Here is a 72,089-nt window from a genome sequence, read left to right as displayed (position 1 = left end):
CATGTCACTAGTTATTGCAAAAATTATATGGAAATGCCTGGGCCTACTCTATCTTGAAACACACACACACTGATCAGTGTTAACAACAATATACAGAGCTTGAAAAATCATGTACAGGAATGAAATGTTAATACCATAGCAAATGAAATATACACAGGTGGATAACTATGAAATATATGCAATGGAAATAAAGAAACAATGCATAAAAAACTTTACAGCAATAAGGAAAACAAAACCTCAGTGTGCAGGGGCCCTCTGCACGGCTTGGGTCAACAAACTATTAGTCCAGAATTATGCTCACGCAATCATATAAAACAAAGTCTTCTTTATATTTCAAAACAGAGGAAGAATCCTCTCATTACCACAATGGAACTAGTGTCACGGCACAGTAAAATTAACAACAAAATTACATCAACAAAGACTAACTCTATGTGTTTGGAAACACATTATTTATAACAAAAAAATTCATAACTCTTTTCCTATGAAATATCTTTAACTGAAGACACGTAAAAGGACAGCGTCCGTAAGCTTAGAATACTGGTTGCCGAGATTATTCAATCTATCAAGAGTGGTTGTTGGATTCACATCGTGGGGCAGTCTACAAGTGTCAACATGACCCTAGGGATCTAAGAACGGTCACGAATCCTTCACGTGTTTGAAAACAGAGTCCGATTTCCGTAGGACTCCTACGTTGGACCACCATTTGACCACTGTTGACCATGGCTTTCCTTAATGAATCTGGCTAAACCAATAGGACCTGATCCATGTCCATGTCATTTCTATCTTGCCCACGTGCCTTGTTTTGCCTGATGACACCTGCAACCTAGAGTTTAACAAAAGCAGTTGCGGAAATTTGAATCAGCTGTAAAAAGTGGCTGCATTCCGTAGCTAATGAGCAAAATCTAAGTCAAACAGCAAACACAAAAACATAGTTATAAAACCACTTAAATGCTCTTTTAGAATCAATATGAAATTTTCTTTGATAGCTTATGGGGTACTGGTGAGGGGAAAAAGTCTATGAAAATGTGTAGGAGAGATGTAGTTTCAAAGCTCAATAGGTAGGTCAGTAGGATGTATAAGTACAGGTAGTGGTACATGTATAGGTACAGGTGCAGGTGCATAGGATGTGGACTATGGCCTTATAGCAGATGGATTGGTTAGATTCAGAGACAGGTTATATGTGCTAGATAACAGTGAGCTAAGGAAGGTGATATTAAGGGAGTTTCATGTGAAACCATATTCAGGTCACCTAGGTTATCAGAAGACATTGACAGCAGCGAAGATATTTTATTATTGGCTGAACCTAAAGAGGGATGTAGTAGAGTTTGTGGCTAGGTGTTTTGATTTTCAGTGTGTGGAATCACATTAGAAGCATCCAGGTGGACTGCTATAGCCGATTGCAATTCCATAGTGGAAATGGGAAGTCATTTCCATCGAATTCATCATAGGTTTTCTGAGGATAGTGAGACAACATGATTTTATCATGGTTATTCTAGATAGGTTGAAAAAGGTTACACATTTCATTCCAGTTAAGTCGAAATTCTCATCTAGTGATGTAGCATAGGTATTAATCAAATATGTGGTCAGATTGCATGGTGTTACAAATAAGATTATGTCAGACATGGGTGCAATGTTCACTTCCATGTTTTGGAAGGAGTTATTTGCAGGTTTGGGCATGGAGTTAGTCTTCAATACAACTTATCATCCACAGACAAATGGACAAATAGAGAGGGTCAACAGGATATTGGAGGACATGTTGAGGATGTATGTGATGCATCAACATCGAAAGTGGGAAGAGTACCTTCCACTGATAGAGTTCGCTTAAAGAAATGGGTATTAGGAATCATTGAGGATGAGTCTCTTTGAGATATTGCATGGGCGGAGTTGCAATACTCATGTCAATTGGCATGATCTAGTTAATAGGGTGTTCATTGGACCAGACATGTTGGTAGACATGGAACAGGAAATGCAGGTAAGCAAGAAAAATATAAAGGCAACATAGGATAGGTAGAAGAGCTATGCAGATCAGAACAGGTTGTTTAAGGAGTTCTAGGTTAGGGAACAAGTGTACTTGTGCATCAAATTGAAGAAGATCTCCTTACGGATTGGATCATGTGCCAAGTTGGCACCACAGTTTTGTGGACCCTTAAGTATTATTGAGAGGATTGGGCTAGTAGCATATTGACATGCACTACCTCCGAAAATGAAATTCCATGATGTTTTCCATGTGTCATTACTTAAGAAGTATGTTAAAGATGTTGATCATGTGATTGACTAGTATGTATTGTAGGTGGAACTAGATGGAGAATTCTAGATGGATCCTCAGTGTATATTGCAGAAAAAAGTGCTCATGCTCCAAAACCAAGAAATCGAGAAATTTAAGGTGAAATGGAAGCACTTTGGGCCCAATGAAGCTACATGGGAGATGGCGGATTAGATGTGAGCTATGTATCCTTCCTTGTTTGTCGAGTGAGGCAAAGCAGCTTTGGTATGGTGTTTTGGTATATGTCTTGGTATATGTTTTGGTACATGTTTTGGTGATTTTAGTATATGTACATATGTATATGGATGTAAATACTACCATAAGATATTTTAAAAATCTCCAATAAGTGGTATGGGGGTCATGTCATTATGATGTTATGTTTGTTATGTTTTCATGTTAGTTTTCTTCTCAGTAGGTTAATCATTGTAAATACTACATCAAAATAAGTTATAAGGCTCCATTAGCAATATGTTTTTCTTACAATGGTCTTGTGGTTATAGGTGTTGTTGAACAATGAGGATAGTGCTCCCCCAAGGGGGAGGTTTCTATAATAGCCCTGGTGAAAATTCCATGTAATAAAAGTTAATAAAGCTAAATAATAACCATGGTTTATGGGAAAATTATTCCAAGCTGAATTTTGGGCAAGACATCCTAATGTGGGTGTTCATTTAGTTATTAATGGCTAAGGAAATTGGCAAAGGCAATGACTAAGGCCTTGAAAAGGAAAAATGGAATTTTTCGCACATTTATTTATGAAAACAATGGAAATTAGGAGAAAAGGGAGGTAAAACGTCACAAGTTGCATGTGAGGAGGAATTTGAAGGAAAATAATTGAAAATGAAGAAAATAGAGGCTTCATTCATAAAAAGGCTTCTGAGGATCAATCGGTAACATTTTGTCAGTTCAGTTTTGGAGCTCTCTCATTATTTTCTCTCTCTCATACTCTTGGATACTTAGAATTTTCTTGGAGCACTCTTGGAGGGTGTGGCACACTTGGATTTTGGAGCAAGAAGGCAAAGGAAAAGGAGTAAAGTGCAAGAGGACATTGGGATCATCAACTACAATAGATTTGTCTTGCAGGTACCAAGTTGCATGCATGTTTTCCTCACTAGTTTTGGCATGCATGACATATGCATGTGGATTTTTGGTCATGATTTTTCACTGGCATGGAGGATTTCCTAGATTGAGAGTTGATTTCCAAGCCTTACCATTTCCTAGATAGCCATGGATATTGTGGGTTTATTTCCTTGTTTTGTTTTGGTTGGCTCTCATGTTTCCTTAAATTGGGTTGAGTTATTAGTTAATGGAGACCCTAGTTGCAAAACGCTTTGGATGCCCTGTAACAACTTGGGTTGAGTTACTAGTCCTGGAAGCCTTGGTTGGAAAACCTCTCTAGAAGCCCTTAGTGGGTTGATTTACTAGTCCTAGAATCCTTGGTCGGACAAACGCTCTAGAAGCCCGACAACAGTTATGGGTTGAGTTACTAGTACTAGAAGCCTTCGTTAGAATAAATGCTTTGAAGCCCTGGAAGTCTTGGATAGAGACAAATTTGTTGAGGGTTTTATGATATTCGACCATGAGGTGGAATCACTGTTTGATGGGTTGAGGTGGATGGCCTCTAGAAGCCCTAAATTGTTTTCAATTGATTTGTTCTATGAGATCCCACATTCATGCTTAGAATATAGCACGAGGGTGAATGGCTGAAGAGAGATCTGGCTCGACCATTCTACGGTCAGGTGGAACATGGAAGTTCCATCCCGGGTTTGGATTTTGCATCATCAATATGAGGTTATTTCTCCTTGCATTTCCATGAGTATTATACTAGTTTATATAAGGATCATATGGTTGTGATTCCATTGGTATTTATGTTGCGATTATGTTGGTTATATATATATATATATATATATATATATATATATATATATATATATATATATATATATATATATATATATATATATATATATATAGATATATATATATATATATATATATATATATATATATATATATATATATATATATATATATATATATATATATATATATATATATATATATATATATATATATATGTAGATATATATGTGTGTGTGTGTGTTTTATGACAATAGCTATGTATGCCTCTCATCATGTTTTTACTTGTAAATGAATGAACAATGCATCTATGACCTAAAATGGCAGTGGATGTGTTGAGGTATCAATTCTTCTTAGCGATTCTCAGCTAAGCATGATACCCCTATGCTCAGATATGTTATTTACACCTATAGATTACATATTCATGATATGTTTGACGAAATGCCTATCATGCCTAGTAGGGTCTAGTCAAGGTCTTATTAAAGTAATTGCATTTGTATTTTCATTTCTATGTTATTTTATTGTTCTGAATATGTCATCCAATTCTGGGCAGTGACCTAGGCTCTGGGCTTAAAAAAGTGGCTCAAATCTCGAGGACGCTGGCACAAAAGTATGCAAAATAATCCCTGGACGTTGGCTTGTAGCCCTATGAGAGCATCCAGAGGTCCCTGGAAGTTGGCATGCCCATAGCATGAGAGCATCCAAAGGTCAAGTGGTCCAAAATCTCAGTGGCATCCAGGGGATGGTTGGCAGACAGTTTGGATTGGTTCCTGAGGGTCCTAATGCTGATGTTGAACATCTGTATCATGTGTTTCTATCGGTTCCACTTCCTTAACATGGCTTAGGAGGTAGAATCATATCATAGTGGCCTCTCATTGCATGTTTACCCCAACTGGCCGACTGCTTGTGTAGATGTGAGAGGAGGGTGTTACATAGGCCTTCCCAAGAGCTATCACATCTACCAGGATTCAGTAAATGGGAGGGAGCATATTCCAAAGTGGAAGAGTTTGTGGTATGACTTGGTGTAAGAAGAGATAAGCCATAATACTAGAGATGGAACCTCATCTAAGCATGATGATGAGGAGGACTGTGCCTTAGCTAGAAAGGAGAAGAAAGGGAAAGGAAAGAAATTCCAATCCAAAATAGATTCCAGTCAGGGCAACACAAAGAAGGACTTGTTGAAGATTAAATGTTTTCACTGTCATGAGCAAGGACACTATGCCATGAAGTGTCCACACAAGAAGGTTGGAAAGAATCCCTTAGGAGGAGTGGAAGGTGAAGTTATTGCTTCACAATTCAAGTTGGATTTCACCCTCATTTCATGCATGTTGTCATCGGTCATGGGTAGTGTGTGGTATCTGGAACCTGGAGCCTTTTTCTATATGACCAAAAACAAAGATTTTTTCAGTGACTTGGAGGAGAAGGACCTCCAAATGCACATCGAGATGGGAGACGATGGAAGGTATAACGTGACTGACATCGATACTATTTCTTTTCAGAGGGAGTGTGGTTCTCCTCTAATGTTAAAATATGTCATGTATGTTTCGGGTCTGAAGAAGAATTTAGTTTCAATTGCTATGTTGGAGGACCATGGCTACTATGTGATATTTAGCAAACCAAAGGCTTTCCTTCGTCACATAGCCACATGACAAGTGAAGTGAATTAGAGTTCTCGTGAAGAACCTCTACAAATTGGATGTAGAAGACTGTCCTTCTTTGAGCACAAAATTAGAGAAGGTGCAGAGAAGAAACATTGGCAAATTATGGCATAAAATATTGGGCCATCTTCACCATGGATTTTTGAATATATGCACTAGATTTCTACAAGACTTCCCAAGTGTGCACTAGAGCAGAGAGACACATGCAAAGGGAGTACATTGGGGAAGTACACCAAAGCTACCTTCCATGATTAGGACAGTCGAGCACAAGCAGTCCTTTAAAGAGTTCACTCAGATGAATGTGGACTATTCTCGATAGCCTCCACGACCAAGAACATGTATTATGTAATATTTGTAGATGATTTCTAACGTAAGTGATGGATTTTCTTCATGCAAAAGAAATATCTTACATTCTATAAATTTTGTGAATTTAAAGCACTTATTGAGAAGAAACTAGCAGGAAAGTGAAGTCTCTCAAGAGTGATAACAGTGGAGAATATGTGGCGAATGAGTTCAAGAAATTTTGTTCATCAAAAGGCATTTGATGGGAGTTAATAATACCCCATAATCCAAAATAGAATAGGGTGGATGAAAGGAAGAACATAATTAGTGTGGGAGTTGTACGAGCGATGTTACATGATCAGGGCCTACTGTTGCACTTGTGGGCTGAAGCATGCAATACATCTGTATATGTGCAAAACAAAATTCCTCATCAGATTCTCAGGATGAGTACACCAGAAGAAGCCTTTTAGGTAAGAAACCAAATGTGGCACACTTTAGGATATTTGGTCCATTATTTTACTATCATGTTACCAAGGATGCAAGTAAAAATATAGAGCCAACAGTTGTGTTGGACATATTTGTGGGGTACAATGATACAACTCACAACTATGGGGTGTACCTACCATCTCATAGGGTGGTAGTTGTTCATAGAGATGTGGATATCGATGAAGAGAAGGGCATGATATGTTCACTTTAGAGGGAGTTTCAGTTGCATGTAGATGAGGAGATTTTAGCTCCAAAGGAAGAACCTCAGGAAGATGTGTAGCAACCACATGCAGAGGAGTAGAGAGTGGAAGTACCCACTCATGCAGAGACTTCTAGAGATGGAAGGAAGAGCACCAAAGACGTTGTCAGATGGATGCATGATGCTAGAGAGAATGTAGGATTATCCACATCACAATACTAGTAGAGGAGGTCACCATATCGGTACACTAGTTACATGGATTTGATGAGTAAGAGTGTAAATATTGGTCCATCCTCATTCGAGGAAGCAGTGCAACAACCCGTATGGGTTGATTCCATGGTAAAGGTGCATGACTCCATTATCAGAAACAATGTTTGGGAAGTCGTCCCAAGGCCATCAGACAAGTCAATGGTGAGTTGCAAATGGATTTAGAAGGTAAAACAATCAACATATGGGAGTGTTAAGAAACACAAGGCCATATTTGTGGCCAGATGGTTCTCTCAGGTGGAAGGAATTGATTATGAGGAGACCTTTGCTCCAGTAGCAAGGTACTCTTCAATCAGATATATTCTAGCACTTTTAGCATAGATGGGATAGAAGATACATTAGATGGATGTGAAGACAACATTCCTCAACAGAGTGATTGAGGAAGAGGTGTACATTGAGCAGTCAAAAGGATTTGAGACCTTCAACAGAGAGTTACATGTGTGCAGACTTAAGAAAGAATTGTATGGATTGAAGCAAGCATCCCGTGATTGGTACACCAAGATTGACAACTATTTCACTAGGTTGGGCTTCACCAAACGTAAAGCAGATGCAAATATTTACCATATTTTGGTTGAAGGTAAATTATTGATTATATTATTATATTTCGATGATTTAATTCTAACAAGTGATGAGAAGTTGGTAAAATCTTGCAAAGAGGATCTTGCAAGAGAATTCAAGATGAAGGACTTGGGGCTCATGCATTATTTCCTTGGTATGTAGGTATGAAAAGGAGATGAGTAATTGTTTGTCTCTCAAGGAAAGTATACCAATAAGATACTAAAGAAGTTACATTGTATAGAAACAAACCCATGGAGACTCCTCTAGCATGGAATTGGAGGAAGGAAGATGCTACTTCAGATGAAGCAATGGAGGCTACTATTTACAGGAAACTTGTGGGTTCACTTATGTATTTGGTGAATACATGACTAGAGATATGTTTTGTAGTTAACCAAATTAGTCAAGAAATGGTTAAGCAAACCAAACTCAATTGGAAGGTAGCTAAACATTTGTTGAGATACCTTAGAGGCACCACTCAGTTTGGTCTTTGGTACAAACGGACATAGGGAGTGAATATTCAAGGCTTCATAGATGCATATTTGTTAAGGAGTCATTCAGACAGGAAGAGAATATCAAAGGCAATCTTCAGTATTGGGTCAATAACAGTTTCTTGGTATAACATGAAGAAGAGATCAGTTGGACTCAGTTCAGAAGAAGCAGAGTACATGGTTGCTAGTCAAGCCGCTTATGAGGCTATTTGGATGAGGAGTATAATTGTTGGGTTATTAGGTCAGCAAATGATCCTACATTGATTTACTATGATAATTAGAGTTGTATCAAACTCTCTAAGAATCCATTTTTTCATGATTGGTCCAAGAATATCGAAATCCTGTATCACCATCTACGAGATTATGTGCAGAGGAGAATCATGTTGTTGGAGTACATTCCTACAGAGTAACAAGATGCAAACATCTTGGCTAAGGCACTATCAAAAGGAAAGATTGGGGTATCTAATAATCCCTTTCTTGTTGAGAGGGAGTGTTGAAAATGCAACAAGAAAATCCTGATTTAATCTTGTCCTTGAATTAAATCAAGAATAAAATTGTAATTCCACATCACAAGACAACTTGTACGAGTTAACTAAGTTAATTTGACTTAGTTGCACAATTCATATTGAGGAATTTCCCAAATTAATAGGGGGATAATTCCCATGGAAACAATGCAAGGAAATATGGACTTAGGAAAGCATAAAATTGGTTAAGTATTTGCTAGGCTTGTCTAGGAAGCTGTGAGACAAATAGAGAGAGTGCAGAGGTTGGTCAAGCTTGAGAAAAGCATTGTAATCTTCTCATATTTTCTGACAAATGCAATATACAGACCACAAGGGTTTTTAGCCATGGATTTCCCCTGAAAATAATTGTGTAATGTGTTGATTGAATTATTTCTCTTGTATGATTTTTAATTTCATGATCATTTAATTAGTTCTGCTGATGAGTAGAGTAGATTCAACTCTATTGCTTTAGTAAATTATGATTAGCAGTTTTAATCTACAAGGAATTTCTACATAACTAACCTTCCACTAGTTCTATCAATAGTTAGAACTATTTTAAGTAAATACAACTGGAAATAACTGACTTTGATTGCTAGAAATTATCAATCACACATGCTTAACTAAAACCCAAGCCCTCTAACTCAAATTTACTGAGCTAATTGAGTGACAATATCCATGTAACCTCAGTTAAATTCCTCCAAGTTGTTTGTTGATGTGGAAATTCAAATTTCTCAACTTGACCAAGGAAAAGTCGAATTAAGACTTTACACTCCCTCTTAGAAAGAAAGGTATTATCATCCACCACAATCTTGCACCTGTGGAATTTGAACTTTCCTCTTGACAAAACCTTTGTCAAGATGTCAGAATCTTGTTCCTCTATCAGAATGCATTGTAGCAAAATTTTACACCTCTACATAGAGTCCCGCAAATAATTATACCAAATATCTATATGCTTAGATCGATAATGAAATACTGGATTCTCAGAGAGCTTAATGAAACTCTAATTATCACAATAGATCACAGTTAATCATCATCTGGCCAAATAGTCCCACATATTTTTCTCATCTAGACCGCCTCACATGCTGCTTGACATGACTTGAGTGACACAAATATTTTCTTTTTGCAGTACCAGGAAACAACTACTAACCCAACAATGAAAATTCTACCTAATGTACTCTTCTAGTCGCATGGACTCCATGCCCAATTTGTATCTATGAATCCACATGACTTCACTCCTTCTTTGTGTCTATACCATAATCCATACGAGGTAGTGCCTCTGAGGTACCGTAAAACATGCATTTCTACCTTCCAATACAATTTGGTCAGCCTAACCATAGCTTGGATTAGATGGTTGACTTCATAGCACATATCTGGTCATGTGTTCACAAGATACATTAGTGAACCCTCTAGCTACCAGTAAATGGTGGCATCAATCTATTCACCTAAAGTGGCATTATCCTTCCTCTAGTTGGTCGCTAGAGGTGTCTCGATGGGCTTACAACTCTCCATGCGAATATCTACAGTATCTTGGTAGCATAATTTCCTTGAGACATAAACAATTCCCCATCGCCTTTCCATACTGACAACTAGAGGAAGTAGTGCATGAGACCCATGTCTTTCATCTCAAATTCCCTTGCAAGGTCCTCCTTGCAAGATCTAATCAGTTTCTCATCACCTGTCAATATTAAATCACCAACATATAAAACCATGATAAACAATTTACCTTCTACAAAAATATGATATAGGTTCGCATTCGCTTCAATTTCGGTGAATCCCAATCCAGTGAGATAACTGTTGATCCTAGTGTACCAAGCTTAGGGTGCTTGTTTGAGACCGTACAATGCTTGCTTGAGTTTGCACACATAAGAATCTGGATAAAATGTCTCAAAACCTTCTGGTTTCTTGATGTACACTTCCTCCTCAATAAAACCATTGATTAAATAGTTTTTTTACGTCCATCTAGTGGATCTTCTACCCCATCCATAAAACCAGTGCAAGAGTTGATATAATGGATGAATACCTTCCTACATGAGCAAAGGTTTCCTCATAGTCAATTCCCTCAACTTGAGAGAATCCTTTGACCACAAATATAACCTTATACTTCTCTATGTTTCCATCTGTTGCATGCTTAACCTTGAAGATCCATCTTGAACCCACAACTAGTTTATCTTTCAGCCTTGGGACCACTTCCCAAACTATGTTCTTCATGATGGATTTGTATTCTTCCACCATGGAATCAACCCAAATGGGTTGCTCTACTGCTTCCTTGTTGGGACAGGGTCCCCTGGGGTCAATTTTGCAAATAGTTTTTGTCATTATTGTAAAGTCTCTGCATTTTGAGGAGTGGAGCACGAAGGTTGTTAGGAGTCAAAGGGGATTTTAGGAAGGTCAAATCCCCTTAGTTTGTTAGAAGTTAAGTTGCTTTATGACCCACACATTGTTGGCGGACCATGGTATTGTAAAAGACGATGATATAAAAAGGAGTCATAGAGAGTCAGAGGAGATATCAAAGAATGAATTTGTAAGCAAGTGATCTAAGTTAGAAGAGTCTATTTTCTGTACTTAGGAGAAGGGGAAGGCCCCTGTATCTGTGTGTGCGTAGACCTTGGTAAGTTCGCAGCTAAGTGGGTGGTTTCCTGCAACTATGTGTGCAGGGTAGAGAGAGCCTGTAATAGAAGATCTGAACATAATAAAGACTGTTTTGGAGAAATATCTGTGTGTTTGCGTGTTAATATTTACTTTTGCAATCACTGTGTATTCACTCTATTTACTGCATTTATTATACGAAACTCTTAATAGATGCGCAAAAGTGGTAGACTTGCTTAGTTACATGATGTTATGAATTTTTATAATAGTTAGTGCATAGTTAGAATTTGTTATCTGTAAGTTACTATAATTTCCACGATTTAAGGGTTAGCATTCGTAGAGGCTGAAAGAAAGCCCTAGAAGTAACATAAACTCATCACATAGACCTCTAGATGCAGAGACCTGGTTCTGGCATCTCCCAATACTACCTTGGGTGAGACTATAACCTGCGTTATGCAGGTTGTTGCCGAAAGGGCCGGTAGTATAGGGTTTTGTTGGTTAGCACAACTAACTCTGAACCTGGGTCCAAGCTCCCTCAAGCCAACAAATGGTTTTGTTGCTGGGACCAAGACCTATCTGAGGATTATGTGATGAGAAATAAGTGGACACCGAATAATAAAGAGATCCGTTCCTATGAAAGGAAGAGTTGTTTAACAAATACCTGTATACATAAGTACACAAAATTTTCTTCTGCTCTTTTCCTTGCGAACTATATGAATGGTTCTCTAAATTGGTAAACAGTCAAGGTACGTGGAAGTTGGATAACCCTATTGTGTGGACTCCAGAGTTGGTGAGGCACCTGGAAGCTTCAGAAAACAAGATCACGAGGGTTTTCAATTATTGGATCGATAACATTTTGGGTGAATTCATTACTGAGTTCGTGATCGATACATCTATCAGTTATAGCGAAGTTGATCACTGTTTTTTCAAAGGACCAAGAGGTAAGTATCTGAAGTCCCTAAAAAATTGGATTAAAATTCTATTATGCGAGAAAAAGGTTATGCCATTGAATTGTTGTTTAGAAGAGACTTGACAGGAACTACGCGAAGTGGAAAGACATTCAGAAGAGATCTAGATTTAGGTGTTCAGTACAGTCCTTTGTTGGCAGCGTCTGATAGTGATGAAGAAAGTAGTATTTTGAAAATGCCTCAAGGTGCACTGTAGACGGTAAATCTGGGTATCATGAGAATACCACATCCATCCACTCGACCTCCACCATCACCTCCGCATCACACACCTACACCTACACCTCTGCCTTCACCTCCAATGACACTATTCAATATGGAAAACGCTATGAAGATGCCCATATTCAAGGGTCTGGGGACAAAAGACCCTGAATAATTTTGGTTTGTAGCAGATGTTGTGTGGAAGTCACAACAGATAACAGATGATGACTTGATGATCACTGAGTTAGACTATTGTCCCACTGCAGAATTGACCTTCTACTAGTTCTATCAACAATTAAAACTATTTTAACTGAATTCAACTAGAAATAATTGAGCTTGATTGATACAAATTATCATTCGCACATGCTTAACTGAACTCCAAGCCCTCTAACACGAATTTAATGAGCTATATGAGTGATAAGAGCCATGTCACCTTAGTTAAATGCCTCCAAGTTGCCTGCTGATGTGGAAATTCAGATTTTATCAATTTGACCAAGGCAAAGTCAAATTGAGACTTTCTTGCTACACTTCTCAACACAACTATGCTACTCACTTCCCTATTCTCAGGCTAATATCCTTTCCATAACAACTTATTATGATATTTTATTACACCTTACCTCCATTACACTGGTTTTTAAAAAAGAAAAAATTCTCAATTACTTGACCTTTGCAAACATCCACACTGGTAGTTTGTGCCATTTATTCCATTGTTATAACTAAGCTTTCTATGGTTCCCTCCATGAAGAGACATTTTTGGTGAGAATCTTTATTAATTCTCTTACCAGTTTGGTTTTTATCAAGCATGAAATTAAACTTACTTGTACTAGCCGATTATAAATGTATTGGACTTATTTATACCTGAGTTATACTATTCACATATAGGGTTTTTTTTAATCTTTTATTGCCATCATTATCAATGTCTACCATAGCATTTTCTAATGCTTGATTTGGTGCAAGGGATTTCAATCCTCACTATCTGTTGGTCTTAATATATATATAGTTTTGCTAGATTTATCACAATATCTATCTTGCATCTATTCATGTTCATCTTATTGTACCAACTCAGATAAAATATCTAGATATCAAGGTTACTCTTTACAATCAGCTCAACTAATCAAAATTTTCTTATCATCTTGATTTCAATCAGACTTAACCTTTCCAATCACGAGGTGATTATCAAAGAAACCAATTAGAAAATCATTCCATGGACCAATATTACGATTATATAACAACAATTTTGAGCCCCTACATTCATTAGGTACATGAGATTCAAAATCTATTTATATTCCTTTTCTATATTTGGGGCCATTGCATTTCCTCCCTTGTAGATTCCATATTCTTGAAAATGACTCTAATCTTTCTCACTTTATACTTGCTAAATCTAGTGTGAAGCTGATATCTTCTAAGTATCAACAACATTGTTTTCGAAGTGTTCCTATGTTTATTTAATGCCTTGAAGTAACTCAAATCATGTCACTTTCAACTTAAAATCTCAACTATGCTACTCACTTCCCTATTTTGACACTAATCTCCTTTCCATCACAAGTTATTATGATAGTTTATTACATCTTACCTCCATTTCACTGTTTTTTAAACAAGAAACAATTCTCAATTGCTTGACCTTTGCAAACCTCCATGATGGTGGTTTGTGCCATTTATTCCATTGTTATAGCCAATATTTCTGTGGTTCCCTCCATGAATAGACCTTTTTAATGAGGTTGTTTATTAATTCTTTTACCAGTTTGGTTTTAATTAATCGTGAAATTCAAGTTACTGGTACCAGTCAATTATGACTGTATTGGAATTATTTATGTCTGAGTTACATTGTTCAAATATAGGTGTTTTTTTTATCATTTATTTCCATGACTATCGATGTCTATCATATCATTTTCTAATGCTTGATTTGGTGCAAAGGATTCCCACCCTCCCTACCAATCACCCAAGATAACTCCAATTAACTCGTATTAATTTTTTTATAATCATGAGCATTATATTCCCATTCAACTTTAATAAAAGTTATCATTAAGTATTTCCAAATAGCTTCTCGAATATACTAATACATCATATATTTGGCTTCATGTACTACAGGGTTCTCAACCCCCTTCATTCTCTAATCTAATTCTATATATGCTTTAGTCTGTGTATATTCTTTCTTTTTATATGTTTACTACACACATACAATGCACTTATTATTGTGAGTGTTTCACCATATTGCTATAGCCTCTTTTTGTTCCTAGCTTGCTTTCATACACAGGTAAGATTACTCTTCTATTAGGATTCAGAAGTTTATTTTTACTACCAAATATTTCCTTCATTCACTCTCTCAGCTAGGTTCTTGGTCAACATCCAATATATGTGCAAGGAGGTAGTTTATACCAATCAAGTGATTATCTTTCCAACTATATCTAATGTAACAATTAAGTATTACTTACTTTGGCACCAATAATATCTTTTACCCCTTTTTATACCTATCTCCTTCCTCAACAATCTATATTAGATGTTTAATTTAAGACATCTTTATGATTATTGATCTTATAAATTATGTACCGAAATATAATTTTTGTGTAAATTAACAAAAGGGTCTTTCACTAGAAATAGGTAATCATCATGCAGATAATCCTAAACTTTTCATGGTGATTTCATATGCAACACCCCGCCTTCTCTTTTAACATACCCATATGATATTTTATAATTTTTTAACAGTATGGAACTTGATACTTTACTTCATTTACACACATATATGTCTTCTGATTGTCTACACATATACTTCCCTATTGTTATAAATCATAAACTTCTCTCTATTTGCTATCCCACAGTCACGAGATGTGATTTGGTAATTAACATGTGATAATACATAAGTAGTCAAAATTGTTGTTTTCTCTCCTAGATTCCCAACATATCAGTTCTTGTAAGTAAGGGTAACCCAACAATAATTCAATTAGTATTTTGATAACTAAACTTATGTAATGGAATTTATTTCAATGTGCTCATGGCTGGAGTCTTCACTTCTCCTTGCCCTTGTTTTATAACACAAAAATTTACTTGGTTTCTCATTTATTGTTTATTTCCAGCTCTTAATTGGTGATTTCTTCCCTCAAATTTGCATTATTTTAAAACAACATAGTGGATATGGACTGGGGATTTTCACCTAGTTGCACCCACAAGTTAGGATTGATTTAGTTAAAGGTGTAGAACTTGGTCCTACAGGCGAGGTTTTTCATATTTCAAATTATTATTTTTTGTAAGACACAAAACAATTTGTTATTGTTTTCCCTTAATAAGCCATAATATTTAACCCTTCAACTCTGATACCATGAGTAACATACCTCTACAACAATTTTTTTTGTTTACCTTGGTAACATAATACCTATATTTATATCCCCCATCAACATTGGACTTATTTATTAGTTTTTCTAAATACATAAATTATGATGTATTTATTGTAAGTTGGGACAATTTTGGGGTTTAACATTGAAATTTATGAGGGTTGCTCAAACCCTTCCCATGGCACTGTTTCTCGACCAAGAATCTATTTGTAATTATAATTCTTTCCAGTTAGCATTGCTTAAATGGTTCCTTTTCCTTTTATTCTAATTTATTAACCATCTTGAGAGATGGGCTTTTGTTCCAGGAACGCGAGGAGAATTTGTTGAGAAGAATCAATTATTCACTCCTCTAGCGAATTTTTTAATTTAAGATTGGATTAGTTGCACTGACATTTTCTTTATTGGGTTTTTAATAAGTATAGCATGTTTTCATTTTGGAGTTCATTAGGGAAAATTTTAAATATGGAAATTTATCTTAAAGTTTAGAAACCTTGGTGAATCTTACTAGTTCCTACTATGCAAACTGTAAAATATTTGGAAATATATTTGTAAAAATATTCAAATTTCTTTTGATTTTATATATAGTGTCTATAAAATTTTGGTGATATTTAAGGAAAAATAATTTTATATTACAAAGTTTTGGTGAATCATTTTTATAAAAAAATAGAAATTGATGAATTGTTTTTTTGAAATATCATGTAAAATTAGCGTACTTACGAATATTAGCCCCTAAAATTTTCCATGGAACTCATTGACCAATTTTCCAATTTCTTCTGCTAACATCTTACCTTTTTCTATTTTCTAGGTGTGTTTGAATGCAAGCCCCACTAGGATTTTAAACTAGGGCATTTGTGGCCGTTTAAATTTTAAGAAAATTAAAGAGTAATTCTCAACAACGAGCTAGGTTTTCATGACTATTTCCCTTCCAATGAGGGTTTCAATTTCCGTTTGTTATTTGGTGGAGTCTTAGGTTTTCAATGTTACAATAAATGTTGTCTGTATATTTTATTTATTCTTCAATTAAGAAGGCTCCAATTTCCGTTTGTTATTTGGTGAAGTCTTAGGTTTTCAATGTTACAATAAATGTTGTCTGTATATTTTATTTATTCTTCAATTAAGAAGGCTCGTGGCCATGACCCCATGGGGTTTCAGACAATGTTGATATATTATTGTTGTAATGTCTATAATTTTTCTTTTTCTAGTTATGCATAAACTTCAACAAGATATATTTGTTAATCTAGAACTTTGAAGAAAAATTGTGTCCTTTAATGTAAATCTTGTTTCTCTTTAAATGATAAATTAGCGATAGTTTTTATTTTGTTTGGTTACCCACACCCTTCTCAGTTATGAGGTTTTCCTGTACAATTATTCTTGTTATTTACATCTTACTTATATGCACGTATAATGCGACTAATAGATGTATATTTAGTATTTCTCAGATAGTTGTTTTTGAAGTTTCCTTTTAGTTGTCAAAATTTGTAGTGGTTTATGTCTTGTTGTAAGAAACACACGATACAATTCTCTCGGTTGTTCGACACTTATTGTTAGACTAATAATAAATGTATGTAATTTCGACCTACACTCACGAGTCTATTATTTTGTTGTTGTATCATGTTACTATCTTTTGGGTTCTATGAGTACTTTATTTATTTATTAAGACTGTTAACACCCTATCTTAGAGTCTTTTAGGGACACATAATTATATCTGCTATTTTTGATTAACAACATTTTTTTTAAAGAATTCCTTTACACAAGACCTGTTAGTATGTTGATTCTAACAATTTGGCCTGGGAACTAACCCAATCCTTGCCTAGGCTATGACATAATTTATTTGTTATCATCTTTTATTTTCTGATGTATATTTCATATAATGAAAACATAATTTCAGTTTAACCCAATCCTTGCCTAGGCTATGACATAATTTATTTGTTATCATCTTTTATTTTCTGATGTATATTTCATATAATGAAAACATAATTTCAGTACTATAGTTTATTTCTCAGTACTATACAATAGTTTCAATCATAACATTCTATAGCCCATGTTGTTTCGAGAACATTCTCACAAACATGTTTGTATAATTTAATAAAACATTTTACAATTCAAACACAGTGTTCCACAGATCCTTGAATATTAACCAGTAGAATAATAAATTTCCAAAATACTTATCTTCTTTCTCTCTTTTCTTGTTCAAGCTAAACACAAAGTCATAGGAGACCAGTCACATTAGTGCATCTCCCCCCAATCTAGTTTCACATCCATCATAGTTTGGAACAGTGACCTACATCAAATTCAATTCGAAATATTATTTGATCCTAACCAGACTTAGTCTAGGGTCTCAAATTGAGCACACATTCAATCCCAAAGGCTATCTAATCCCAACTAGAATTATTCTAGGGTATCAAACTGAGCGCATTTTCAATCCCAAATACTATTTGATCCCAACCATACTTAGTCTAGGGTTCTCAAAATGAGCACAATTCCATTGGCCAACCAACTCAAGAATTCCTCATGTTGATAGTGTCTTGTCAGAAGCTTTTTAAATTTGTAGTCTCTCTGCTCCACGTTGCCTCAGGTTCCTCTCTTACCCTCTTGGCTCCCTCTTCCCATTGAGAAGTTTTTATTCTCAAGGAGGAGTTTGGGTAGGTAACCGCCTTTCCCATAACTATTTCCAACTACCTAGAATGTGAACTTTCTCAAAATTACTTTCCAATGTGACTCTAAAGATAACTGTATAAAGCATCTATGCATTTAATATATTAAACAAATATTTCCTTTTAATAATTATTTGACCTTCACATGGCCCTTAAACAAAATTATTTCTTTCTTACCTACAGTAAATAAATATTTACAAGTTTTAGCATGGGATATTACACTTGCATTCCATAACATATTTCTTCAACCTTTTAAATAGGCTTCATCATAAAAAATAACATAAATATAATGGGCTATGCAATACCATAGGCTTGTAAACCACCATCGCTAAAATCATCAAATGACTAACTCAAACTTATCTTAATAATTTGATCGAGTCAACATAACATTATGTTACATAACATTTTACAATGTCATTTCCATAACTTGTTAACATAATTATTTAATATATATTTTTAATAAAAATATGATAAAAACAATATTATTTTTATGATAGATAATTTGTCATTTAAATGGAAGTTATTCATTATCATCAAATAAATATATTAAATTTTAAATTTAGTTTAAATGTTGATAAACTCTAGATTAACAATTGATGGATTACTTTTCATTTAAATAGAAACTATCCCAATCATATAAATTAAATGGTTGTTAAATTTCAATAGGCATCAATCCATAATAAGAATCAAAACACAATGTTTCAAGTTGCTAAATTCTAAAAAATCTTAAAACATAACAAAATTATAACTTTATTATTATTAATTAATGTATAAGTTAAAAGTATATATATGGAACAAGATTCTTAACTATGGAGATTTATTCCCACTATACCATAGAGATTCTTAATGTGTAAATAGTTACAATACTATGAGCCAATACCATTGTTGGGCATGGAATCCCCCACAACATGTTTTGGCGCTCAAAGCCCAAGTTTTGAGTAATATTATTGTTAAGCTCTGCGAATTGCAGACACGGATTGTATGTTAGAGTCATAGGGTTGTTCGCCCTAAGTTTTGAATATAGTGTCGGCCTACCCATGGTCCACGGACCATGGGATTGTATAAATAGAATGAGGCTTTAAATTGTAAAGAAGAAAGGGAATCAACAGAATCTGATGAATAGAATAAGATAGCGAGCATAGGGATTGTATAAATAGAATGAGGTTCTAAATTGTAAAGAAGAAAGGGAATCAATGGAATCTGATGAATAGAATAAGATAGCGAGCATAGAGCAAGAGTCTAAGTATCTTGGGTCATAGTAGTAGGAAGAGGCTCTGCAGCTGAGTGCGCAGAGGCCTAGTAGAGTCCGTAGCTGAGTGCGCAGACCCCTACAACTGAGTGCGCAGACCCCTACAACTGAGTGCATAGGGCGGAGTCAAGTTTGTAACCAAGGAAGAAGAATAATAAAGAGATTTTTTATCTAAATTCCGTGTATCCATTCTTGTGTTATTAGTTGTTTGATATCATTTGCAATTATACTATTTATTTACTGCGCGCATTTGTATGAATGGTGAATATTGTTAAGTATAACTAAAATCATACAGATAATCTAATTTAATCAACTAATATCGGGTGACTAGTAAGGATCTGGGTGATAACATTGTTCGGCCCTCGAGTAGGGCTACGCGAAGGCACCATCCCAGGCTGTGAGGTATGGGTAAGCGCGTGTAGCGACGTGCATGCAGGGTTGAACCATGGACCACTTGAAACCATCAGACATCCCCAGGGTGCAAAAAACCTGGTTCTAGCACCCTCCCATACTACTTCGGGTGAGACCTCAGCTCGTGCTCCGGGACTATTGCCAAAAGGGCCAGTAGTACCAAGATTTGTTTGGCCAAATCATCTCCGAACATGGGTCAGGCCGCAACAAGCCAACAAATGGTTCTATTGCCAGGACTAGGATTTGCATAAGGGATGTTTGATGTCATGTCATTGGAATCCAATGAAGAAAGAAATTGAATGGTGGTTTGGTGGAAAGATTCATGAGTTTGCGGCGCAAGAAAACAGGAATCCGCGAGTTTCAAAGGAACAGTGGTTGGAGTGCTACTTATATATAGAAATCCATGAAATTTTCTTTACATCCTTCCCCTCTGAGTTGTATGAGTGGATTGCGAAGCTAACAGACAGTCAGGGAAGGTGTAGGCTCAACAAACCAATTGTGTGGACTCCAGAATTAGGGCACAAACTAGTAGCATTGGAAGATAAGATCGCGTGCACTGTGGACCACTGGATCAATCAAATTATAGGAGGATTTATCACCGAGTTCGCGGTAGACATGACAGTCAGCTACAGCGAGGTGGAACGACACTTCCTCAAAGGACCGCGAGGTAAGTACATTAAATCTTTGAACACTTGGATTAAGATGCTATTGTGTGAAAAGCGGGTTATGCGAATAAATTGATGTTTAGGGCTACGCAAAATGGGAGGATCTATAGAAACGAAGGTAGTGCATAGATAGAAAATATCCCCTTTATTTCACCTTGGCAGGAAAGTGAGGAAGAGCTCGCGAAAGTCTCTCCGAGGAGCACAGTCAGTCTGATAAGGCAACAAATTCCACGCCTACCACCCCACCTACGCCACCACCAGTCTCACCTTCTTCACCTCCATCTCTGCCCACACCACCTCCACCACCACCATAGTTCAATATGGCAAGCGCAATAAAATTGTCGGTATTCAGAGGAGTAGGGAACGAAGATCCGAACCAATTTTGGTTCGTGGTAAGGGTTGTATGGGAAGCACAAGGAGTCGTGGATGACAATATAAAGAAGGCAACGTTGGTGAGAAAATTGCAGGATCATGCACTGACATGGTACATTAAGCATTCTAATGACCATCCAAACACGGGGATCGCAGATATCCAAGCCGCACTGAACAGGGAATTTAGCAGGCCAAAGTCAGAGACACAATGGATTATTGGGTTTAAGGAGATCGTGATGCTTCCAGGGGAGACCCCGTGGGATCTAGATTAGAGATTGAAGAGTATGATTCACGAAGCCAACATGACCTTGACAGATGGGCAACACCGCGCATGGTTTGTAGCATCACTAACACCACATCTAAGGATGGCGCTGTCACAGCAGAAGTTATCCACCCAAGTCGAAGCTTTAGAGATTACAATGAGACTGCATGAGACCCCAATACAAGATCCTGGCCTGGGAGTCCAACAAATCCATGTGCAACTGCAAAATTTGTGTTTGGAAATGCAGAGTTTGAAACAGGACAGGACAACTCACCCAGAAGCGCATGAGGAGGTATGGTGCATAAAATGCAAAGGCCAGGGGCATGACAAGGACCATTGTCTAGTCTCCATGAACTATTGGTGGGAGGAGGGCTGATGGCATTAAGACCAGAGGCATAAGTAGGACCGAGCGCGACACCTGCATTATGGTGCGCTATCTTTCAAATAGGAGGAAAACATGCTACAAATAATGGTCATCTATTGCAGAAGTATACGTAGACGTCCCAACAATTGTTCTGTAATTTCTGCAGGTCGGTAGGTCATGATGAGCACACTTGCAGAAGTTACGAATTGATGATGGATCAGAATCTTTCCTACAAAGTGCAGATCGAAACGCGAGCCCTCAACCAAAATGCAGGAATGGCACGCGCTGGATTTCAGGGGTGCGAACGAGGTCGAGGTGGAATGGGACTAGGAAAGGGTCGCGGAAAACTAATTTGTTATAATTGTAGAGGGCCAGGGCACTATGCCAACGATTGTACGAATTTGACAAGAGCATCATGTTTATATTGTACTCAGTTTGATCATGAGATGGAGGACTACTCTACATTGATAGCAAGGCTGCGCGATAAATGGATACTCTAGCCTCCCCCGACTCAGAATTTGCAAATGATGAGGTCTGAGCCACACGAAGAGGACCTGAATGTAAACATCGTGCTTAGAAGCGGTATCACGACAGGAGATGACAAAGGTAGGTAGCTTGAAGAAAGTGTGTGGGTTCACAAGGCTCCTACAAAGGAACTTGAATTTGATTTAGAGCACGCGAAGGAGACATCCATGGAAGCTAAGAAGAGCCTCATGGAGGCCTCCACTTCAGGTAGTAAGGATCAGCTAGAGTCGAAGATGGATCCTTCAATGATCACTACCTTTCTGGAGACATGTATGAAGCTGCTGCATGACCACAAGGCTATGAAAGGACTGCAGGAACTTATCACTAGGTGCGCTAGGTCAGGAGAACCTCGCGTAGTCTGAAAGCTCAGAAAGCACACATCGCGAACAAGAAGGGAAATGCGATTGACTGCACAAATCAGGGAGTATGAAATGGATTAATTAATTCTAGATCTAGGATCAGGCGTGAATGTGTTGCCAAAGCAAACATGGGAGCACATGGGTAAGCCCACGTTGCAATGGTCTCCCATTTAATTGCGAATGGCGAACCAGCAGAAGATCCTATCGATGGGAAGATTGCAAGGGATAACAGTAGACATCGAAGGTGTGAGCACACTTGTAGATTTTGAGGTGATAGATATTGTCGATGACAACAATCCCTATCCCGCGCTACTAGGAATAGATTGGGCCACTGATATGAACGAAATGATAAATCTAAAGAAGCGTAAAATGATCTTTGAGAAAAAGTCACTATGCGTAGTGGTGCCTTTAGACCCTGCAGAAGGATCGTGCTACACAAAACCAATGCGCGATGATGAGAGCAAAGACGAGCTAGATTGTATCTACAAGATAACCACTTAGGAATAGGACTGGATAAATCCTAGAGTGGATAGCAGAATTTCGTGGGAGCGCGAAAGCTCCTGCATATCGAATTTGGATGAGGAAACAGAATGATGGCAGAACCGGTTACACAAGGTAACCACGCTCAATTGCAACAAGATGGTATGATCACTGCACTGCATGACAATAGTGGTAAGGGATCTACCTATGTATGACGAGTTGATAGCGGTGGATGAATTCCTGAAAAAATTGAAATTGGAGTACCAGAACAGCAACGGTTCAATGCTCTGAAATGGGCACCGCATGCTATGCCTGCAAGATGGTGTGGTATGCATCAAAGAAGCTTTGAGGACTGGTGCGGATGTAGAAGGATGATGCGCCTACGATTTGGGAAGCCACTGATGTGGTTAGCAAACAAGTATCATGTACGGGATGATCCACGTACACACCTCGCGAAATGGACCAAGGTCTACAGGGAAGAGCCACAGCCTGAATGGGTGCATTTGTTCTATCATACCCTGGATGTCATACCCATGAATTGGTATACTGAGACGGAGCTCCGCCATGGTATGAGCGAATGGGATATCTTGTGTGAAGGATTCCTGCTAACCTTCATGTTTGAAGATCATTGGTGGGATACTGTTGATGATGCGCTACAAGCAATAAAAGCAGCTATCTTCAAAATACCCCAAGAGCCAATGGAAGTGCTTCAACCAGAATGGGCGACACAGCTGAGCTGTGCACTGGAGTGTTACAATGTAAATGTTGAGGAGGATGATGAGGACCCACGAAATATTAACATTCCAGAAACAAAAGGCTGTCGCAAGGTTCGAGGACCATTGATTGAGAATCCTGAAAAAACCGCGTCACTAAAAATGAAGCAGGTAAACATTGGAACGGAGGAGAAGCCAAAGCATGCAACGCTTGGAGACTATTGGGATGATGCCACGGTGGATAAGGTCATTGAGTTACTCCGCAAATACCAAGACTTGTTCCCAACCAAAATTATGGATTTAAAATGGATTGTTGGCGACTTAGGGATGATGAAGATCACCCTGAAACCTGACGCGAAGCTGGTTAAGCAAAGGCCTTACCGCTTGAATCCGAAGTATAAGGAAAAGGTCTGCAAAGAATTAGACAAAATTCTCGCAGCTGGAATTATTGAGGCAGTGGAAGAATCTGATTGGGTGAGTACTATGGTAGTATAGGAAAAGAAGCAGAAGGGTGAAATAAGAATATGCGTGGACCTCAGGAAGTTGAACGATGCTTGTGTACACGACCCATTCCCGACACCATTCACAGATGAGGTATTGGAAAATGTTGGCGGCTAGGAAGCATACTCGTTCATGGATGGGTTCTCAGGGTACCATCAGATCAAGATTGCATCGGAAGACAGGAGCAAAACGACCTTCGCAATGGAATGTCACTGCTTTCAATACACCGTTATGCTGTTTGGATTGAAGAATGCGTCAGCCATCTTTTCGAGCATCGTTGTTGCCATGTTCAAAGAATACATCCACAAGTTCTTGGAGGTCTATCTGGATGATTTGACTATCTTCAGATTAGTTAAGCACCATGTAGCAAGCTTACGCTTGATGCTGGATACTTGCTGATGACACTAGATTGCGTTGAACCTTAAGAAGTGCACATTCCTCATTCCCTTTGGAAACTTGCTGGGACATGTGGTTTGCAAACAAGGACTGATGGTGGAACTTGTGAAGATTTCCGTTATTATAAACTAGGAAGCATAGTGAAGTGTTAAAAAACTGCACGCTACCTTGGGACACACCAGATACTACAGAAAATTTATCAAAATCTATGCCCAAATCACTGCGCCGATGGAAAAATTATTGAAAAAGGATGTTACATTTTCCTGGAATGACGATTGTATGAAAAGTTTGGACATCCTGAAGGGGAAATTTGCCTCCACTCCAATCCTGGTCTTCCCAAAATGGGTTATGGAGTTTCATGTCCATGTTGATGCATCGTGTATTGCGCTGGGAGTAGTGCTCACACAGGAGGGCGGGGAAGGCTTGGATCACCCTATCACATTTGCAAGTTGGAGGTTGTCCAAAGCAGAGAATAACTATTCCACCACCGAGTGCGTGGTGTACGCGCTCCAAAAATACTGACACTATTTACTCGGAGGACGTTTCAAGATGTATACTGACCATTCCGCACTGAAATACTTAGTCAATAAGCCTGCCTTGGGGGGGCACATACGCAGGTGGCTCTTATTACTCTAGGAATATGATTTTGAGGTCATAGTAAAACTGGGACGCCTGAACACAGGACCAGATCACTTGTCGCGAATTGAGATGGGCGAGGAACCCACTAATTTGGAGGAGGGACTACCTGATGCACAAATATTTATGGTGTGCGTCGCGGATGGGCATTTAGAATATATAATCCCTTTTCTAACAACAGGGACTACGCCGAAGGAATACTCCATCCAACAGAAGAAGGAATTGGTGGTGCGCGTAGTGGAATTTTTTGTCATTGCGGGGCACCTATACAAAATGGGAAATGATGAGATATTGTGAAGATACGTACCTGAATTTGAACAAGGTCAGATCCTCGCGGAAGCACATGGGGGCACTGTAGGAGGACACTATGCAGGACGCACGACTGCACAGAAGATTCTTCGCGCAAGGTTATGGTGGCTAACCCTGCACCAGGATTTGAAAGCGCACTATAAGGCCTGCGATATATGTCAAAGGACTGGAAAACCATCGTGGAGGGACGAGATGTCATTAAATCCACAAATGACACTGTAGCCGTTTGAAAAATGGGCAATCGACTTTGTGGGACCGATCAAACCTCAAGGAAAGACGAAAGCATGCTACATCATGACAGTGACGGAGTACCTGACAGGATGGGTGGAAGGGCAGCCGGTTAAAGACTAGACAACCGCTACGGCTATGAAGTTTTTGTTCGAAAACGTGTTGACCCAATTTGGCTGTCAAAAATACTAATGAGTGATCGCGGAGCACATTTCCTGAATGAAGCTATCAACATGCTCACAAAAGAGTTCCAGGTGTATCATCATAAAAGTACACCGTACCACCCACAAGCTAATGGGATAGTAGAGGCATTCAACAAAATAATGGAGACTGCGCTGACCAAAGTGTGCAACATGCAGCGAAACGATTGGGGCCTACGCATACTTCTCATGTTATGGGTTTACAGGACAACGTGCAAGAAAATGATGGGACAAACACCTTTCCAGTTAGTTTATGGTTGTGAAGCTATCATGCCGATGGAATATATCGTACCTAGTTTGCAAATAGTAGCACTCACAGGTATGATGGACCGCGAAGTTCTGGAGGAAAGGCTCGTGCAATTAGAAGAACTTGAGGAGGAATGGTTTTTGGCTGGATTTCATCAGCAGGTACAAAAGAAGCGTGAAAAATCCTGGCACGACCACCATATCAAGTTGCGCACCTTCAAGGTAAATGACTTAGTGCTATTGTATGACAGTAAGTTTGAAAAATTTCCAGGAAAATTTAGAATGCACTGGTTGGGACCATACATGGTTAAGGAGGTCACAGACGGAGGCGCCATCCAACTAGTCAAACTAAATGGAGAACCCTTCCCAAGCAAAGTAAACGGAAGTTGCTTGAAGCCATACACAGGTGGGAAGGATATCTGACTAACCGCCCAAAGCACAGTCTTCGCAACATGAGGATCTAGACAAGGGCGTAGGAATATAAACATACGTAGCAGATGTCGGTAGAGGTGTAAGGACACAATACAGGAGGTCTCAGAATAGCGGATACAACAGGTTTAGTAAGAAGAAGTTCAGTGCGCTACAGACATCAAGACCGTTCGGGACTAGTTGGAGGGACTCCGTGCCAGGATCGCCGCGCCGACAGATTGACTCGAGGGCTAGTCACGATGTTTGTGTTGGGGGTCTGTTGGGAATGGAATCCCCCCATAACATGTTTTGGGGCTCAAAGCCCAAGTTTTGAGTAATATTATTGTAAAGCTCCGCGAATTGTATGTTAGAGTCATAGGGATGTCCGCCCTAAATTTTGAATGTAGTGTTGGCTTACCCATGGTCCGCGAACCATGGGATTGTATAAATAGAGCGAGGCTCTAAGTTGTAAAGAAGAAAGGGAATCAATGGAATCTGATGAATAAAATAAGATAGCGAGCATAGAGCAAGAGTCTAAGTATCTTGGGTCGTAGTAATAGGAAGAGGCTCTGCAACTGAGTGTGCAGGGAGGAGTCGAGTCTATAACCAAGGAAGAAAAATAATAAAGAGAGTTTTATCTGAATTTCGTGTATCTATTCTTGTGTTATTACCTGTTTGATATCATTTGCAATTATACTATTTATTTATTGTGTGCATTTGTATGAATGGTGAATTTTATTAAGTATAATTGAAAGCATATCGATAAGCTAAGTTAATCAACTAATATCGGGTTACTAGTAAGGATTTGGGTAATAACACTGTTTGGCCCTCGAGTATGGTTGTGCGAAGGCAGCATCCCAAGCTGCGAGGTATGGGTAAGCACACGTAGTGACGTGCGCACAGGGTCGAACTGTGGACCACTTGAAACCATCACTTGGTAGTCTGAAACGTTGGGTTCACAAAACTCTACAACAGGTTATTCCTCCTCTATCTAAAACCATCCTCACCTGTATGGATTCCCTATTTAAGACCATCATACATCCCCAGGGTGTGGAAACCTGGTTCTAGCACCCTCCCATACTACTTTGGGTGAGACCTCAGCCCACGTTCCGCAGTTTGTTTCCGAAAGGGCCAGTAGTACTGGGATTTGTTTGGCTAAATCATCTTTGAACCTGGGTCAGGCCCCAACAAGCCAACAACCATGACTTATCAATACTACTTGCCCAAAAGCTCATAATTTACTTCATATCACATGTATTCTTATTTTTTAATTAATAAATGTAATTAAAAGGATAAAGAGGGTATAACTATTTTGCGGATAAATCTCAACATTTGGTTTGGTTATACTATTATGAATATTCTAAACTATTGCGTGGAATTTAAATCCCTACTCTTCACCTAATAACTATTGATAATTAAGTTAAATTATAGAAGACATATTTCGAACATGTGTATAGTCATCAAAACACTTCATAATACATCTCAAGTTGCTAAAATTTTAAAAATCATAAAAAATAACTAAACTAGCAATTTTCCCTAAAAGGTGCAAAGATACACTGAAGGAATATGTGAACTAAGAAACATGATATCAAGTTTCAACTAACAAGAAACCAAAATACGAACTAACATGCCCATTAATATGTTGAAATACTAACTTCTCTTACATAAATATATAAAGCGTTCAAACTTCAACACGTTAGGGTCATAAGTTTTATCATCAAACATTTTTTCCTTATCCTTTAATTTTCAATTTTGAATAGTTGAGCCTATGAATGCTACTGCTGTCATAGCCTCTAGATTGTTGTCTGACATATTTGAGTTTCTTGCATGAAGGGTTCATTCAAATTCTGAAAGGGTCTCAGTCAATGGGAGTCATGGTCATGTATGTTTGTACAATCAAGTCGTACTTCCTTTTATTTCACACCCTGTTTTCCCCATTTCCCTTACATTTATACCCTTTCGTCTATAACTTACATCCTACTCCCTTCCCCACCTATCATTCATATTACATTTCTTTCACTCCCATTTCATTTTAAACCAATCCCCCCATAACACCACTACTTTCCCATAATCACACCATGTATGACCCTTATGCATAATACACAAAGCTCCATACCTAATGGACACCATATCCATAATCAATGTTTCCCCATACTCATATGTTCATGCCATATTAAGTTGAGCGCTCCAAGTCCTCAATACAGATTATTGCACTACAAGAAAAAGAATGGGGGTAATTAAAATTGTTATGCTGCCTTAATCTTATGATTGTACATTCACTGTGTTAATCACTAGACATACCATCCACACAAGAAACTACAGGTCTATCTCTAGTTAGAAGTTGGAAAGAAACTAGGTCACACTCACTGTGGGAATCTGCTGCGCAAGCCCTATTTTATCTTCTTGAGTGCTGCATAAATACTATGTTTTAGTCACCATTTTGCAAAATGGTTTCCTACCACATGGAGAGGAATTTTGGGAAACTAGAAGAGGTTTTTTTCAAGGACAAGACATGTTAGTGTCAGTGTCTTCACACTGCCATCAGTGATCAAAATTCACTCTTTTTCATTTCATACTAGGTGTCCCAGTCCGATGAGTTGGATTCCATTAGGTCATGGAACTGATGGTAGGGTTCATTTTAGTTTTTTCCCTCATGACATATATCTACTGACCTCCTTTCATATTTTTCAGTTGATGATTCATGTTTATTTTCAATTCATTTCATCAATTTGGTCTTAGGTCTTAGGGTTTCAGTTTCATTAGGTATTAGGGTTTTACCATGGTCAAATTTTCAGTAACTATTGATTAATAATGGTCAACAGACACATGAGGATGACAATAATCATAAGAAAAATTTTAATCTCATAATTTGTAAACTTAATAAAGTTTTCACCTCAAAACTAGTTTGAGGTGAAAACAGAGGATTGGTATATTATTTGTAAATTTCATGTAATTTTATTATTTCTCATATGTAATTAATAGTTTCATGTTGCTCCTGGTCACCTGCTGATATTTTCAAGAACATGCCATTACAAAAGTCAAAGAAATCAAAGCATCGGTTTTCCTATTCAAGCAAAAGATCAAGCATCCAAAAAACAGAGTATTTGAAAAGCAAATAGACATTATAAAGTGGGTTTTGAAAATAAAAAAATAAAAAGTTTCCAAGCCATATAAAGGTCATCCCTCTGTTAAGTCATTTCATTTTTTGATTTGAAGTCCATGACCTGAGCTAAAAATGCGATTTTGAAGTGTTATTGAGCAAAGGGGGTGAAATCATTGTGTTTGTGGAAAAATCTGCCTGGCGCTACGCACCAAAGTCCGGCGCTACGCACCTGGGTTTTTTCTGTAGTGTAAAATTGAACTGGCGCTACGCACGTAGGTGAGTGTGCTACACACCTGTGAGTGAAGTTCCAGATCATTCCAAATTGCATCAAATCACTTCAAAACCTCTCCATTTCCTTTTGCAAGTAAGTAACACCATCATTCTTGTTGAAAAGGGTTGTTGCAATCAGTCTTTGGTGATTTTGTCTCTCAAAAAATCAAACCCTAATTTTTACCAAACTGTCTCATAATTTAGAAGCTCGCTCATTCATTGTTGTCCTACCTCATCTATTTGTTGTTCCCTGAACCCCATTCCCTCATATATGTTTCCCTAAACATCATTCCCTCATATATGTTTCCCACTTCATACACTATTCCCAACCCCCACTCACTCACTAAATCCCATTCACACCCCTGTTCACCCTCACCTATTTACCTATAAAAACTCTTCATACTCATCTTATATCCCTTCACCCTATCTCTTCATTCACCACACGTCATTCACCACAAGAGAAACAACTATAAAACAATGGAGAAGGACAGTGAATATGAGCTAGAAGAAGAAACCTTTAGTGACAGTTCCAGGGAGAGAGACACAAAAGGCAGGAAGCCTCATAAAGGAGGAAAACATATCAGAGAGGATCCTACCAGTTTGAGGGAGCTGCAAGCCTGCCCTTTTGCCATTTCTTGTTTTAGACATCAGTCATGTTTCAGTTTCTGTGAAATGGTGGAAAGGGTTAAATCTCATCATGAATTAGCAAGGTTGTTTATGACACATTTGGACAACAATGAAGTAAACCTTGCTGGAGTTACATTCACTTTTTCACCAACTATTATTTCAGAGGCTACAGGTATTCCAAATGTGGGTGAAAAGTGGAACAAAGGTTAGGACATTGACAGGGAGTACTATGAGCCTTAGATCAAGGCTAAATACCATAACAAACTCAAGAGATTATTTCCCTTTAAATTCTTGGAGGACAGGTTTGCTCCATTGATGAAGATCATCATCAAGTACTTGTGAAGGTAGGTTCTCCCGCTTGTATGCCTACCACATTAAACTGTTGATGCATTTCAATAGGGTGAGAATGATAAATATCTCCTACTTCATGTTCAGAAACATTGAGAAAATGACACTCATTGTAAAGAAGAAATCATACCCCCAGCAGTTAACTAGCATTTACCACTACTCTTTGATTAAGATCATTGTTTTACATCAGTTGAACCTTCTTAACATTCCATGGGAGACTTTCATTTCTTATGAACTGTTCAAAGGTCCTCAAGTCTTTTCATTAGTGCCTTATCAAGAAGGTGGACCTTTAGGACGTGAAAAGGTCCAAGAGACTGAAACTGTTGGAGTGCCAGTGTTTGTGACATATGAGAGGGGCACTAGGAAACTTTTTACAGCTGCCAGACCAGTATTATCTCCACAATTTGTGGAAGGGGTCTTGCCTTCATCTTCAGGCCACAGGGAAATGCTATCTCCACAAGGAGTGGAAGGGACTTTGCCTTCTTCTTCAGCTAAACAGGTACAGGTTGGGCAGCAACACAAGGGCAAAGGTAAAGGCAAGAAAAAGATGCATGAGAAGGATCTTAGTGATGGGCAAGAGAGAGATTTTGACCTTGTTGATCATGAGGAGACACAAGGAGTTGATGTCATTGACTTAGAAGCTCAAGATCCAAAAAGTGTCAAAGACATGATCATTAAAGAGCAAGAGGCTGAGATACAAGATTTGTCTGACAACTTAGAGAGGGCTAAGTGGGTCATCAAATATCTAGAGCAAGAAAACAAACAATTGAGTGACAAGCAAGTCCTCATGGAGCTGCAAATGATCAAGGAGAACAGACAAAAGGCTAAGAAGGCAAAGGTCAAGTTGACTTCCATTGAACAAGAGATCAAGAATGACTGAGAAACTTGGCTTGAGAGTGTCAACATACACCTTGAGGGGCTGATTGAGAAGGCCAACGGAGACAAGAAGATGCTTCGCCACATGGCCTATCACTACATGACCCGGAACAAAATATGCAACATAAGGATGATGAAGCTTAAGTATAGGTTGAAGAAGGCCTTAAGGAGTAAGACAAGTTAAAAATCTTGGCTGAAGCCTCACTAGCACATAAAAGCAATTAATGATAGTGCCTTGTGCCAAATCTTGGCAAGTTATGACAAATTTTGGTCATTTTCAATTTTTGAAATTTTGCAACGCAAAAATTTGCCTTAGGTGCATAGCGCCACCGGCACTACGCTTTTCACTGGAGGAATTTTTGAAGAAATGGTTTGTATATTTGGATTTAGCATGATGATAGCATCAAACCCAGAAAATCTCAGCAATTTTGGAGAAAAACTTGGTCACCAAAAGGTCAAAAAACCATCAAAAAATGACCTCTCTGCCTCTTTTTGGACACAGAGAAGCAGCCTTGGGAGATTCCACTTTTGAGGGGGAAAATGACCTCCAAATACAAAAATTCAAGATGTTCCAGAAACTAGACAGGAAGCCCTTTCCAATAATCTATCTTGGGCTCAATTTTTCTAAGGGGAAGGCCTCCAAAAGTGGTTGTTAAGCACCTATCTAGTGGCACTATGTATAGAGCCAGTTTGCCTAAAAATCCAGTTTTCGCCTGGTTTCTTTGCAAATTGACTTTCTCTCTCTTCATGGATGAATTTATGATTGTAAATGATGATATGCTATGTAAATGTAATTGTAAAATGACCTTAGATGGTAGATTCATCATTTTGAGGTGGTTTGGGGGTCAATGAATCAGTTTCCATGCTTATAGAGGCAAGCTGTTCCACTGCCTATATTCACGCTCCTTGTTTGGAAATGGTTGTAAAAATTCCTTATCTCTTGGATTCGACCCCTGATGGCTAGCATAGGTGGTTTGATTCTCTATATTATGTATTTTTTCAGTCATTAGCAAAGGTTAGACTCTCTTGGATGCTCTGAGCTACATTGTACATCTTTACTGCAGTTTGGCAAGGAAATAAACCAGGATTTGTAGCTATTTTTTTGGGATACTTGTGGTAAAGTGTTTATGCATAGTTTCTTCTACTGTTATTAGTTTTTCTCTTGTGTTATGTGTGCCACAATATTATTCATTCTTCTAACTAAATGAAATCAAGGTAGATAGGTAGAATACATTGGTTACAGTGCTCTGCCTTGGGAATCCATTTAGTTTTTGATGTTTTCTACTATTTGAAGAGGACTCGTGAGCTTTGCATGCCCTCCTCAGCTCCTCACCAGTATTAGACCTACCATCTCACTCAATTTTAAGTGCTAAAACACCTACCTACCTCGACCCATAGAACACCCTGCGTTCTTGACTTGATTTCCCGGACCTAAAGCTGCTTGCTCCATTTGATCCAGTGAAATGATCAAACTCAATCAAAAAACCCTAGAGCTACTATACCTAGCCTAAAATACTTATTTGTAGTCATCTCGACTGAGATTGACAAGGAGAGATCCCTCTCCTGACCTAGTAGGGCTAGCTACCAGGTTAAGCTTGGTTTGTGGTTATCCTAGGATTGCCTCCCTTCAGCCTGAGGTAAATCTAGGCTCTAACAAGACAGATAATAATAAACTCTTCCATTTTTTTCACAGGTGTAACAAATCGAGAGTTTTGAATGCATCTTCAAAGCTCATTTTTCACAATTTGTAAATTTCATGTTTTACGTCATTATTTTGTAGAGAATTTTATAGGAAGTTGGGGAAGAATTTGGAGAAACTTAGGGGGCTTTATCTTCACCAAAATATCATCTACAATAAACTCCTTCAATTTTTACACAGGTATTATTGTTTGGGAGGTATACCCAAAACATTTTCCCGGTGTACATGCACTACATACTTGCTGCGTTGCTACTGCACATAGGTCTTTGTGATGTTTGGAGGGTGCCAGTTGTCAAAGACCAAGTGGAATCATGTGCTGCTGATTTGGGATCTAGGTCAGAGAACCATTCATCAGACAGGTGTCACCTTTGGGAGGAAAACATGGCAGCAAAGCGTGCTACCAAGCTGTTACCCAGCTGTTGCGCAGCACAAATCCAGCAATTCGTTGTTTTTATTCTTTTTCCAAAAAGACATGATTAGAGGACATGGAAAATTGTTATAGGTTTAGATGCTTTGTAATAGGATAAGGTGATAATGAGCACCATGTTTTTTGTTTTTGTTATTTAAGAAAAAATATTGTAAACAACATCAAGTTTCCTCTTTTTATTTTGGTTTGATCCACTTCATGGATCAAGGGTGCACTACATCCGGACATATTTTGGTATTCTGACCTATGTTTATTTAAGATTGTAAACTTGAACAAAGGGAGGTTGGACAATATTGGCATTGATTTTTAGACTCTGGTGTAGATTGGTGATTTTATTTTAATGAAAGAAAGGCTCGAATGCACAGTTTTTTCCCAATAATCATTGCAAAGGATACTGTGGTATGACATTTTGGATCTGTGTTTTCCTATGTGTCTTTTATGTTGAATTTATTCTTTGAAATTGTAGGTAGAACTCAGTAATTCTAAAATTCAATTAAATTTTCTCTAGTGATCACTGTGTTCTTGTGTTTTAGTTGCAAATGGAGCATGTTGCTTCCTTATTCATCATATGTTTCTCTTAAATATTGTCTCATGAGTATATGTTGAACCAGTTTCTCATTGCTTTCCTACATGGTTAAAAGACTGTTGTGTCAGTTTTTCCCACTGTACTACATACTCTCTATTTGTTCCAAAATGTGTATCAAGAGCAGAATTTTGTGCTGACCAGTTATATGCATAGGCATTATAGGTAAAAAAAATTGATCGCCTACAATATATCTCACAATTTCCACCAATTCCCAACAAGAAATTTTAAAAAACCTTTCAAATCTAGTCTTTGTATGCCATATAGTCGAAATATTTAGTTTTCATAAGTTGAGGGAGCTCCCTCCGGTTGGAGAAGACCATACTCTCAACCCAAAGAGGTTTCTGGTTACCTCTGAGTTTTCTCCTTTTAGCCTGGTGATCTGAAAATCACCCTATGAGTGATCTCAGTTAAGAATTATTAATTGAAGGTATTACAGACTAATGTGCTGGTGTGCATCTATGTTATTTAGGCAACGGATCGATCAGATTGCAAATACACAGACACTTGAAATGGAAAACAGCAGAGAAATACAGTAAGCAAATACAAGAACACAAGAAATTAATAAGGAGTTCACCCTATCCTCCAGGGCTACATCTCCGGTCCAGCTCTCAGTGGTGGCCTTTCTTTATTGTATCTTGAAGCAGAGAATTACAATGAAGGAGCTCAATGTGAGTCTCCTGAAATAGAATTTGCTTGACAGGGTGGTTCTTGGATTCCCTAAGCCACTAGAGTGCACAGACTCTTTTCCTCACCAGCTCTTCGACCTCTCGGGTCTTTAATGGAAGGAGCCCAGTGTGGTGCTCAGTCCAGATAGATCCTCTTAGGGATGGCTTGAATCTCTCAAGCTCTCTGGCGCCTGATGCTGCCTTTAGTCAACTTGGCCCTCTGTCTTCTCTCTGCTTTTTGCTTCACTGTCTTTTCTTCATTTTCTCTGTCTTCTTCCTTTTCTTTTCCATCTTCCTCTTGGGGTTTTGTGTCTTCTGCTCCGTCTTTTCATGGCTTTAAAGCCATTCGATCCCATGGCTATTTGATTCCCCTTCCACTTCCCATCGGATTGCCTACTATAACTTCGTTTGGAGTTCCCTGTCTCGGTGTCATCATCAGGCTCACAGGGAGTGGCCACTTGTCCTCCTACAACTGCGGCAGCTTGCTTCGTCAGTTTGTTTTTTCTGTTACATCGTGGAGTGAGTCATCTACCACCTTGGCATTCAAATTAGACGTCAAATTCTTATAGATCATGGCTTAATCCCATGTCGATTCCGTCTTTCCCCATTGGGGGTGATCTCAACCGTTAGATCTGGGGCCTCCAGATCCGACGCCATTCACACATTTCGCATGGTTGACTTGCTCGACCGTTAGCACGTGATGAGTGGTGGTTTTCTCTCTCCTCCGCTTGCCACATGTCGACCGCTGAGTGGAATCACTCCATTTCCACTAAAACTGCTTACCGCCCAAGGGTGCCCCTAATAAATACTGCCGATTTTTGGAGTGTGGGTCCCGCCTTAGCCTTTAGCCTTTTTCCCACGGTTTTCCTGGCTCTCATGCGACCAAGAACTTGGGGCCTCTCCTTCTTTAGGGGTTTTGTCCAGCAACGCGCAATTAGCGCTAATCGCGCATCAAAACCTACCTCCTTTTCCTGATTCAGGCCTCCCAGGGGCTTGTTTCGCCTCCTGCGCAGTCTCCATGGGCCTCGGTCAGCGCGCTTTGACCGAGGTCCTTGTCGTTTCGCTGGCCGCTAACTACCACTATTTAGAGGTGCTTTTGATCGCTACTCTTACTTCTTTGATGTCTGTCCTGATCTGATACAGTTACGGTTCTTTGATAATTCTTCATGGATCCAATTCGGATCACGGCCTTCCCACTGAAAAGCTTTTGGACCACCAAAAGTTGGTTTTCAAGCATCAACTAAGTGAGGGTATTGTTTTCTCACTTGCCCAATTTCAATCCACTTTGAACTGCTCATCTTTGTACCTTTGAGCCCTATTCTGAGGTACTCAACATCTCCTCTGCGTGTCGTCCTCACCTTCCTGTCCGGCATTGTTTCTTCCTACAATTCATTAAGATATTTAGGTAGCAGGTCATCAATAGAAGGCAATTGACTATGCTCTTCACGGTCCTCAATCATTGAAGGTCCAAACAATCTCAAGCAATCTGCATTTACGACTGAGTATATGTGCATGTAAGCTGGTAGGTCAAGGCGAAAAGAATTCTCGCCAATCTTCTCAAGTATTTTGAAAGGTCCATACCTGATAGGCTTTAGCTTTTTACCTTCACCTTGCATCTTGTCCTTGCTGATATACAACCAGACCTAGTCACCAACTTGAAAAATATTCTCCATCTGATGCTTGTCATGCCTAGCCTTATATTTGGCCTGGCTCTTCTCCAGCTGTTCCTATACTGCCTGGTGGATCTCCTAGTTTTGCTCAATGAACCTAGTTGCCCTGTCCACATCACTGTGTCCATCAACTGTGGTATCTTTACCAAAGACAAAACCAAAGGAGACCTTGGTGTGTAACCAAAACAAGTCTCAAAAGGAAATGAAGAATGTTTGGCTCTGTTGTAAGCATGCTGCACATAACACAAGTGTTCATCCCAAAGCTTAGGATGTTTGCTGCAATATCCTATGAGTAACTGGATCACTGTCTTGTTAACTACTTCTGTCTGGCCATCAGTTTGTGGATGAAAAGTTGTGCTTTTCTTTAGTTTGGTGTCCATCAGTTCCCACAGACTTGACCAAAACTTCCCCACAAATCGGGTGTCTCGATCAGATATAATAGAAGTGGGTAACCCAAAATGAACCCATACATGTTCAATGAACAATTTTGCAGTCTGTTCAGCTGTAATCTGTTTATTACAAGATATCAAAATACACATTTTGCTGAACCTATCCACAACGACATATAGATAATCATGACCTTTCCTAGATTTAAGCAGTCCTCCAAAAAAATCCATGGAAACACTTTCCCAAGGGTGAGAAGGTATTGGTAATGGAGTGTACAAGCCTAGTTTTTTGTTGCTGGGCTTGCTTTTAGCACACATAGCACACCCTCTTACATATCTAGAAACTGTCTCATTCATTTTGGGCCAATAACAAAATCTTTGCAGTTGTGCAACTGTTTTACTTACCCCAAAGTGACCTGATATCAGAGAAATGTGTGCTTCTCTAATTATCTTTACTCTCCCAGTTTGTGGAATGCAAAGTTTCCCACAATGATATAAGAGTCGGTCCTTTACATGATAATCCAGTTCTTCTACTCTTTTTCCTCGACTCAAAGTTGCATATACATCTTTAAAGTCTATATCTTGAGCATATTGTTCAATGTAGCTTTCATGTAGCACATAATTATGCTTAAGTATAGTAGATGCATTTATAATGGGTCTAGATAACATGTCTGCAACTTTGTTATATATGCCCTTTTTATATTCCATGACTAAATGAAACTATTGTAGAAAACCCATCCATCTGTAATGCCTTGATTGCTGCAACATAGTTTGGGAGTGTAGATATTGAAGTGGTTGATGATTAGTATGTATTACTGTCTCTTTGCCCATTAAGTAATGTTTCCACTTTTTTACACTCTGAACTAATGCATACAATTCTTTATCATATGTAGGATAGTTAACTACTGCAGGATTAAAAGTCTCATAATGATAACATATGGGTTTACTATGCTGTGTCAACACTGCTCCCATGGCATAGTCACTAGCATTAGTTTGGATCTTAAATGGTCTTTACAGATCAGGCAGTGCTAGTACAGGTGCTGTACTAATATTTTCTTTCAAGGTGTCAAAGGCTTTCTGATGTTTGCCTCCTCACTGAAATACCTTGTTCAACCTTGTTAAAGCATGTAAGGGAGCTGCAATTCAGGAAAAGTTGGAAATGAAATTCCTCCAATATTGTGCTACTCCTAAGAAGCTTCTCACTTCTGTAGAAGACTTGGGTTTAGGCCAGTTTACAATGATTACCACTTTAGAGGGATCTATCTTCAATTCACCACCCCCTACTATGTGACCCAAGTAATTTAGAGATGTTTTTCCAAATTCACATTTTGAGAGTTTAACATAAAGTTTTTCTCTTTTCAAAACATCTAGTGTCTTCTTAACATGCTTTAAATTTTCTTCCCACGTTTTACTAAAATTCAGAATGTCATCCAGATACATAATAACAAAATCATCAAGAAAAGGTCTGAGTACATCATTCATTAATCTCATGAAAGTAGCAGGAGCATTAGTTAAGCCAAAAGGCATAACCAGCCACTCATACAATCCCTGCTTTGTTTTGAAAGCAGTCTTCCATGCATCTTGTTCTGCAACTCTGACCTAATGGTATCCATTGTGCAAGTCTAGCTTGGTGAAATAAACAACTTCCTTCAATTGATCTAAAAGATCATCTATGCGAGGGAGGGGATAATGATTTTTGGTCGTTATATTATTCAGTGCTTGGTAATCAATGCACATTCTCCACGAGCCATCTTTCTTTCTCACCAAAATGTTTGGTGACCCACATGGTGATGTGTTAGGCTTGATGAACCCCTTCTTGAGCAACTCCTGCACCTACTTCTTGATTTCAGCGTTCTCTAAAGCTGACAACCTGTACATTCCAATGTTAGGCAATGGAACATCTTGCCACAAAATAATATCATGTACTATTTCCTTTTTGGGTAGCAGGCCTTTAGGTTCTTGAAACAAGATATCATACTCTGAAACAACCTTTTCTATATCAGCTTGCTGTTTAGCATTACAACCCTCAAATACATTGGTTTTATCAGGTTTCTTTTCCTTTACCACCATTAGTAAGAATTGTTTGCATGAATTTATCATTCTTTTCATCTCCCCTGAGTTTATGAGAGTACAATTATTCTTGAGCTTATGAGCTCTTACAAAGTATTCGATTCCATCTTTAACAAGTAGATACTTGTTCTCAGCTCTATAGAAAACAACCTTTCTATTATACAAGTAAGGACTTCCTAAAACAATTCCACATATATCCAAAGGAATTATGTCTAACTCCACCTCATCTACAAATGTTGACCCAAAAGAAGATTTTAGTTTGCACTGTCTAGTTACTTGTAGTTGTGCTTTATCATTCAACCATCCTAATGGGTATGGTTTCTTGTGAGGTGTAGTTTCTAATCCCAATTTCTTTAAAATTGCTTCAGAAATTAAATTTACTTGTGAGCCACTATCAAATAAAGTATCAATCTTTTGATATTTGGAAACAGCTCGAATATGGAAAAACTCATGCCTTTTTCTCTCATTCTCTTCATCAATAACAGATTGAGCAGAAATACTAGTAGATGCTTTAGAATTCTTACCTTTGATACCTGTGGCTGCAATGGTTGTTTCATCTCCCGAGTCTGACCCCAAATCTTTCTGAATAGCTACAACATTCTTCTTCTTCTTTCCCTCGAACTTCTTAGGCCTCAGCTCTGGATGCAGAATCCAACAATGCTCATCATAATGCCCATCCTTTCTACAGTGAGTGTATGAAGCTTTGCTTTCTTGTGCAGTGTTAGCCTTCCTTGCTTTCCACTTCTGATTTCTTTTCTCCTTGCTCTTTCTTGTAGTGGGTTGGGATGGTCCCCAAACTTCTGGATTTCCATTCTTTCCTCTAGCTTCTAGATGAGTAGCCTATACAGATACCTCATATATACTAGTGGGATTAAACATGAGGATGGTATGACTCATGTAGCTGTGTAGACCACCAATGTACTTCAAAAGATCCTCTGGTGAGTCTAATGAGATTCCTAGAATCAATGCTCTGTTTTTTAATTCTTGAGTGTACCCTTGCACACTTTGCCCTTTCAACTGTCGAAAAGTTTGCCAACTCATTATGGCTTGTTGCATGTAGGCCAATGGGTAGAATTGCTTTTTGATTGCAGAAACAAATTCGTTCCAGACATAATCTTACCATGTATTTTCATATCAGCTTGGGTTCTGCCTTCCCACCAAACTAAGGTAGTGCCTCCTAGGTGTAGGCTTGCCAGCTGAATCTTGCTCTTGTCTGAGTCGATGTTCTGTACTCTACAATAAACATCAATTTGTCTAATCCAATTGTCCAACTTTTTCGCATTTAATTCTCCATCATATATAGGCAAATCAAATTTAACATCTAGCTTGATTAAATATGCTTTCTTGTTATGCATAGGGCTATTAGGAGGGGTGAGGAAGCTTTCCTCTTTCCTTTTTCCTTTTGAGTGATCATGGAAGTTAGATTCATCTTCTTCTTTGTCTTGTTTAGAACCCGATGAATCTTCATCCTTATGCTTTCTAAAGTTCCTATACATTTCTTCTACCATGGATTTTATGGCTAGGAAACTTTCCATCAATTGAGGGTCTGGCCCCACAAAACCTTCCTCTGACATTGTCTTCCTAGGAAAGACTCTCTCAATTTTAGGATTAGTTTTAACCAACTCTCCTTCTCCCAATTTGAGCTTTGATCTAGTGAGCATTCACAGCTAAACCAACACAAGCTTGTCAATCCTTTACAACCTAGAGCTTTGATACCACTTGATTTGAAAATCACCCTATGAGTGATCTCAGTTAAGAATTATTAATTGCAGGTATTACAGACTCATGTGCTAGTGTGTGTCTATGTTATTTAGGCAACGGATCGATTATATTGCAAATACACAGACACTTGAAATGGAAAACAACAGAGAAATACAGTAAGCAAATACAAGAACACAAGAAATTAATAAGGAGTTCACCCTATCCTCTAGGGCTACATCTCCGGTCCAACTCTCAGTGGTGGCCTTCCTTTATTGTGTCTTGAAGTAGAGAATTACAATGAAGGAGCTCAATGTGAGTCTCCTGAAACAGAATTTGCTTGGTAGGGTGGTTCTTGGATTCCCCAAGCCACTAGAGTGCACAGACTCTTTTCCTCACCAGCTCTTCGACCTCTCGGGTCTTTAATGGAAGGAGCCTAGTGTTGTGCTCAGTCCAGACAAATACTCTCAAGGATGGCTTGAATCTCTCAAGCTCTCTGGTGCTCGACGCTGCCTTTGGTCAGCTTGGCCCTTTGTCTTCTCTCTGTTTTTTGCTTCACTGTCTTTTCTTCGTTTTCTCTGTCTTCTTCCTTTTCTTCTCCGTCTTCCTCTTAGGGTTTGATGTCTTCTGCTTTGTCTGTTCATGGCTTTAAAGCCATTCGATCCCATGGTTGTTCAATTCCCCTTCCACTTCCCGTCGGATCGCCTGCTACATCTTCGTTTGGAGTTCCCTATCTCGGCGTCACCATCAGGCTCACAGGGAGTGGCCACTTGTCCTCCTGCAACTACGCCAGCTTGCTTCGTCGGTTCTGTTTTTCTGATACATCATGGAGTGATTCATCTGCCACCTTGGTAGTCAAATCAGATGTCAACTTCTTATAGATCGTAGCTTAATCCCTTGTCGATTCCGTCTTTCCCCATCAGGCGCGATCTTAGCCGTTAGATCTGGGGCCTCCAGATCCGATGCCATTCGCACATTTCACACGGTTGACTTGCTTGACCATTACCGAGCGATGAGCGGTGGTTTTATCTCTCCTTCGCTTGCCACGCGTCAGCTGCTGAGTGGAATTGTTCCATTTTTGCTAAAACTGCTTACCGCCCAAGGGTGCCCTCGATAAATACCGCCGGTTTTTGGAGCGCGGGTCTCGCCTTAGCCTTTAGCCTTTTCCCCATGGTTTTCCTAGCTCTCATGCTACCGAGAGCTCGGGGCCTCTCCTTCTCGAGGGGTTTTGCCCAACGATGCCCGATTAGCACTAATCGCGCATCAAAAACTACCTCCTTTTCCCAATTCGGGCCTCCCAGGGGCTAGTTTCGCCTCCTCCGTAGTCTCCATGGACCTCGATCAGCGCACTTTGACCGAGGTCCTCATCATTCCGCTGGCTACTAACTGCCACTATTCATAGGTGCTTTTGATCACTTCTCTTACTTCTTTGCTATCTGTCCCGATCTAATACAATCATGGTTCTCTAATAATTCTTCATGGATCCAATTTGGATCACCTGGAGGGAACTACGGAGTACTAACATATTAGCATCATTGTTGGGGAGTGAAAGGTTTCGTCTTCCCTGGGAAATATTTTCAATGTTTCTTATATGGCTGTTGATGGTGGATAGTATTCAGACATAGGAAGGTTGAACCATTCACCCGATGGCTCCGATTTCAGAAGATCTATAAGATCAACTATTCATTTGGTGACTTTGCTATGAAATTTCAAATCAGGTTTAGAGAAGAACATGCTTTATCAACAGAAGGATGGAAGAATAATGTGTGAGAGTGAGGTACTTCAACTTGAATTTTTCGCGGGATATAATTTTTTGTTGTATCAATTGCTTGATGTCCTTTCCTAAAAATGTCAAAAGAATTTTCTACTATCTATTGAATTCGAATGGAGACTCCAAATCTGCACATGGATTCCTTTCTGGTAGTGTATATCATTCTCTTGAAGCCACAAATACATTTCATTTTTGTATTGGTTGTCATGAAAAATATACAAACGATAATCACAGTCTAGTTGGTACAACTACGTCTCAGACCTTAGTTATGTATATTGCATGCTATGCCCCATTAAATCTACTAGTCCCTTTGCATGAGTTAGACTATGGTGAGAGGCTATCTCAATTTGATGGTACAGGTAAGAACACAACAAGGAAGAATGTAGAAAAAATCATTGACTTCATTGACCTTGAGGAAGTAGATCATGAAGATTTCGAATTGAGGTTGTTTGCTCAAAGTATTTTAGGAGAAGTTAAGAATTGGTATAGAATTTTGACAACTGGAAGCATTCCTAATTTCCAACAGTTTGAACACATTTTCCTTAACAGATGGGAGGTTAAAAAGAACCCTTTTTAGATTATGGATGAGTATCCGAATCTAAAGAGGCAACCTGATGAGATAGTCCAAGATTTCCAAACTAGATTCGATAGTGTATATGATTCCATACCTACTGATGTAAAGCCTCCCCCAAGATTGGCTATGCTTCATTATCCAGATGGTTTTGATGCTGCGATTTCCTATTTTCTCAGAGAGAGGAATTCTTCCACTTTGGAGGACATGCAAAAAGTTGTGGTTGATGTGGAAACCAATTTGTTGGTAAAAAGGGCCCTGAGCATGTAAGATGAAAGGAAGGAAGCAATGAAGGAGGAGTTTTCTCCATTGTCAGACCATAAGCTAGACATAGTGATAAAAACCATGGAAAGGTTGATGGACACATTCATTATGCAAAACAAAACTGCTGTTAGAGGGTAGCAAAGAATAATTCCTCCCAAAGAAGATTTTGTAGAAGAAGGAGAGTTTGTTGATTTATGGCACCATAAGTTAGAAAATGGTTGTTTTATGTATTCATTTGAAGACAGTTCTAAAGAGAAATCAATGTCATGTTCTCAGTAAGAGGATTTTCAATTTCAACCATTTGAGGAAAGCAATCCGCCAGCACGTGTCACTTATGACAATAATGAAGAATATGATGAAAGTATTGAATTAGGTGAGAAGTCTTATAGTTTTGAACATATAGAAAATAATGAATTTTCTAATGATAACTCTCTACTTATATGTTATGCTACATTTGAATTGCTAAGAGAAAATTATAAGATCCTTAGGAAAGAAAAAGAGCAAGCTAAAGTTAGCATAACTTGGTAGCAACCTTCATATATAGTTGAGGACTTCGTTTCTTGTTACATTGAAGACTCCTCCATCCAAATATTGTAGCAACCTTCTACAGATTTTGATCATCTGATAGTTGGTTGCTTGGATGATTTCAACAATCAAAGTTTTCCCCCTTGTTACAGGGAAAAGTGTCTATGCAAAACTGCTAATCCCACTAAGGTGTGGTAGCTACCTTACAAACAAACAAAGTAAAGCTACTTTTGTTTTTCCTTTATGAAATATAGATGAGAGAAGAATAAAGGAGACCAACCTCTATCTTGTGCTTGGCTCCTAGTTCGATTCCTCTCTCTTTTGATAGTCCTTTGCTACTTGCTTCCTTGTACACCCAACTTCACAGAGTACCTGTAGAATCAAAGTAGCATAACACTATACAAGAACATGGATCTATTATCATAAACAATCTAGGATTAGATGTAAATTGACCATACAAATGCATAAAACATAAACAACACAAGAGTATGGAGGAAAAATTGAATAGCTTTATTGATAATCAAGAAAGAGCCAAGAGAGTTACAACCAGTTGTTCTGACCCAGCATCATCCTCTCAGCAAGTAAGCCCTTCTTCACCTCATGCAAAGCTTAGATCACCCAACACTATGATGTTGCCTCAAGAAACCAATAGAAATTCCTTACAAGATGCAAAATTCCAGCCTCTGGATCTCTGGGATGAGGAATCCATATATAGATACCTGTAAGGGAGATGAGTAAGCTTGTGATTTGATTAGTGTCTTCCCTATGATAGTTCTTGCTTCCACTTGGAGATTGATGATCTCTTACTCATCCTTGGTTGAATTCAGAGAGGCAAGTGTCACAGGAGAAGTTTCTGGAAGATTCCATGCCTCTCCACCTCGCGGATTGACACTGCCATTTGTCACTTCTCGCCCATCGCACCCCATAGAAGGGCTTTTTGAAATGCAACGCACCCATAGAGTGTACTTAGGTGAGATGCAATGCACTTTGCCTATGGAGCAGGTGAAATGATCTTGTTTTGACCAGTTCTGAGCAGTTTTTCATGGAGAACTTGTGGGAGAAGCTGTAATCAGTTGACCTTGTTCCTTTAGGGGTTGGAACAACACTTTTAGGGACTTAGGAGCCCTTGGTTTATGGAAATTTTATGCTTGGGGTTGTAGTGCCCAAAAATGTCTATAACAGTTGCCCCCTAAAGCATGAGGTCGTTAATCTTTTTGATGTCGGGTGAAATGCTTTATCATGAGGATCCGAAGTTCTTTCAAGCTAGGAGGAGACCTGTAATAAGATACAATACAATACATTATCTTCATAATATTTTCATGATCTAGCTAAGGCAGGCATTCCCATGCTCAGCTTTATAAATTCATTTTCATGTACATAGGACAGACAATCATCTGAGTGTAGACTGATGATTCTGGTAGAGCCATCATCCTTTGATTGGATGATTATCTGTGCAGCAACGATGTACATTTGATGTATTTATTTTCTTGAATATATATCGCAACCCGGATAGATGAAACTAGATCCGAGGTCTTCAATCTCGTTCGATCTTCACTCAAAGTACAATTCGATCCATGTGAGAGATGTTCTGGAGTCGAACATGGAAAGACATCGCCTAATTACCAGCGAATGATGTAAGTTGTTAACAGGCGCGAGAGGAATCACCGATAATGATAATGACCCTCAAGGTACTACAGTACAATTCACGTGGTGTGAATAAAGGACTTGGCATCGAACACCACGCAAAATCTTTCGGTCAAAGGCCATTGATGTAAACCTGTCACTGGAAGTGAGAAACTTGCCATTGAGGCATGCAAGCTTCAAAGTACTGAAAGGGGTGTTCCTAGATCAACTTCTTGGATAATGAGTTGATGTCGACAAGAAGTGATCCGTCATAGGAGGGCCTTAATGAATCCCACATCAATGACATGGAACAGAGCAAATGATTTTAATGGAGGTGAAAATGATCTGGTGATATAAGGTTCAGGGTGGCGGTCATGAAAGAATGGAGTGTAAATGTATTGTAGCGAGTGAGACACAGGTGAATTCTCAGAGTGACTTCTCTTGAACATATCGGCGACACTGACGTGATGGATTTGTAGCATTAACCCCAAATGTGGATGGTGTGATGGGACCATGGTGATGTGACCGGTGAATGAAACAACCCAACCCGAATTGGATGCGGAGTGAAAGTGTCATGTTCAAGAGCGACTTGCTACCAACAAAGTTTCTTCAAGTTTTCTTCCCAATTTTTCCCAGTCATTGCTAACCAGTACCTCTTTATTTTTTTCAAGCTTGAGGAGGATAACATATGCTTGTTCTATAATTTGCCCTTCGGGCAAACCCATCGCTATGTTTTAACGAGCCTAGCGATAGTGAAACTCGTTCTTGTCTGCTATGGACAAGTTTGTCGCTATTAGGTTTTAACGAGTTTAACGACAAAGATAACTCGGTCCTTTTCAATTTTAGAGAGTCTGAAAAGGGACGTAAAGGCAACTCCAAAATTCCTTTTTCGTCATCTAATCCCTTAAGTCCGAAAAAGTATAAAACAATACAGAAGGGATGAATTTTCGATACTTTTAACGAGCCGAACAAAACAAGCGCTTGATATTTTTGTGTAATAATCCCTCAGGTCCAGAAAGATTAAAATATAAAGGAGGGATAGCACTTCCGGTCCCTTTAACGAGCTGTAGAGGCCAATGGCTCGGAAATATTTTCATATTTTACGAGTCAGTTGAAAAGAGCTTAAAGGAGACTCGTCTTTTGAGGAACGAGTGATAAAATTGGGTAGCAGCTGATTCCAGGTAAGGTTTGGAATTTTCCAATCACGGCGATGTTACAAGGATGGCTAGTGGGATCACTCTTCGCAGATGTTCCTCAAAAGAGGTAAACAATCAAATGGAGGTGAATGATCGGCCAATATAGAGTGGAGGTGATGATGGGAACACGACCAAGGCTTTAAAGGCTGAAGTACTACATTCACGATGATTATTTACCAGGAATTGGTTCATTTTTTATTGAGCTTAAGCACTCGGGGAAACATTTGCTCATTGCTTATGTTTATTTTTTAACGAGCATGAAGTCCGCGTTAAAACTGCTCGATTAATCCAGTCGTATAATCAGAATGTCTCATATATGAAAACAACAATTTTTAGAGTTTTTCCCACATCCTTTCTTTATGCAAGTTAGGAAACGACCAGTCCTACGAGTTTAAAGGGTTAGAGGACCTACAAATTTAAAAAAATAAATGGTCGCTCTTCGCTTGCACGCCAAAAGGTTTGCATGCCCCCAGGTATAAAATAAAGCTTCAAGGTCACCTTTTATTCTACCGACAAAACATTTGTTTTATCAGGAAAGGTCTACCTCTTTCAGGTTACCAAATATTGTTCTATTCACATCACAAACAAAACACTTCTTCGACGATGTCTACAGAAATAGACAAAGGTGAGCGGTTCAGACGCCTCCACTCACATAACTTTGACGAGGGAATCTTATTCCAGTCTAACCACCTTTTCCAATCACGAACGGGAGTACAGACTAGTCATATATCTCTCGCGGAAACCTACCCTATACCTGAAGTTTTCTTACCGAAGCAGACCAGGGTGCATGCCCCCTGGGTTTCAGTCATGTCCCCTGAATCACTCGCACTCATCAGGTGGGCGGATTGGGGATTGATGAGACATTCCTTGTGTGAAAAGACCATTCGGGGATGGTATATGACTATTTGCTATGTGTGATCCGGGAAATGAAAGCTGGTCTACAAGCTTGACCACTCTTCCTTCATGTAGAAAACACATTACTCTAAAGAGTGATGAGACAATGGCTCCCATGCAATAAATATAGTCTCGTCCAAGGAGTAGATTATAATCCAGGGGTCCTTGGACTACCATTACGTTCATATGAACGATTTTCCCTCTCAATGTTATGGGCACATTGGGAAGGATCCCTAACGGTCGACTGGTTCCTTTGTCAAAGCTTGTTAGATTTCTCATCTCAGGCAAAAGCGATGGCGAACCAAGCGCTTCCCAAGCAGTCGAGGAAATGATACTCACAGAAGCCCCTTCATTTATGATGGTACCGGCCATAACCATTCTATATATTTGAGCAATGATTCAAAATGGTATACTAGCCGGTAAACGGGGTCTGCCTAGTTGATTCCAGTCAAAGGAAACAACTAGGTTGCTTGGAGGTGGGACCGAATAGACGACCATGTATGACTCTGATGAACTTCCTTTCTGCAGTAAAGGAATGGGTAAATTGCCCCCTTTTTCATCGGAGTTGTGCTTACGAAAAGAATTTGGACGGTGTCATCCTTGTTCTCTTCGGTGACTGTATCATCTGAAGATGGAACCTCTAAAGGCAAGACCGGGTCAACTGCCGCCTCGACCTTTTGACTTTCGTCTGGTATGGGTTCAGATGGTTTGTCTTCAATGATAGACGCTTCGGCCGACCACCTGGGTGGGTCAGCCGGATTTTCAACTAGTGACAGACTCGGCAAGAGTTTTTTATATCCAGGAGGAAGTCATAACGGTGAAACCAGACGATCGTCCAAAACTCTTTTAGCCTCGTCTAAGAAGGGACAACGGTGGACGACATGACCGCCTTCGCACAGTTTACAAGGAAATCTATATTTTCCTTTTTGTCTTGGGGCTTCACTTTCACTAGTCGACGGTGTGTTTTCAACATGACCATCAGAGGTTGACGACACCAGGTTGTGCAAACGAGGAGACCAGTCCCTTAAGATCCAAGGGATGCAGGGACAATCTCTATGATAGTGGTCTCCTTTGCAAATGACACATGGCGATTTAGGCTTGGTCGGTGCAGTGTGTGGATTTTCGCTAGACGACACTTGGTTGCCCCCTTTCGCTTTTGGCTCCTTCTTCTTCTCAAATACTTGATTTTTGGCTTTACCAGCCCCATCAAGCGAAGAGGAAGTAGGAGAGGAAGAATTGGAGGAAGTAGAGGGTTGGGGGGTAACTCTGGATTCGTCTAGTTGCTGATTCGATTGTTCAGGAATTGCGGTGTTCTGAATGACAGAGGTTGAGAAGAGCCATACGGGCAAGCCGATTGTCAATCCTGGAAGTGACAATGTGGCCATATGGGGTGCACCAACATCTCCCCAAGAGGAGAAGGGACTAGGATTTCCTCCAAGGGGAATTCCTTGGTTGGTGGATTCCATTTTCTCAACCTAAGATCAACGTAGGAAAGGTGATGATTATTCTGTTTAAAATAAATTTTAGACGCTTTGACACAACTTGTTTTTTCAATTTTAAAGAGTCGAGAAAAAACAAAAGATGACTCTAGTCGCCTTCGATTTTTAATGAGCCTGAAGTGACAAGTGCTCAGATGGACCTTTTCCGTTAAGGAGTCTGAAAAGGAACGAAAGGGACTGCTCTGGAAATCTAGGCAGAGGGATTACCAAACCAATCGCAAAACTGCAGAATACTTTTTATGGTACGGCAGTCAATCTTCCCGAATGTTGTGTTCAGTGCATTGTGATCGATAGGGCGGCAGACACGGCTTCCTGTGGATAAAGGATTAAGCCTATTGTGGTCTCCCAAAATATACTTGACGGTACGTGGGAGCACAAGTCTGTATTGGCACTTATCGTCTCAAAGTGGAGGAATCACCCAACCAACAGTGAGAACAACAGTTACCAGGCTTTACGACGTCGGAATACATCTCTAGCCTAGACTTCTAGATGTTGTGCGTTAGGTTCCAAAGCGTTGTTAGATTCATTAAATTTATTTTATAGTTGATCTTGCTTAAGAAATTTGCCTTTCAGGTTCACCGCGTGATGTAGATGTACAATTCCTAAAATGCAATCTAAGATGATAAACAATCTTTTATCTTCTTTGTGCAATGAAAATCCTAGCTACTAAGGAAAGAAAGACAGAATTCTTTCAACAAAGAGCAAAGAGCACACACTATATGCACTGTCCTAAATCAAACCAATCAAACAGTCTAAATGCAAATGCACATGCATGTATTTGTTTTCAATCTTCTTAATATGTGAGTGATAAAAAGAAAGCTAATGTGCAAATCTGAAATACTTTTCAAGCGACAATTACTAACAAGTTTCTTTTCAAAATAAAAAATGAAGATAATGACAACACTTTGCGATTTGGAAATGAATACTTGTTTTCGACACCAGAAAACTACAAATTTAGATCAAATACAATAGTAACAGGGTAATCGACTATCAAGAGCAATCAGACTCTCTCCTATGACTAAAAACGACACTTGCGACACTTTCAAATCAAGAAACGACAGTACAATTACATTACTTTTCGCAAAGGAGAACTGAAAATGGCTTAACAAATACACAAAAACATTTACAGTTCTTTGCACAATGGAGGTGGAATATCAGCAAGGAAAGGGGTTTCAAACAGAGGTATACTGACTACAGGCAACAAAACTCATGAATATAACTGAAAAGAATGAACACAGAAACCAAAATTGAGGAACAATGCCTAGTCTGATCAGCGCGCCTGTAACACAGTGAACTTGAAATGCAGCGCACCTACTACACTCGGGAAGTGCGCTGAATTTCAGATTCACAGAACAGAGACTGCGTTGGGCCAGAGACGAGACTTTTCTTGGGTTCCGGGTCACAGTTTGCAGTTCAGTTCAGGGATTTTGGCCGAGCAAGTGGTAATCAGTAAATCAAAAACAGGGGTAGATCTAAGGAGGTTACAAGAGCCACCACAAGGGAAATTAGAGAGTTTGTAAATCTGTTGTTTAATTCATAAACAAAACCCGGAGATTGACTGAAGCGGCATTTATCTACTTTGCATTTTCATAGCAAATGCAGTTCGAAAGTTACCTGGATCAACTTCAGGCTCCGTCTGTAAGTTTATAAAGTAAACAACAAGGTAGATAAACAAACAACCTAGTCGCTCCCTAGTGGAGTCGCCATTTTGTTACAGGGAAAAGTGTCTATGCAGAATTGCTAATCCCACTAAGGTGTGGTAGCTACCTTAGAAATAAACAAAGTAAAGCTACTTTCGTTTTTCCTTTATGAAATATAGATGAGAGAAGAATAAAGGAGACCAACCTCTGTCTTGCGCTTGGCTCCTAGTTCGATTCCTCTCTCTTCTGATAGTCCTTTGCTACTTGCTTCCTTGTACACCCAACTTCACAGAGTACTTGTAGAACCAAAGTAGCATAACACTATACAAGAACATGGATCTATTATCATAAACAATCTAGGATCAGATGTAAATTGACCATACAAATGCATAAAACATAAACAACACAAGAGTATGGAGGAAAACTTGAATAGCTTTATTGATAATCAAGAAAGAGCCAAGAGAGTTACAACCAGTTGTTCTGACCCAGCATCATCCTCTCAGTAAGTAAGCCCTTCTTCACCTCATGCAAAGCTTAGATCACCCAACACTATGATGTTTCCTCAAGAAACCAACAACAATTCCTTACAAGATGCAAAATTCCAGCCTCTGGATCTCTGGGATGAGGGATCCATATATAGATACCTGTAAGGGAGGTGAGTCAGCTTGTGATTTGATTAGTGTCTTCCCTCTGATATTTCTTGCTTCCACTTGGATATTGATGATCTCTTACTCATCCTTGGTCGAATTCAGAGAGGCAAGTGCCACAGGAGAAGTTTCTGGAAGATACCATGCCTCTCCACCTCGCGGATTGACACTGCCATTTGTCACTTCTCGCCCATCGCACCCCATAGAAGGGCTTTTTGAAATGCAACGCACCCACAGAGTGTACTTAGGTGAGATGCAACACACTTTGCCTATGGAGCAGGTGAAATGATCCTGTTTTGACCAGTTCTGAGCAATTTTTCATGGAGAACTTCTGGGAGAAGCTGTAATCAGTTGACCTTGTTCCTTTAGGGGTTGGAACAACACTTTTAGGGATTTAGGAGCCCTTGGTTTATGGACATTTTATGCTTGGGGTTGTAGTGCCCAAAAATGTCTATAACACCCCTTCAGCTAGATATGAGTATGAAAACAGGGGTAATGGAAACTTATTTTGTTTTCAGGAAGATTTCCAGTAGATAAAGTTTTCTCCTTTTGCTGGAAATGAAGCAGATAGTACTCGTGATAATGAATCTCATGTTTTTTCTCTTGAGTTTGATGGGTACATTCAACAACCTTGCTAATTGTTAAGTGATGAAGTAGAAGATCAAGATATTGTTTTGAGTTGTTCTTCAACCCATTCATTTTTTGAATTATTATCATTTCAAGAAGAATCCTATGAAAATCAAAGCTTTGAATTTGCATGCAAAAAGGCTCTAGATAGTGAAATTGTTCCATGTAATAGGCACCCAGTATTGCAAGAAAAATATGAAGAAGAGCATGTTGTTGAAGACCTCATGGATGTGGATATTTTTTCTGTTGACAAGCTAGTGGGCTAAAAACAAGGAGAGTGCTTGTCTTTTTGCTAGTTTTCAAGATGGGGTAATACTTCGGATTATTGAATATTCTTCTATTGATTTGCTGCATTCATCAAAAGAGGTGATTTTTCATGTTCTTCAAGATCCTCTGGCTGATCTGTTGAAACCATCAAGGAAAATGGTTGTTCTTACGTTTGTGGATTGTACTCAATAGTTTCAGTGGCAGTTTGGGTTGCTAGACTTACATTTTTTTTGCCTGTTCAAGGCAACTGTGAGTGGCACTCAGTCAAGTATCCTTCTTCTTGATTGGCTACATTGGAAATATGTGGTTACCTAGTGTACATACTTTCAACATATGCAAGATTTCACTGTACATACCATGTTACTTTCAATATTGCAAGTGTGGGTGGTTTCCAATGAGATTTGAAGCCTGAGGTGATGGCCATAAGGTCTCAGTGATACGCTGCCATAAGTTTAGTCAGTCAATAGTTAAATTTTCAGTCTTTTCAGTCATATTTTCAATTTTGAGTGTTTCACTCCATTTTCCCAATGGATAGTCTACTAGTTTGCATTGTCATTCTTGGCACCTCACAAGGACTCTGCCATCCCCAATGAAGCCAATGTTAGGGTCATAAGTTTTATCTTTAAATGTTTTTTCCTTATCCTTTAATTTTCAGTTTTGAGTAGTTGAGCCTATGCCTACTACTACTGTCATAGCCTCCAGATCGTTGTTCGACATCTTTTAGTTTCTTGCACGAAGGGTTCATTCAAATTTTGAAGTGTCTCATTCAATGGGAGTGATGGTCATGTATGTTTGTAAAGTCAAGTCGTGCTTCCTTTTATTTCACACCCTATTTTCCCCATTTCCCTTAAATTTATACCCTTTCATATATAACTTACATCCTACTCCCTTTCCCACCTATCATTCATTTTACATTTCTTTCACTCCCATTTCATTTTAAACCCATCCCCCCATAACACTACTACTTTCCCATAGTCACACCATGTATGAACCTTATGCATAAAACATAACACCCCATACCTAAGACATACCATATCAATAATCCTTCAATGTTTCCCCATAATCCTATGCTCATCCCAAATCAAGTGGAGCGCTCCAAGTCCTTAATACAAATTATTGTGCTACAAGACAAAGAACAAGGGGTAATTCAAATGGTTATGTTGCCTTAATCTTTTGCATTATACATTCACTATGTTAATCACTAGACATACCATCCACACATGTAACCACATGTCGATCTCCAGTTAGCAGTTGGCAAGAAACCAAGTCACACTCACAATGGGAATCTGTTGCACAAGCCCCGTTTTCTCTTCCTGGGTTCTCCATAAATACTTTGTTTTAGTCACCATTGTACAGAACAGTTTCCCACCACATGGAGGATAATTTTTGGAAATGGAAAGAGGTATTTCTCAAGGATAGGAAAAAAAACAATAAAATCTTCCATGTTTTTCACAGGTGTAACAGATAGAGAGTTTTTAATGCATCTTCAAAGCTCATTTTTCACAATTCATAAATTTCCTATTTTAAGTCATTGTTTTGCAAACCAGTTTCTAGGAAGCGAGGGAATAATTTGGAGAAGCCGAGGGAGGTTTATCTTAAAAAAATTATCTTTTACAATAACCTCATTTATGTTTTACAGAGGTATTATTTTTTCGGATATATACCCAAAACATTGGACCACTGTACAGGCGCTACGAAGTTGTTGTGCAGCTGCTGCACACAGGTCTTCAGGAGTTTTTGGAGGGTGCCAACTATCAGAGACTGAGTGGAATGAGGTGCTACTGAGTTGGTATCTAGGTCATATAACCGTTCATCAAGCATGTGTCACATTTTGGAGGAAAACATGGCAACAGAGCGTGTTATCAAGCTGCTACCCAGTCACTGTGCAACACAAATCCAATAGTTTGTATTTTTTTTCCAAAAAGACATGATTCGAGGATATGGATAATTGTTATAGGTTTATATGATTTTTAATAGGATAAGGTGATAATGAGTACTATGTTTTTATTTATTTAAGAAAAAATATTGTAAACAACATCAAGTTTCCTCTTTTTAGTTTGGTTTGATCCACTTCATGGATCAAGGGTGTATTGCATCCTGACATACTTTGGTATTATGGCATAGGTTTATTTAAGAATGTAAACTGGAATGAAAGGAGGTTGGACAATATTGGCATCGATTTTCAAACTCTAGTGTAGATTGGTGATTTTATTTTAATGAAATAAAGGCTCAAATGCACAATTTTTTCTCAATAATAATTGCAAAGGATATCGTGGTATGACATTTTGGATTTGTGTTTTCCTGTGTGTCATTTATGTTGAAATTCTTCTTTGAAATTAGAGGTAAAACTTAGTAATTCTAGAATTCAATTAAATTTTCTCTAGTGTTCACTGTGTTCTTGTGTTTCAGTTGCAAATGGAGCATGTTGCCTCGTTATTCATCATATGTTTTTATTAAATTTTGTCTCATGAGTATATGTTGAATCAGTTTCTCACTGTTTTGCTACATGGTTAAAAGATTGTTGTGTCAGTTTTTCCCACTATACTAAATACTTCCTATTTGTTCTAAAATGTGTATCAAGAGTGACCTTTATGCTGACTGGGTATATGCATAGGCGTTATAGGTAAAAAAATTTGATCACCTACTCTATATCTCTGAATTTCCACCAATTCCCAACAAGACATTTCAAAAAACCCTTCAAATCGTATCTACGTGTGCCATATAGTTGAAATCTTTATTTTTCATAAGTTGAGAGAGCCCCCTTGGTTGGAGAAGACCAGTCTCTCAACCCAATTAGGTTTGTGGTTACCTCTGAGTTTTCTCCTTTCAGCGTAGAGAGAATTATAGAGTGCTAACACAACACAAAAGAAAATGTAAGTGAAAACTCAATTATCATAAAAATCATCACAAAAGAAAATGGCAAATGAAAAATCAAATATCATAATCACTCGGGAAAGAAAAATATTTTTGCACCAATAATATCATCTTTCATGAAGTCTCTCATCCACTTTGTTTTGTAAAGTACGTTAGATTTTGCACAAAAAATGGTCCAAAACCCAAATTAACGTAAAACATCATGCATAAGCTATAATGATTTCAAATATCTTGTTGTTCTTTGAGATATCTTAAGGTCAATTAGTTATGCCAAATAATCTATAATGTTTTATTGTTTTAAATGATTGGATGACCAGTGAACTATTTTATAAACATGTGCTTCAAGCTTAGATAGATTCTTAAGTAAAATAAAAAGTTGTTCTTTAACTGCACATGGTTAATTTGATTTTAATGGGATGGAGAAGTAAAGCATGGAGATGTATAATTGATTTGATATTCAAACTGAATATTCAACCATTTATAAGAAGAAATTAAGAAAACAATGCTTTCCTAATAAAAAAAATATACAAAATATAATCAAACTATTACAGAAATTTGGTGTAATTTATATATAAAGAGGAACTTATAATAACAAATAGTTCTATAAATTATTCTCTTATTTAAAACCACAACTTCACAGAGGATTCAAAATGAGACTGAAACTCAATAAAATTTTAAATCGGATAAATAAAAAATACCTAATTTATATGAAGAAAACATAATGAATAAACAATATGGAATACAACTCACTGAGAGATAGACCATATGAGGTAAATCGAGAATATTTTATTGTTTCAAAAATGCTCTAGCTTAGTAAAATCTACTTGATACTTGTTCAAGGGTTCAACCCCTGATAACTCAAAGGAGGAGTTATTTATACAAAATTTGCAAAAGATCTACAATCTATTTTGGAATGGAATACCAAAATAGCACAAAATACAAAAATAGAACCATATAATATGTACCAAATAATTCCCTAAGAGGTGTCTCTATCCTTTGGGAATCTGTTGATGATCTGGCCTGAAAACACTAGTGAGCTTTGATGTTGTTAGAATGAACAATTATTCAATTATCTCACACAATTTATCCCATCTTTATTCACTTGGGATTTCTACATTCACCATCTTTCTAAATGTTTCATCCACCTCTGTGTACCTCTCAAATTTAGGCTTGGTGAGAATTAAATATTTAATTTCATGCAAGATGGTTAAATCAAACTCCAAAGCTTCTAGAAAATCCCTCTCTGTTATCTATCCTTTAACTCCTACAAATTTGGTTCTGTCTACTGCAATAGCATATAATTCCTTGCAATAATCATCTAATCTAATCAATTTATCATTCAAACCTACTAATCCTGGCAACCCTTTTTGATTTAAGACATTAAACTTTGATTGAAATCTTTTGACAAAAATATCTAGGGTTTGACATTTAGTTTCTAATTGATTGATCAAATTCCTTTTTTGTAATACCTTCTTGATCTCTAAGATGGTAGTTGTTATGTCAAAGATTTTTATTTCTTCTAATTCTTCTCTTCTCTTTGAATTTAAAACCTTGATCATATCTATGGCTTCTGCTGGCTTGGTCTTCAAGGCTGCTTTCAATACCGTTCTGCATCTAGTAAAGAGTTCTTGTTGCTAAAAAAAATATGTATGGATGCCCATACCTCTGTCATGGATTGGCTGATTTTTGTCCAAATATTTTCCTTGGCATGAGCCAAAGTGTCTACCATCAGGGACCCACTCTTTAAATTCTTGATTTTAAGTTCCAATTTGTGGGTCTTTTGCATTTCTTGCAGATACAAAGTATCATTTTGTACTTTCTGCAACTCTAGATTTTGGAATTTCTGCGGTAATTTCTTCTTTTCCTGTTTTTGTATGGATAATTCTCGTGATAATCTGGCTGGATCAGCTATTGTTGATGTAGACTTAATGGTTGTTGATGATGAACTAGGTTCTGTACCTGCAACTGCTATTGGTATTGCTATGAGTGGAACCATGGCAAACTATGCTATTTCCTTCTATTTTAATAACTTTTCAATATTCTCTTCCATTTTCTTCAACTGTATATTCTGCTCAATGATAAGCTTGAGAATATCCTCCTTTTTCTATTCATTCTCTGTTATATCCTTGGTCAGAGGATCTTCTATTGGTGGTAACTTTAATTGTTTTTTCAATGCAAAAATGTATGCGTATTTCTTTTTAAGGAGTAGCTCTGTAACATTTACATCTTTGGGATCATATCCCACTTTAATCACAAAATCCTCTAATGATTTTATTCTATTGTGTCTAGATAAAGAAGAAATTTTTTCTAAATTGAGTTGGGACTGAACATTGGAAAGGGCAGTCTAAGTTTAGAAAGAGACATGGTTGTAGTTGTCATGGTAGAAAATAGGATCTCACCAGTCTGTCTGTGCATATCCATCTAGTCAATTGGATGAATTTGACTGGTATCAAATGAAAACACAATCTTTTTGTAATCTAATGGTGATTTAGGAAATGGAATATGGGCTTGTAAGAATTCCATTTCCATTCTGCCTTTCTCACTGTCAAAAGTAGAAAGAAGCCCATGCTGGGAGGTTAAAGTTTTCTTTGAGAACTAGCTGTACACATTGGACTTTAAAGTCTCATTTTTTTGTTTGATTTCAAGGAACCTTGAAAATATATTCTGATCATCCAAAGAACTAGTTCCTGAGGATTGAATAATTTCTAGAGGTTCTCTATAAGGTGAGTCGTAGGAGGAGTAGTTGAAACGCTGGTTGTGGGAGGAGTGGTTGAAGCACTAATCCCTGCTGATGTAGACACTTATGGATCTCCAAGATCATTGATCACTAGTAGAGTTTCTTCTGCTGATGTGACCAAGCTAACCTTAGGCTTCTTTTGTTGAAAAATGAATCCTTTCATAATATCTTTGGTAGATGAAGTTTCCTCTCTCAGCCTTTTCTGTTGCTTGCTTCGAGAAACTGGAGTTTGTTCAGTGGGGGTAGATACAACCTGCTCATTTGCCTCTTGAAGAGTCCCATCAACCCATGTTTCTTGATTCATAATTTTTTCTATTTCTGGCCTTGGAGTATGATTATAAGGAGTCATCTTGAAATTAACTCTCAAGGAAGAGATGATGCCAAAAGGATAATAGGATCAGGTGAATTTGGGCTGAAAAATCATCTTCCTCAACAATGTATCTGCCTCAACACCAGCTGATCTAGTGTTGCGAATAAATGATCCAATCTGTGCTTTAATCTTGAATTGAGACTTCCTTTTACCCGACACAAAATGTAGCTCATCCATGTGAATCATCTGCCTAATATATTCCAAAGAAAATATTCTCATAGGAACATATTTGGGAAACTTATATGGTTCAAGCTCACAACCATATACTCTTACCTCAGTATGGTTATGGTATAAATACCATTCACCAGTTTTTGTTTGTTCACTTAAGTGTAGAATCCTTTTAATTTCATCCCATATCTTGGGCTCTGCCTGGCTATTTAGAAGCTATGCCACTAGATGTATGAATGCATCTACAAATTCTGCAAATGAGGAGGTGCCAGAAGTTGTTCTCACTATTTCTATCCAGTTAATCATTGGTTGATTCATTCCTTTTTCATCCTACTTTCTGAGCTTGATAGGTAACAAATCACCCTGCTGAAAAAGAAACATGTGGACAATTACAAAGCTGTAATTGAACACTCCCTGTAGAGTAAAGTTCATGTATATTATCGGCCAATAATTGGCTGTAATTATACATGAATGTTGGTTGTTGATATTTATTAAATATGGATAGGAAACCAAGGATAGTCTCATCAATAGACTGGTCATATGGATATCCTAATAAATAGGAAAGCAAGGAAATGCAGTGCCTTTAGGCTTCAGGAAACATAGAGGATGAGTAGGGTGGATTTCTTTTGGGTAATTCTGCATCCTCAAGTAGAAAGATTTCAAAAATTTGGGCTCTTTGAGAAAAGGTTAACTTATGGTAAAAATCCATAAGTGTTGTGTTGGTGTCCCAAATTGTTCTGTTTTTACTCCATTTCCATAAACTTTAACCTTTGTTTTATCTCTACTTAACCCTCTCATTCCTACACTAGTCCAACATAATCATCTATTCCTACATACACTTCGTATTTCATAATTAAGATTTATTAAGTGCTTTATTAATTACTTTACATAGATTTCATGCCTATTAGTATCTCTTGTAACTTATGTTTAACTTTCCTAAAAGTAATTGAAGAATTAAGTGTTAATTATGAGTTAGCATGATCAGTGCAGGAAGATTCCTGCACTGCCAACGATGTTACTCCGAGATCTTCGTGATAGATCGAATCCTTCCACATGGGTGTTTTGATCCACAACTCCTAGTTCAGTTGTGAACTAACTGAGGTTGGATATCAGAGGTATATAGTCAGGGATACTTTCCAAGGATGGTTTACAACCCGCGAAGATCGCGTTCCATTATAACTAGTAGTCGGTTTCGTAATATTGGTTGTTAGTCTCTTTGGCCTAAGGGCTTGAATAAGGAAATGATTGTAATTAGTAGAATTTGGCTAAGGCCGAAAGACTGTATATAATGTAGACTGTAGGTAGGACTAGGAGAGTGATCTCTAAGTTGTAATTTCATTTATTGTGTAATTTTGTATCGCCCTCGACTCTGGGCTGGACTCGCACCATCATGTATATTTGTTGATCAATTTAATACAAGGAACTCGCCATGTTATCTACATGTTGTGTCTAATTTACATTTTATGCATGCTTAAGTGCTGAATCGTTTCATTTCCTAAACGGGAAACAAGCTGGTTGGTTAGGGCCCAGCCAACCCAGCTCATTTACCCTTGTGCTTTCACCATTTAAAAGGTCTGTGTGAACATTTATTCATTGCAGTTGCGTGGTTTGAATGGTTCTTATATTTATTTATTTCAGAAGTTTTGAGTTAAATTTATTTCGTAGTTAAGTGTGAATGGATCCGTAGTTTGGAAGTTTGATTGAGCTTATTTCTTTTTTTGCAATTTCTTTCCTACAATTCCTTTCCTACAATTCTTGTCTTGGTTTGCTTCCACTCAGGTCGTGCAGGAAGATTCTTCCTTTACCAGCACATGTAGTTTCCTGCACTCCGGTTTATTCATTTACTTCACAAAAAATGTTACATTTATTTTCCTACCTATCATTTTAGTTATTCCTCAAGCAAAATTATTGTTAATTCTAGTAATCGTTCTTAACATTAAGAGTACACTTCTGAAGGATCTGAGAATGTCTATATGAATTAAGAAAGGGTGCTATTACAAACACTTTATACTTGCATTTTATGACATAAGAAAAAGGAACAGAAACATTACAAGCGAATTGTTGAAGTTAGCTAATGCATGCAAATTACTTTGTTTTTTGCTTTGATTATTCCAAATTGTTTTTGCTTTATGAAGTTGAATTTCATTACAAGGTTAAGTTAATTAAAGCGTTTCTTTTCCATATATAATTTATCTCAGAATTTAGTTTGCAATTGCAATTATTTTCAACACATCTTTTAATTCTTTCAAAAGTAAATTGGAAACTTTGGTGAAGGAAGCTCTATCTCGGTGCAAGAGTTGGTCTCTTGTCACAGGAACATAGTGCCCTAAGCCCCGAGGCTTAGAGCACCTCCATAAAAACATTAATCTTCAGTAAAGAAGGTACAATATACTTTTGCACAGAAGTAATGTACCTACACTAGTGCAAGAAGATTGCAATAGTATAAGAATAGGTTGTTTGTGTAGAAGGAAAATCAATTGGGAAACATATATCTGCAAGGGACCACTTGTCAAGCTATTAGCCATCTATACTGAAGATAAACATAGTATTTAATTTCAGCATTTAAGATTGCTTCTAGTGGTGTGAAAGTTCCTTTACTTGATTTCCTTGCAAATTATTCTTTTACGTTCTAGCACTAGGGTTGCTTTGGTGTCGATTGCCTTTAAGATTGTTTTATGTCTGATTCTGCAACATTTCATTTAAGAAGTAGGATTAGGAATAGGAAAAGTTCATACCACTTCTAGCATTGCCTATGCTTCGTCTCTAAGTTTAGGAAACCCCCGTGTTGACAATTAAGTATTGAGGAGTTTGGTTAAGTGCAATTCCTGCACCCAACATTTTGGTGTTGTTGCTGGGGAGGAAATTTGAATTGGTAAGAATTTTTCATTTTTCACAATAGGGGTAAGTTTGCTATTATTTTTTCTTGCAGTGTGCTTCTATTGTTTGAAGGAATTTATTGGTGCTGAGTTATTTTTGAAATCGCATCTTTTATTTGAATTTCGTTTTGTCATTTTTTTGAGATGAATTCCTAAAAGAGGTAGGGGTCCGAAGCCCACTAGGGGCCAAAGAAATACTGATAAATCTGAAACCAAATCTCACATTGGGCCTTCTTTCACAGGTAGAAAGTCTAAACAAACCTAGACTTATCATGCAGGAACAATCCATTTTGGCTCTGGTAGTAGTAGTCCGGGTGTGACACAACCCACAAAGGGGAAGAAGGGGACTATTAAAACCCATAGTTATCCTTCTCAGCCTATTGAGAGAGGTTCGTATGGAAAAATAACAATGGCAGATCAAGAAGATCATGCAGAAAGAACAGGTGAAAATCAGGTAAATAAGGAACAATCCACTTTTGGATTCCCAATTGTGGATCCTGATACACAAGTAAAAATGAAAAATATTTCACCATCAGCTCTTCCTCATTTCTATGGTAAGGTACATGAAGACCCAGACTCTTTCTTATTTGAGTTTGATATTTTGTGTAGAAGTTATGATTATTCATCTGATGCCCAAAAGTTAAAGTTGTTTCCTGCAACTCTCAAGGACACAACACTCCGTTGGTTTATGGGAATAGGAGGAAACACTATATCTTCTTGGGAGAAAATGAAGAGAGTGTTCTTTTCAAAATATCAGGAATATCGTAAAACTAGAGATATTCAAGATGAAATCTTTACTATTGTGGAAAATGATGATGAGACTCTAGAGGACTACTTGGAGAGATTCTTGTATATCTTCCAAAGGTCAAACCATAAATTGGATCTAAGTACCATTACAACCTTGTTCTTACGTGGGCTTACTAATGATGCTAGGAATAATTTAAATCTGTTAGGACAAGGGGATATTTCTTAAAAATCTTTTGATCAAATCTATGACTTGTGCAGGAAATTCTCAAGGATCCAATATAGATCCAGTAAAGGAATTCAGAATAGAAACAAGAAAACTGAATCTACTGATGCTCTGATTATTGGATTAGAAAACAAAATGGACAGTATGAAAATTGAAATAATGAATACTATTAGTAAACAAATAGACTCTTTTAAGTTTCAACAAAAACTTGTAGAGGAATAGGATTCATTGTCTATTTTTTGTCCAAAATGTAGAAGAAAGCATATTTTAAGAGAATGTCCTCTCGATATTAAAGAAACTAATAAATGTGCAATTTGTGCAGAGAACCACTGCATGTTATGGGAGCATGAAGAAACAGGCCTCAGGTAAGTGCAAGTATGGATCCTGAACCTCCACAACGTTTTTTTAGTTATAATGCACATTCATATTCCTATCCTAACACTATTCACTCTCAACATTGGCAGCATGGGAACCAATATCAGTATGGACAACCCACGCAATCTTGGAAACAAGGATGGAGAGGACCAAACCATTCACACCATTCACATCATTCCTATTCTGCACCTATGCAGTTGTACCCTCCTACATATGCGCCTTACCCAATGCCACAACCATCATTACCTCGACCGAGTCAGCCAATGCCACCATTACCTTTACCTCCACCATTTTACCCTTCTCAATTGCCTGCTCAACCTTTACCCAAACCCAATAACAAAGTGGTACAAATGATCCATTCTATGAACCCGCTTTCTTCATCCAGATATTAGTCTATGCCAGTTGGAGTCAATGACCTCCAATTGAGATCAGGGAAGATAGTAACCTTAGAAAATCAAAATAAGCCTATGGTGATTATCAATGAGAAAGGAGAGGAGGAAACTCCTGACCATTCTGAAAAATATGACACCATTCAGCCTATCCTTGTACCTTCTGAGCCCTTGTCATCTTCTTCCAACTGACCTCCCTATCCAGAGAGGTTAGTTGTGGAGAAGAAAGACCCCATTCCTAATTCTAACCTGGTTTTTGAGCTTAGGAACCTTTTCATAAGGGTACCTTTGCTCCAAGCTATTAAATAGATCCCCATCTGCACAAAAATCATTAGGGAACTCTATCTCAAGAAGCCAGGAAGGAGAATATTAGAACCTCAAACTATTAAATTTGTTGGTAGAGCATCATAGTTAATGACGGGGTGTATGCACATGGAGAAATATGTCGATCCCAGAAATCTTGTTGTCTCTATTCAAATAGGTGATGTCCTTGTCTCCAATGTGCTTATATACCTGGGGGAAGCCATTAATGTTATGATCAAGAAAACCATGGATCAACTCGGATTGGTCCATATTCATCCTACTCCTAATGTGCTTGAACTGGCAGATAGATCTAATCAAGCCAGAAGGGATGTTGGATGATGTGATCGTTTCCCTAGACTCTTGGGAATATCCCATAGATTTCATTGTTCTTTAGCCAAAGAATCCCATGGGAGGACATCGCTTGATATTGGGATGACCATGGCTTGCTATAGTCAAGCTTATATCAGATGTTGTTCTGGTGACATGTATATTTACCATGGAGATTTCAGGAAGAAGATCACCTTGTATCCCCCCGCTAGATCCATTCAGGAGCTCCGACACACTTTATGGTTAGACTATAGTAGTGATGAGGAGACTCAGCGTGTTTCCTTGATACATTAGAATGCTGAGTTCTCACAGGAGGGTGATATTCAAGACTTCCTGAACAATCTAGACACCATGCCCAATCTTGAGTCATTGAGTTAGATTTTTAGTTGAGATTTTCAGGAAAGATAGGACTCTCTACCTCCCTCACCACCATCTCTAGCAACACCTCTGTGTACTCTTGAGCCTGATACCAATCTTGTTGAGATTAGTCCATGTAAATCCTTCCATATCAGTTCAAACTTGGATCCTTCCCAGCAAGAGCAGCTTGCGAATTTGTTGCGAAACCATCTTGATGCCTTTGCATGGGGCTATGAAGATATGAAAGGCATCCCTCCTGAAACTTGTACACACCATATCTATATTTAGGATGGATCCCACCTATCCGACAACCCCAAAGGTGAATGAACCTAGCTCTAAGAGATGTTGTAAAGGAAGAATTGCAGAAACTCTTAGATGCTGATTTTATCTATCCTTTTTCTGACAGCCAGTGAGTCTCTCCATTGGTATTAGTCCCGAAAAAGGATGGGAGATGGCGCATTTGTATTGAACACAAAGAATTTAACAAAGCCACTCTCAAAGATTACTTCCCCCTTCCTTTCATCGATCAGGTACTTGATACCCTTGCTAGTAAGAGGTGCTTTTCTTTTCTAGACGGCTTTAGCGGGTATAATCAGATACAAATTGCACCTGAGGATCAAGACAAAACCACTTTTACATGTCCATGGGGTACATTTTCTTACCGAGTGCTTCCCTTTGGGCTATGTAATGCCCCAAGTGCCTTTCAAAGTGCAATCTTGGCTATTTTTGCTGACCTTGAGCATGTAGAAATCCATATGGATGACTTTTCTCTGTTTGGTGATTCATTTCAGGAAGCCCTCAATAATATAGAAGATGTGCTTCTTCACTGCCAAGAATATCATCTCGCCTTGAGTGACAAAAAATGCAGATTAATGTGCAAGGTGGGGGTGGTTCTTGGCCATCTTATTTCTGATAGAGGTATCCAGGTTGACCCTGCAAAAATAGAAATTATTTTGAGTCTCCCTATACCCAAAACTCAAAGGTAAGTGAAAGGTTTTCTAGGACATGCAAGCGACTATAGGAGATTCATTGAGAATTTCTCAAGGATAGCTAACCCCGTTTTCCAACTTTTGGCTAAGGATAGTGAGTTTTCTTGGTCCACAGCTTGCCAACAGTCCTTTGAAAGATTGAAGGAAAAACTTGTTCGGGCACCAGTTTTGAGAGGACCAAACTGGTCCCTACCATTTCATATTTCCTCTGATGCCTCAGATACTGTTATTGGCGAAACTTTAGGACAAGAAGAAGAAAAACAATCTTATGATATTTATTTCATTAGTAAAAACTTGTCATCCGCTGAACTAAATAATATGGTTACTGAGAAAGATTTTTTAGCTGTAATTTTTTCCATTATTAAATTCAGACATTATATTATAGGATATGAAGTCTTTGTACATAATGACCATTCCGCAATAATATATTTGATCAATAAACCATTAAATAGCGGTAGGGTGACTAGGTGGTTATTATTTTTATAGGAATTTAATATTACCATTATTGATAGAGTAGGAAAATTGAATGTAGTAGCATATTACTTTTCAAGATTAAATAATCTTGGTGAAGCAAATCCTATTGATGATGATTTTCCTAACGAACATCTTTTTTCTGTGTCAACAAAATCCCCATGGTTTGCTAACATAGCTAACTATTTAGTCACTGGAAAATTACCACCTCACTTATCCGCTCGTGAAAAGCGGAATATCATACAGAAAAGTGTTGCATATTCCTGGATTCAAGGAGACCTCTTTTACACTGGAGCAGATCTCATTATTCGTAGATGTGTAAGAGAGGAAGAAGTGTTTGATATTTTAAAATCTGCCCATGATGAACCTTGTGGGGGTCACTTCGCTGATAAGCGAACTGCATACAAAGTGTTACGAGCTGGCTATTTTTGGCCTTCCTTGTTTAAGGATGCCAAACAATATGTCAAGTGGTGTGATAGCTGTCAGCGAGTTGGCTAGCCTAATCAAACCAATGAAATTCCTTTATGTCCTCAGGTTATGATTGAGCCTTTTGAAAAATGGGCCATTGATTTTGTAGGATGAATAAATCTAGCATCATTAAATAAAAATCATATTGTGGTTTGTACAGATTTTGTTACAAAATGGGTAGAAACTAAAGTTGTTTCTTTTGCTACTGAAAGAATTGTTGTTGATTTTCTTTTTACTGAAATCTTTACTAGATTTGGTGTGCCTAGAGAAATTGTTTCTAACAATGGACCACAATTTATTTCTAATCTAGTACAGGGTGTGATGGAGCAATACAAAATACGGCACAGGAAATCTTCACCATATCACCCACAAGAAAATGGTCAAGTGGATTCCACAAATAAAGTGATTGAGTCCATCCTCATAAATATGGTAAATGTTCATAGAAAGGATTGGGTTAACAAATTACCGAAAGCATTGTGGGCATACCGAACCACTTGGAGAAATAGCACAGGACACACAACATATGAGCTAGTGTATGGGAAACAAGTCCTCTTGCAGATAGAATTCCAGATTAAGACTTTTAGGACTATTGTCCAATTGGGGCTAGATCTCTCTGAAGTGAAGCAACAATGTCTTCTATAGTTGAATGAGTTAGATGAATTTCGAAGGGATGTTGTTCGACAGAACATCTTGGTTCAACAACAACGCAAGAGGTGGCATGAAATGTCCATTCAGAAAAAGCAATTCCAACCAGGTGATTGGGTACTCCTTTATGATTCTAGATTCAAATATTTTAAAGGGAAATTCCACACATGCTGGATGGGACCATATGAGGTGGTCAAAGTGATTGAAATGGAGTGGTAAAAATTAAAACTATTGATGGACGAAATTTTGTGTTCTTGGTAAATGGGCATAGATTGAAGGTATATTTTTAGCCCCTTACTAAAGGAGATTTTATGCAACAAGTCCAACAACAAATTGAAAAGGATTTGGTAGGTGGTAAAACCAACCTATTGAAGACTTGATTCCTTCTTGTCCTTATTGAAAAAATAATAAAAGAAAAATAAAAAGAAAAAAATTTAAAAATTAAAAAGTATAAAAAAAGAAAAAAAAAATCTTGTAATTATGAAAATAAGTTGACTGACAGGATTGCAAAAGGATCAACCTAAAAACCAGCATGCTGGCAAGAAGATCAAAATTTTAATAAAAAAGGAATTCTACTTGATTTTTAGATAAGCTGGTTTCCACCAAGAAGAAGCAGGTTCAAGAAACTGAGCCCTTACCCAAGTTTGGGGTAACTAGCATGGGAAATTTTTATCCAAGTAAACGCTTAATTCCCACTGCAATTACTTTTTCCAGCACCAGTGCAGGCAGATTTTCAAGGTAAAAAAAAAACTTTGCCTTTCTTCTATTTCCCATTTCGAAAATTCCCACTATTTTCTTTTTCTAAAATCCCCAATGAATTACCTTCCTCTTTCTTCTAAGAAAACTACCCTACCCAATTTCGTAAAATCCCTCTTTTCCCTTGAATTTTTCCACATCTCGTTTCATTTATCCCCCTTGGTGATATTATTCCTGGAATCCTTGTTGTAATGTTCCTTCCCATTCTGAAAATTACCCCTTTCCCACTTCTTTATTCCCTCATAAATTGATTGCAGAATTTGATGCAGCCAATCCAGAAGGCATGCTCATGAAACACCAAAGGATGGTGAATAAAACTTTTCTTGAGGAAAATTTACAAAATAAAAATCCAGTTACAAATTTTGTTCTATCAGAATCTTTGTTTTGGTAAAATCCTTGGTGCAAGATGCGCAATGAAAGCAGTTAGTGTAAGAACGGTGCAGTACAAGCAGGATCAGTGTAGGAACATGGCCGACTGTGGAAGCAAGTGTAAAATAAATTTCACACAGTTCAAGAGTGTCTTATGAAGAATGTTTATGGAATTTTATTACCCTGCACATGAGTACTAATAGATCATAACATTATATATTTTAATTAATACTCTGTTTTATCATTTACTAACTTAGGAAATTTTTTAAAGTGCAAGATATATTGGGTTCTGAAATCTAATTTTTTTTAATGAGTACTAATATATGTCTTGATTAAATTATGAGGTAGACTGTGGGATAGTACTGATTGTCCGATAACATGTATTCACCTCCCTTAAAATAACCTCACATTACTTGTTCATTATCAACTTACCTCGTAACCCGATCATTATGACTGTTGCACCATTGCCGCATAAGCCTCCGCCACATCCAATCATTATTGCTCACCCGTAGCAGGCTAATACGTATCTGCATCTGATTCGAGGAGCTGTTTTCATCATGATCGGTTGGGTGGGACTGAAAAGACAATGGATGGATGAACCTCTAGCAGAAATCTCTCAGCAATAGTTGGTATCACTCACTGAAATCCTTTTGAGGTTGTGATCGGGAATTGTGAAGTGAAATTCAAACATTGCACCCATAAGGAATGAGCCATCTATTAGGACCTCATATTGTCCCTTTTTGACCATACATTTTGCCATGATATCATCCTTTTCAACCTATATTTAAAAGTCCTTGTTAGTGTTTTAACCCAATTATCCCAAAGGTATGCAATGATTCTTCTCATCACTATACGTTTAATTATTTAGCATATAATCACGATATCTTCATAGTTAATATTTAAATTGTTAAGTTGCTGAACATTTAAAGAATGATGTGCAGTTTGCATTGCTGAAACGGCCTGGAGTTTGCAAGGCTATTTTTGTAGTTGCTGAAACAGTAAGAACGACACGTAAATCTCGAAGTTGAAACAATTGAGATTTTCATTCTAAATTTGACAGCAACAGAGGAACCAGATTGATCACCGAGGAAGCTATTATACTAGATGTAACGCCCATAATCTAAAGACAGTATTACTGTAACAACATTTTGTTGATGGGAAACTGATTTCCCTATTTTTGTATAATGGGTTGAAATAGAATTTATAATGTAAATATTTTGTAATATATGTATCCTCTTTATAAAGAGGAGACATCTACATTAGAGGGGGATGAACAGACTATGGAAAAGGCTCAGTTGAAGGAACAGGACTAGAATCCTTTTTGTAATATGACATATTGATGGATGAATAAAATTTTGTTCTGAACATCTTTTTCTAGTTCTTGTCTCCTGGGGAATCTTGTGAGAAGGACAGGGCCCACCTTCATCACAAGATTCACCCATTTTACTTCTGCAGTGTGTTAAGTGTGTCTTTTATTCATGCTTTGTTAACAGAACTGTTTACTAAGTATCATTTTGCTGAAACTCTGTTTTCCTTTTCAATTGATTGCTGCAGCGTTTATTTTATCAACAGTTAATTCATGTGTGTTGCAATTAGATTTACAGAGCAAGGTGGCAGCTTGATAATCAGGAACAGGTGTTGAAGGTTCCCACTCCGGGAATAGGGTCCTGTTCTCTGTTACAACATAGCCAACACTCTCCTGTGCAGATTGATTCTTTAGATTCCTTTCTTTTAAGCATTCTTTGGTAGCTGTCTGCAATAGGTTGTTTTGTTGTAACTCAAGAGTGGAACTTCAGTTTGCTTAAGGCAAAGTATGACCAGTCTTTACTACAACTTTTGTTGCTTTTAGGATTGAGTACATATAGTACGCAGTTGCCTTTGAAATAACAAGACTTCCCCGGGTTGACAATTTATGTAGCACTTTGTTGTTTAATTCAATAAGCAATTAAAGTGACCAACACCATCATCCTTGAAGGGGATTGAGCAGAATGAGGAATACCAGAACAGTCTTGCACTATTGCAAGAATCTGGGTTCCTTCTATTTTTACAGAAGTTCGACAGTTTCGACATGGATGTGGTACTGGAGTTCGCAAAGACATTTGAAGGAGGACAAGTTAGGGTCAGTGCATTAGAATTTGAAGTTACAGAGGAGTCCATTGCACAAGTTATAGGCTTGCCAACTACAGGGGGGAAGTGGTTCAAAAATGAGTGGCTCAGAAAGAAACGATGACATCGACTTGTGCTTGATAGAAAGCTTAAGGTTGATTGGAAGAAGGGACTTCTGCGGAGTGCCATGATCAGGAAATGGCGAGACCTCTTGTTCATACCACAGAAATTTGTGACCTGTGAGGGACGCTATACATTAGCATTCGTGTATCACCTTCAGCTATTGCTGCACTTTGATTCGGGAAAAATTATTAATTTCCCTTCCTACCTGCTCAGAAGTCTCGAGAAAATAGCGAAGGGTGTGCAGAGTGGGAATGCAAGCCAAGTCGCAAATAAGTTATATCATCATGGGATTATCACAATCCTCATCAAGAAAGTGATGGAAGAAAAGGGAGTGACCTGGGAATCATTCCTGAAGGAGTTTCAAGTGAGGAGTGTAGGGAAGTCTGTTAGCACGAGTATAAACAAGAAAAGGAAGGCAAAGACATCATCCCTTGCTAAGAAAAAACGTAAAATCATGCCGGTGCAAGCAGAAAAGAAGTCTATCAAAAACACTCCGCGCTCAACAAAGAAAAGAAAAATCAGAACCTCGACGAGGAAGAAGACTATCTCTCTAGGGACGAATCAGTCAAGCTCTCCGATTGTGATTGATGAATCACCCCAATTTTCGCCTAAAGATCATAACCTTTCAGTTCTTGCAGATGCAACGACCCAAACTATGGTAAACGAAGAGAACGTGGAAGATGACATATTGTTGTCTACCTTTGTTCGCAAATTAAGAAATAGGAAGACGCCACCGAGTGCAGGTGAAGTTTAAGCAGAGGATCACGAGGATGATGAGGCACATCACATGGAGACCCTTGATAATTTTGATGAACATGACATCGAAACCCTCAATGTTCTTGAGGAACAGGGTACTGAAGCCCCTGCTGCTTTTGAGGAACAGGGTATTGAAACCCTTGCTAGTTTAAATGAATAGGGTACTGAAAAATAGTGCGCAAGGTACTAAAAACCTGGCACAAAGGCTATGGAGGGCACTAAAACCCTCAGTGGTAAGGAAACCTCGGGCGCAGGAACTTTTGGCGATGTCATAATGCAGACGCTGGACGACTTTGATCTTAACAATGACAGGAATTGTTTTGAGTCCGTTGCAAAGAAGGTATCTACACTAGAATATCTGAGCACAGATCCCTCTACTCTCTACCTCAATAAACGAATAGTAGAATTGGAGCAGCAAGTTCATGACATGGAGGCTTTGAACTAGGTCATGAAGGAGAAAAATTGGCAAAAGCAAAGCGAGGTAGAGTTGCTCGCAGAGGTCAAGAAGCAAAAATAATAAGTAAAAGTATGGAAGTATCAGGCTTCCAAATGCTATAAACGCCTCAAGAAGGTGACTAATCAGCTAAAAAGAGCCCAAGGTAAAAAGGCCAAAGGTAGTGAAAGCAAGAATAAGTATTGAAGTACAAGATTGAGAGCTAACCACCCATTTTTGAATTTTTTTTTGCAGAAGGTAGAATGTTGTGTGAGGACACACAATAGCTTAGGGATGGGAGGATGTTGATGTCCCAATCTATTCTATTGTTACCCCATTTCCATAAACTTTAACCTCTGTTTCATCTCTACTTAACCCTCTCATTCCTGCAATAATCCAAGATAATCATCTATTCCTACATATGCTTCGTATTTCATAATTAAGATTTATTAAGTTCTTTATTAATTACTTTACATAGATTCCATGCTTGTTAGTATCTCTTGTAACTTATGTTTAACTTTCCTAAAAGTAACTGAAGAACTAAATTTTAATTATGAATTAGCATGATCAATGCAGGCAGATTCCTACACAGCCAACGATGTTGCTCTAAGATCTCCGTGATAGTTTGAATCCTTCCATGCGACCGTTTTGATCCATGACTC

The sequence above is a fragment of the Pinus tabuliformis genome, chromosome 3_1 (assembly GCF_031772625.1).
Source record: "Pinus tabuliformis cultivar Carrire ecotype Pingquan chromosome 3_1, CPIR1, whole genome shotgun sequence".
In the NCBI taxonomy this organism is placed as follows: domain Eukaryota; kingdom Viridiplantae; phylum Streptophyta; class Pinopsida; order Pinales; family Pinaceae; genus Pinus; species Pinus tabuliformis.
This window is presented reverse-complemented; position numbering follows the sequence as displayed.